Genomic DNA, 56,849 nt, shown 5'->3' with positions numbered 1-56,849 from the left:
ACAGAAGCACTTTGGAAATATGGAGTGCACTATTATAGCAATCACATGGTTTCTCTTACATTATAGGAATGCCAAGCATGTCCTTCATTTTAGCTTAATCCAGGTCACTATTTAAGGGATTACGTTATCTTAACAGACTCCTCCAAATCAACATATAATTTGTCTTTTCTCTTTTAAAAATAAAAAAATTTCACAATACTCCACAAGAACGTTTCATTTCAAAAGTACATTCCTCAATAAAATGGGCAGTGATACGTTTCACTAATAACACTACTTTTTGGCAAGATGCAACTTTTTAGTTGCTCACAATCAACAATGTTTCACTATATCTATCAGCAGAGATTAGGTCAGTTTGTACAATAATGTACTCATCTAAACTACAACAGAAATCTTTAAACTCCTATTCAATCCAAGAGGAAATATGGAATTATCATCGCATAGCACATCAGGTTAGAATGATTTTAAAAGATATGGGTTGCACCTCCCTGTCAGTATATGTATTTTAATTTTCCACAAAATACTGCACAGGAACATATCCCTTGCTGGGAAAAAAATGATCTCTGAAATGAAATGATGGCAGGAGGAAATCGATATTTTGTAACATGTTAAACACTTGCCAGCTCCTAACAGTATTACAGGGGTGATATATGTTTAAAATCAGTGATCGTCAAGACATTCTAAGCTCAGTGTTTCTCAAAAGTGGGATGTTACCCTTTGGGATTTGCTAAATAATGTGCAAATGCTTACTGGGGAGCGCTGACCTCATGAGTGGACACTGTGGTCAGGAGGGTGCAGTGGTCAAGAGGAAGAGAAGAAGCGGCAGTCAGAGGCAGGCTGTGAGGGAGCCGGGACTGCATAGGCTGCATGTACGTGTAGCACAGATCTCCTACCAAGAACCGCAAAGATACATTCGCAGTGAGAAGCTGACACACCCATCTTACTGATATCTGCAATAAATACCCGTTTTCCATCAAGCATTATTAAAATATTCTTTATGTGTGGCACTTTCATATTATTTATAATTTCGAGGGGGTCCGTGATTACTAATCCATTTAAAAGGATGCCTTTTAAACAAAAAAAAATTGAGAACTATTTTTGTAGCTAATAGGTCTGAGCATGCATAAAGATTTCTATAAGCTAATGCAAAAAGACAATTACATTTAGTTATACTTCTCGAAGTAGAATGTTGTTTCAAAAAAGCTCCCCTCCCCACCCCTTTAACTAACCCATTTCACAATTTCCAAAATAATTGCTCAAAGAAACCATTTTACACCAGCAGACATTTAATGTTCTGTAGCGAAAATAAAAACCAAAGAAATTGAAAGCCCATGTGAATTGGATGGTAACATCATAAGAATTGGCTGTACAAGTTCTCTTTTTTGTAACTTACAAAGATATGGCTGCTTTAACAAAATGCTGATACAGACAAACAATTGAGCAGTTTTTCAGGATTCAATCACATTCATTTTAAACATTTCAATCTGCAAAAAAAAAAATTACAATTTAGTTCACAAGATCAGACCTGACGACTCATGTGATTTTTGGTGGTGTGCAGCTTTCTTTCCTGCCGCCTTTGTTTTTCTAGGAAGATACAACTGGCATTGACAATTTTGAGACAGCTTTTCAGGATTATAGTATCCTACATCATCACTCATTTACTAGGAACAGCTTAACCATACTACTTTAGATACATTCATTGCTTGCAATGCAATATTGCCCATGTATGAACCGGTTAGATTTGAATTATAAAATATTGCGTCGATTTAGATCCCAAAAAGTATATTTTTCTAAAAAAAAAACCTAGGCAGACCCATAAAGTTTAAGACACCTTAAAAATGCAACATTCAGGTTTCTTAAAAAAAAAAACATTAAATTAGTTGAAAGAGTAACCAAACTAATGTTACAGTTGGACTGAAATAGACTGGGAACTTTCATTTGTGACTACTTGGTATCTAGTTATGCTGGAAGGATGCAACAGGGGGTTCACATTTTCAATTAAAATGGATGGAATCATCTTAAGAACTTAAGTTTTATCTACCTGAATGACTCATGATTTTCATGCGAAAAACTACAATGCTATTGAGACAGATTTTAGAAATTAAGATAATGTACTGGGAGACAGATGGTAATCTGTTAGCATTGTTGGCAGATACTTTTCTTTTAGTCACCAGGGACACTTCTTTACTTGAAGTTAAATGGTCATAAGCAAAATCTACATTTTTAAAAATGAAACTACATCTAAACTTCTAGGTCATTTGGCTACATGTTATGTACAGCACCTATATTTTACAAGGTTGAGATAGTTAAGCTGATGTTATATTTACAGGAGTCTTTGATCTTGTTCTCTGTTTAAAAAAACTTTGATGTGAAACTTTTCAGACAAAGGAATCCACTGGAAGGACAGATAGTACAATGGAGATGAAGAAAATGATCTGCAGATTTTTTTTTGCTAGTTCTCAAAAAATGAACGATCTGCTTGTTATATAAACGTACTTCTACATGACAAGTTTGCATATGGTTTGTCTTTTTTGTGCACAAGAATTAGGTGTTGTAACTTAAGTTTCCTAAATGGTAAGGATCAAAAGGGTTTGCCTTCATCTGAGTTTTGTGGCAAAACAACTTATCGTGCTGTCAGATTTTCCCAACTTCACTTGATACTGCCAAAACAATAAAAAGATGATTTGACAAAAATATTAGACATCATGCTAGGCTTGCAGTTCCTAATTTTGAAAAGATCAAAGCAACTCCCACAAAATGCCAGGCCAAATTTAAATGATTTGATTCTATTAGTGGTCTGCAGGACACAAAAAGGGACAGCCTCTTGAAAAAACATACAAGTCTTGTGTCTAAACCTTGTGAACCAAGCTGTCAGTGAAGTCATTTTCTATCCCTACTTATATAAAAAATATCCCCTTGCATTGTTCAGTCATCCCCAGAATTAACTTCTTCTTCCTCCTCTTCCTCCTCCTCTTCTTCTTCCTCTTCATCTTCTGGCTCTTCCTCATTTGTTTCTGGTGGAGGACTCTTCTCCTTCTTTGACTCTTTAGCAGGGCTTTCAGGTGGTTGCCCCTTAGAAGGTGGTGATGCCTTTGTGGTAGCAACCCGCCCCTTTCCTTTGCCTTTTACCGGACTAGGAGTTGCAGGGGTGACTTAGAAGGAAAAGTACACAAAATAGATAATTATATTAAAACATTTTTCAGAATTTCACTATGACAATTCATCTTTAATGCCATAAAGGCAACCGCTTCAAAACTAGTCAGATTCAGATTTACATCTTACAAGTCAAAAGGCATGAAATATTTAACTGTAAAAAGATTACTCCACTTAAACAGTGCATAGTAATGGCATTAGAGATCATTTTTGTTTTTAAAAAGTAGAAGAAAAATTTCATAAAGCTTGTGGCAAGTGAGACAGTAAGCAGCATACTGAGCACTGAAAGTTCATAAATTCAACACCCATGCCTTCCTAGATTTGGATAGCATTAGATAAAAAAAACCTCTACATTTCACAGAATAAGCACTCAAATGAAGGAAACACTTGGGAGAAAAAAATTGATGTTGAATTGCCGATAAATGTTACCACGTTGCAGTAGAGATCAAAATATACAAAACAGGATGTTTCACTTGTGCTAGTAAAGATAGAAACGTGAGGTAGGGACTGAGATTTATACTTTAATGTTGAGCTACATTGAACAAGAAAGCATATAACTGTTGCAGCAGACATCCCAAGACATTAAGCTCAAACTTTTAGCATAAACTTTCTAGACAGACCAATTTTAACCCTAACCCAAATAATGGGCAAACAAATCCAAAGCTTCAATGGCTGCCTGCAACCTACAAATCAGCTGTGTGATGATCACTTAGCATGAAGGTGAATTTTTCCCTGCTGCGCTAACATTGATGTGCCTCCAAAATAAGACCATGTAAAAACAGGAGTGAAGGAGGACCGCACAGTTTTGTGATAACGTAAGAGTGTCCCCGTTCCTTCCATCCGTCTAGGTTGATAGTTGCCAATTATTTGTACTTGGAAGTTGAAAAAGGAGAAAGCCAACAGCATGCAATCATTTTTCCATAAAGCTGTTCATAAAAACACAGCATAATTAAAAGCTTTGCTAAAATTTGATGCTTACTAATTTATTTAAAATTGTATAAATGTGCACAGCTGAGTAATATAGTTGGTCACTGTTGAAGGAACCAAGAATTAGTTCAAGGGAACTTTGCTCAAATTTGGCATAAGTTCATTAAAAGTGGTTAAAAAAAATCAGTGATAAATAAATGTCTCAAATAGTGAGGTGTCACATTAATTGTTGGTCATACAACAGCACAGTTGCATATTATTTTGCCTAACTATTTTTCCAAGGACTTAAATTCTGTTGAAATCTGGAGAAGTACCAAGAATGATTTTAGAGTTACGCTGTAATAGACATATTACTACAAATCCATCCAAATTTCAATCCAGCAGAATCGAGGAAACAGAAAAGAAAAAGAACTCTTGATCTTATAACTGCAAGCTTTCTGACATGAATTCATAGTTCATAAAAGCTTAACGCCATTAAACACACTTGAACATACAATCACATTAGAGATAATCTCAAAATTAATTTTCCTTTCCCAAATTTAGTCTTTGTAACTTAACTACCCCTTCTGAAACAAAAACTATGTTAGATTAGGTGTTCTAAAGCTTGGCGGCAGTGCAAACTGATGAAAAGTAATAAGAAATAGAAGCAGGACTAGGTGCACCTCTGGAGTCTGCTTTGCCATTCAACAAGATCATGGCTGATTTTCTATCTCAATTCTACTTTCCAGCCTAACCCGATATCCTTCGATTTCCTGAGTGCCCAAAACTATAGGAATGTAAAGATAACAAATGAGAATAAAACCAGCAAATCACTTTCTAACAAGAAGCAAGCTGGCAAACAGTACTTTTAAATCATGAGAATTCTTAAATAGTAACCATTCAGAATGATCACCAATGCCCCAGCGCATCTGAATGAACTTCCAAACAACTCCTGTTACAGCCTTCCTTTCTCAACTGATCAATGTCAGTAAAACCGGCAGTCAGTGCCCTTTAGCTTTTCACAGACTCCAAATACATCATCTTACTCATGTAGAATTGAAAACTCATCTTGATTTCCTACTTTAGCTCAGATTTCCCCTTAGACTCTAGACACTCAGGTGATGCCTTCTTTCTCTAATAGACATTCTTTTAAAAGCTAAGCTAAGGGCCATTATTTACCTAACGGTCTTTTTTTTGTTACACCAATGAAGGTGAACATCACTATGGTTCTTTGCCTTTAAGCTTGATTTGAGATAATCCCCTGCACAGTAACTTTTCCATTAACAGTAATATGCAGCTTACCTGTAGCGCTAAGCCTGGGTTTGGGCGTCTTCTTTTCTTTTTTCTCAGGTACTGTTTTAGTCTTCCTTCCTTTTTTGCTTTTCTTCAAAGAGCTCTCATAGTCACTGTCATCATCATCTTCCACATAAAAGTCTGCATCACTTCCAGAATCCCCTTCTATAATAACATTGAACAATTGTGAAACTCAGCCATACTAGCTTTTTTTTTTCTTTTCATGTTGGTCCTATTAAACACTAACATTTAAATTTAGGATTTTGAAAATATTTGTCCTTCTTCATCAACACCAACATGAAATCTGTATTGATGCTTATTAAGCACATACATACACAGGGACAAGATATATTACATGGTGATGGAGCAATTACAGTACTGGGCTGGAAACCCACAAACTATGAATTCAGGGGCCACCATGACAAGTTGTGAAACTGAGTTCCAGTAGAATTCTGATCATCAACAGAAAAACTCAGGTTGCCTAAAAACACAACTTGAAAGAAGGGAACCTGCCACAGCTACCTGGTCTGACTACTTATATGACTTTCTGATAAAGCTGTTAAAGCAAGTAGCAACAGCAAATGCCAGTATCACCCACATGACAAGAACAAATAAAGAAGGTGCCACAACTGAGAAGCCTCTACTGATAGAAACTCTAACACAATCTAATTGCAAAATATAGCTGAAGGTTTCCTACCATTTGCCAATAAACCTGTGAAACAATTGCTCATAACATTAGAAATCAAACAGGACTATTGAATAGCTTCCAACATAGAAGATATAACAGGATATCTTGGAACCTCTTTAATACAAGTCATATCTCTCTCAAGAAACTTTAAAGGGGAAAAAAGTATTCATTCATCCATCCAAATAAGCTTCCTTAATCTTAGCCCTGATTAAAAAAGCATTTCCTTCTCAAGTGGTGCTTCAGAATTAAAGCTTGTTTCTGGTAACATTATAGTAAATCCATGATGCAACCTTCTATTGCTTTTATAGATTTCTTAAGGGGTGCTCAAAACATACAGAACTAAAATAAATGTTTTGCTAATCATCTTCCAAGCAGTCAAGAAGGGATAAATGATTGAGTGGTCAGATTCCAAAACAGGGCACTGGTTTCCAATCAGAAGCACTACTTTCAAACAGGATTATCAGCTGCCAGTGAACAAATTGCAGATTATGGTAATTTATGTAAAAAATTAGCTAGAAGTTAACATTTAGAAGCACTTATGGTAAGTTATGTTGGCCATCATCATTGGAAAATGTCCTGAAATTTTGCCTTCAAAAGTCATTGGAGTCCAGGTCAAGCATATTTAGCAAGAGTACATGATTATTCTCAGGATCCATAAAGAAAGAATAAACCACATTTATTTTAGCCACCTCCAGCTGTACCATAAGGATCACAAATTACTCACAACAAATGAAGCTTTTTGGACTGCAGATAAAAGGAGGTCCCAGGTGTTCCCATCTTTAGTATCTAGCTGCCTGCGTGTATCCTCCTTACAACTAAGTTGCAGGAGGCTCTCCTATCTTTTAACTATATACTGACACAGAAACAAAAATACTTGAAACTACATTGCATTTACTTTTCGTGACATGCACCATGTGTAAAACAAAAATTCTCAAGTCAGTTTACCATGGCAAACAAGATAGAATAAAACACAGTCTGATGAATATCTTAAAACTAAAAAACGTTACCAACAAAATAATGTATGCTCACTGAAAAACAGCTAAAATTACTGAGCACTTAGACAACTGTTAACTCAAACCCTAAATAAGCACACATTAAAACTTCCAATTGAACCAGCAACAGTACTTACCTCACCAGCAGTAAGCTTCTTACAAAGGCTCAGACACTGACCATAATAGGTCTATCACACAGTTATCCCCTGGCTGGCTTGTGATAACTTCTCCGATCACTGGGGAATATGTACCAAGCAGAAAATAGTGTACAGTATTTCTATTCTCCAGGTACAGTGGAAACCATTCCATGAGCAGGGCTGGCGCTATTACATGGGGACTCTGGCAGTATTTCAGAACTATTTATTGACATTGTTGTGCAACATAACTACATAGCATGGCTTAACAACCAGAATGATTTTGAGAGTTTCCAATACAGAATATAGGATTACATACAAATAAACCACAAAATTTCATTGAGTAAAATGCCTCCACCTTAATTACACATCAAACAATTTAGATTCTGGTTTACCAACAAATTACATAAACTCAAGCCTATTACATGAACTGTTCAAGATTTTGATTCCACCTCAAAAAATGTCCTATTACTGCACTTTTGCATTTCACTTCATTAGATTTACCATATCTATGCTGTACAATTCATTAAATGCAACTTTGCCTTTAAGAAATATTAACCATGGTTCCAAATTAAAGCCAAATATATGATGGCGAGATCTATTCATTTCAATGAGGATGGTTAATAGTATAATACAAAGAAAGCCAGAGGATCAGGTAATTTAATTAAACTTATTGTTTTCCCCACTGCTCCCAGTTATCTTCCCTTCGATTGCCTGCAATAATTCTACAGGAGTACCCCATCAGCCAGTATTCACTCTTATGAGACGCAAACGTTTTTCAAACTACGGATGGAACCATCGAAAACATCTGTCCTACTGTCGCTCACATTTACACACTGGTTCATTTTTACTCCAAGCACCCAACTGCCATAGTTAGCTAACTCAACAGAGGCTAGGGACTTCCTGGTCTGAAACACATACCACCATCCCTCAGATATCACACAAACATCCTTTTCCCGTACATGCGAAAACCAAACACACCCAAAATCCGAACTTTTTTTTTTGAATGGACCCTAGCGTGAACCAACACTAACTTCATCAACCTTTTGCGCGCCAAGTCTGTGACCCGAGCCAACACGAACCTTGACAACCAGACTCAACCTTAGCGTGGAAAGTCTAGGCGTTTGTCTGCACTGTTCAGTCACATGCTCTCACCTTACCTTGTGACTTTTGTGCTTTTATTCATGTCATGTGAACATGTCAAAAAGACCATCAGATACCCATTTGGGTAGCAGTGAGAAAAGGAAAAGGGAAGCATAATTTATGATCAATTGCTAAGAAAATGGACTTGTTGCAGAAACTTGACCTTGGTGCATCTGTGGAGCAACTGAGTGAGGAGCATTGGGTGGTTAATAAAGTATGTAATATTATACTACAGGTGTAGTGACTGTTAACAGGGAAGAAATAGGATGTGGAAGTTGACAAATGGAGAAACAACCTAGTATTTGCAGACTTCAACTAGCCTAGGCTTAGGCTATTGTAGCACAAGTTGGCTTAGGCCTACCCTATACATGGGAGCTATATCACAACCGAATAAAAATCTGAATACCGAAACACAATCTGCCCCAAGGGTTTTGGAAAAAGGATACTCAACCTGCAATAAATTAGAGGACAGTACTATGATCTTCCCATTCAATTAGAGGTTGCAGTTACAATTTTACCATGCACAGAAATACTATTGTAGCCTTCGGCACAAATCAAATCACTCACTTTCCTGAACAGCCTCATCATCATCTTCATGCTCTTCTTCACTCCCTCCATCATCCAGCAGAATTTCTCTCTGTTTGCTTGCAGCTTTAGACGCAGCTTGCCTTTTCTGACGACCATCTTTGTGGCCTTTTTCATCTTCACTCTCATCATCCCCTGCTAAGTGATATAAACAGACACTGAATTTAATTTTAAAATCACTTAAATCCACAGTACTAATACATGCAGACATTACAGACACTTGTGATGCTTAGGGTGATCACACCATTCTGAAATCGTGACAGTAATCTCATTCAAGACTGTAGGGGTGGTCGGTGGACAGTGTGAAAAAAAATTCCACGAATTCAACTGGGAATGAGACTCTGAAGTTGGGTCACATAAGTAGGGCACAGTAAAAGGGCCTTTCCTCTCCAGGTAGCTACGTTCTACATGACCTGATGTTCACACAGTTGGCAACCTTCATGCAGACAGTCAAACAGTGTTTTTTTCTTCATGGTATAGACCATGTGGTGGTTAACAGAGAATATATGACACAGTAACAGGCCATTTGTTCCAACCAGTCCATGCTGGCGTTTATGTTTCAGGTTATCAGGGCCATAACGCAAATTTGCAGGGGTCGTCTGCAGCAAATCTACCACCACAGATGCGATCAGAAGCTCAGGGAGTTTCTAGTCTTTTTTTTTATGTGCCCAAAAGCTTCATCGTCACAATCCTTTCTTTTTTACTAATTCACGGGATGTGGTCTTCGCTGGCTGGGCCAGCATTTATTTCCCATCCCTAGTTGACCATGAGAAGGTGGTGGTGAGCTGCCTTCTTGAACTGCTGCACTCCAGGTACACCCACAGTGCTGGTTAGGAAGGGAGTCCCAGGATTTTGACCCAGCATCAGTGAAAGAACGGCGATATATTTCCAAGTCAGGATGGTGAGTGACTTGGAGGAGAACTTCCAGTTGGTGGTGTTCCCATCTATCTGCTGCTCTTGTCCTTCTAGGCGGCAGTGGTCATGGGTTTGAAAGGAGCTAAGGAGCCTTGTTGAATTCCTGCAGTGCATCTTGCAGATGGTACACACTGCTGCTACTACTGTGCGTCAGTGGTGGAGGGAGTGAATGTTTGTGGTAGTGGTGCCAATCAAGCAGACTGCTTTGTCCTGGACGGTGTCCAGCTTCTTCAGTGTTGTAGGAGCTGCACTCATCCAGGCAAGTGAGGAGTATTCCATCACATTCCTGACTTGTGCCTTGTAGATGGTGGACAGGCTTTGGGGAGTCAGGAGGCGAGTTACTCGTCACACGATTCCTAGCCTCTGACCTGCTCTTGTAGCCACAGTATTTATATGGCTAGTCCAGTTCAGTTTCTAGTCAATGGTAACCCCCAGGATGTTGATATGTGATGTAGGGGATTCAGTGATGTAAATACCATTGAACTTCAAGGGGCAATGGTTGGTGGTAGTGACCATCTGAACCCATAATTTTTAAGCATCATTGGCACTATAATACAAAAATGTCATCAGCAGTGAAGGGACTGAGAAATGAAACTGGTCAAAGTGCAAACAATAAATTCACAAATCTGATATGGTCAATTTCTCAAGTGGCTGTAACTATCAAATTGCACTGGCGCATATGGTATGCTAACACTCGTCGGGTCAACTGCAAACAAAAATTGATTGTATACGAGTGAACAGTTTCTGTGGCCAAAATAATTTTTTAAACAATTGATTGGAACAGATTAATCATATTTTCAATATTGTTATAATTAGTGATATTGATAGACCTTCATATCCTATATCCCATTTGTCAATCAAGGTAATGTTTTGAACTTAGCTATCACAAAAAAAAACAAGCAATGAAAACAGTATCGGTAGGATGTTGGGAAAATAACAGCGTTATCCATTTAATATCTAGAGTAATGACATTTTAAAAAAAACTTTATACCATTCACTTAAATATTCTTTTGTACAATTTTTCCAGGCAACATAAGAACTGCTAAAAGAAACCAATGCATTGAGTTGTTCGAGGCTGCAGAAAGACTCCATTCTTGATCATTTCTAATTATATTCTCATTTTGTTATTTATTCACGTGTTCCACCATTTAACACTAACAGCAGCGTTGTACAACTGTTTCCGGGAAATGAGACATACTTTCCCCCCCAAGAGGTAAATGGGTTTTGATAACAATTTTAACTTTACAGAGCACTCCTCAAAAGTAGTACCCAGATCTGAGCACCAATTCACTCGTCTTTTACATTTGCCCAGTTTCAATTTGGTATTTTCCCCTGCTCAAAAATACATACAAATCATTTTCCAGAGATAAACAAGTGTTTTGTCGCCAGGTGGCATCATATTTCTCAGTCAAGGGAATCTATGAACTCTGTTCAATTAAAGCAATTGATATCTTCTATTCCACAAAAGTTTTGTGGTTAAGAGGTTCGAGTTCAGGAAAGAAAACAACACACCTTCTCCGAGCTTCCCAAGTAGTTTAGAAAACAACACAGGAAATTACTAGGCAATAAAATGCTGATTTGCTGGAAACCAGAAAAAACAGTAAGTTTCAGGATACAGCTGCCTCCTTATTAAAGGACTCAAATCAGATAACCAAATGCAAGATGATGATATAAAAAGGTGTCAAATCTCAGCAAAGAAGCAACGTTTCAAAAAAATCAGCTGCCAAAACATCACGAAGGTGAAAAGGGAACCATTAGTGAACATATTAAAAAGACAAAAATGCTGGAAAAAAGTCAGCAGGTCCGGCAGCATCTGTGGAGAGAGAAACAGGATTAACGTTCGAGTCCGTAAGACCCTCTACAGATACAGCCAGACCTGAGTTTTTCCAGCATTTTATGTTGTTATTTCCGATGTCCAGCAACCGCAGTATTTTGCTTTCATATTAAAAATCTTCACTTGTTGAAACAATTACTAATTCATCCACATGTCATTGGTTACGGGTAGGTTGCGATATGGAGTATGATCACAATGCTTAGTTGAAGTGGAGCAGCATTCAACTCAACTTGTCCCTTTAATGTCAGTGCACAGAGGAGCTCTTAAATCAGCAAATAACGTGGTAGATTACAGGCTACTTGCTCAGTTTTAAAATCAGCAGCTCTCTTCACTGCACCCTCCTCCCCAGGGGTGGAAACCAGGTCATGGATACCATGTTGTAATTCTGTTGCAAATCTTAGAAACAGACAAAAAAGAGAAATCACGGAGATCCTCTAATTTATGGGGAGATAGTGGCATAATGGTAAGTAGTAGCTGGTGGAATTTGAATACAATTAGTAAAACAATCAGTAAGCTATCAATTGTCCTAAAAACCCATCTGGTTCACTAATGTCTTTTAGGAAAGAAAATCTGCCATCTTTACCTGGTCTGGCCTACATGTGACTCCAGGCCCACAACAATGAGGTTGACCCTTAACTGCCCTCTGGAATAGCCTAGCAAGCCTCTCAGTTCAAGGGAAATTAGGGATGGGCAACAAATGCTGGCCTTGTTAACGGCGCATATATTCCATGAAAGAATAAAGTTAGCAAGGTGCTTCTACAATAGGACTTTCTAATTGCATAGTGGAAGTAAAAATGTACCTTAAAATGGTAAAATTTTAAATGAAACTTATATGCAAATCAAACATTTAAATAAAAATCCAACTGAAAACATTCCCCATTCAGGACAAGTTTGCTGGCCAACAGAACAGAGACCAGAGCATGTACAAAAAAGCATAAACAATTCTACATCATTCTGAAAATGAAACCTATTATGGTGTACAGATATACAGGTCATTAAAAAGGTAACAGCACAAGTAAATAAGGCTACAAAAAGGCAAACAGAATCATGGTATGGTTTCTGTTGGTCAGCAAAACAGTAATAGAGGGCACAAATTCAAAATCAACTGTCATGACACAGAGGGTGGTTTGAATGTGGAATTCTCCACCTTAAATCAGAACTGAAGCCAAGTACTTAAGCTCCATATAAAGGGAAATAAAATATTTCTTGAACGAGGGAAATTATTAAACTTTACAGGGCCCAAAACTAGGATCAAGAAACACAGGAGGGATTGGACTAGCATGCTCACATTTGGGAAAACAGCATTGCAGATGCAAAAGTAGCAACAGAAATATCCAAACAAAGGCTTATATGCAAAGAAAACATTTGAATAAAAATATTCCCCACACCGGGCAAGTTTACCAACTAACAGAAGCAGCAGAGCAAAGATCGTGTACAAAAAAAAAGCATAAATGATTCTATTTCATTCTAGAAATGAAACTCATTATTATCCTTCAAACCTTTGGCTTATCTTGTTTGAGCTACCAGCCACCTCTCACTGTCCACAGCAGAAATGTACAAACATGGGAAAAAATGAAACACTTACGTTTATATAACATCTTTAGTGCAATAAAACATCATAAGGCACTTCACAGGAGCACAATAAAATAATGCCACGAGGAGATATTAGGGAAGGTGGTCAAGGCCTTGGTCAAAGAGATATGTTTTAAGCAGTGTTTTAAAGGAGGAAAGTGAGATAAAGAAGTGGAGGTGTAAGGACAGAATTCCAGAGTTTGGGGCCGAGGCAACTGAAGGCATGGCCAACAGTGATGAAACAATTAAAATCAAGGATGCTCAAGAGGTCAATATTTGATGACATCTTGGAGAATTGTAGTAACAGATATTACCCAATGCCGATATTCCCCAATATAAAATCAAGACGTCATTTGACCAGGGGCCAAATGTAAGTCAATGAACACAGGGGAATGGGTGAGTGGGGCTTGGGTGCTATTTAGGACATGGGTAACAAGCTTACGGAGGGTAAAATCTGAGAGGCCAACAGGGGGCACATTGGAATAGTCAAGTCTAGAGGTAACAAAGGGATAAGTGAGGGTTTCAGCAGATGTGTTGAGGCCAGGAGCAAAGTAAGGCAATGTTACAGAGTTGGAAACAGGCAGTCAGTGGAAATGTGGTTGGAAGCTCATCTCAGGGTCAATATACTATAATTGCAAACAGTCTGGTTTAGTCATTCAAGATGGAGTCGGAGCAGGGGACAAAAACAATGGCTTCAGTCTTCCCAATATTTAATTGGAGAAAATTTCTGCTCAAGCCAGTACCAGTGCTGGGTTTTGTCACTGTGCATGTGAAAACTAACAATGAGCTTTCAGATGATATTGCTGAGGGGCTGCATATAGGTAAGAAATAGGAGGCACGCATGGATAGATCCTTGTGACAGGGGTACAAGACAACACTTTCAAGGACCTTGGCTGGGAAAGGGAGGGTGAAGATGGGATGGTAGATTGCAAGGACGAGGGGTTTTCTTTTTGAGGAGGGGCCGATGACAGCAAAGGAGGAGATGGGCACACCCAAAGAGAGAGAGAGCCATTATTATCAGCTAACATGGACAGCAAGAGGGAAAGTTGGGTCATCAGCAACTTAGTGGGATTAGGGTTGACAGGGCAGGAGGTAGGTCTCGTGGACAAGATGAGCTCAGAGTGGGCACATAGGGAGATAGGAGAGAAACTACCGAAAAACGCAAGTTTAGTTCTTGACCTAGAGGCCTCTCCCCAAACACACCTGAGTTGCCATCTCCCCTCCCCCCACCACCATATTAGGTACATTTCAACCACTGGTCTTTCAAAGAAGTAGCATCTCAAGGGTCAGATGACAAGCTGCTTTTTTCTTCCTCAATTCATGGGATCCCAAAAATACTTGGCATGTTACTACCCCGTACCTCTTTATGCTGAACAAATATCAGTCACTGCTGGCTCAAAGCTGTATAACAGCATGTAAACATTTTATCAAAAACTAGGCTGAAAACTAGTGTGTATGATACAGCAAAGGTTATTCTGGAGAAACCTGTCTTGTGAACAAAACTGTCAAAAAGCTAAACAGGATGGATGGGCAAGTCACTTTTAAATCAAAGGGTTACATTAAAACATCCACCTGGAGGATATCTGTACTGTTTCATTTTCTTTCATGATAAACTAATCATTTCCATTCTCCATCTTCTAAAATCATCCAACCAGAAAGAATGGAACCATTAATGATTGCTTCTTCTTAATGATTGCAGAGTCTTCAATCAAATTGGGATTGTTACAAACATTGAACTTTACAAGCCAGTTATATCTGTTTTAACTTAAGGAAACAGAATGCTCTGAATGGGAGGTGGTGACCATACAAACTCCGCCTGGAGACAGGCCAAGTGATTTAATTGTCATGGGGAAAGAAACCCAAACCGAAACCTATTGCAAATCAAGTGACAGTTTTTGACACAAAAAGAGACAGTTGCTTCTCAGACACACACAGACATGAGAGAAACAGGCAAAGAAATTACTGCTGCATGGGCAAGCAGCAGCTATTGCTGTGAAAAACAGGGTGAACTGCTTAGTTGTTAACACAAAAACAGAATGTTTACAAAAGTTGATTTTCTGCTCGAAAGGAAAGGAATAGGGGTGATGGATTTTTGAGATTCAAGCAGTTGCCGAGGTGGGCCTTGTTGGTGTAAGTCAGGGGAACTACTTTTGAAGGACATGGGGAAGATTTGAACTGGTATGACAGGGAAAGGTGAGCCTGCTGCAAAGTTGGGAATAACTGGATACTTAATCATGTTTTGCTACATGTCTTTCAGCAGCATGGTGTAAAGTAAAAATGTTTTGTACAGCATATTTCAATTGTTAATACATAGGAACATAGGACTCAGGAGTAGGCCATTTGGCCCTTCGAGCTTGCTCCGCCATTCAATATGATCATGGCTGATTTGGCTGCGCTCTCAGCTCGACCTTCCTGCCTGCCCTCTCCATAGCCCTCAACTCCCTTGTTAATCAACATTGTTCAAGGACGAGTTAGATAAAACCTAGCCTCCAAAACTTTCTGGGGAAGGGAATTCTGCAGGCTAATGGCCCTCAGAAAAAAATCCTCCTCATCTCTGTCTTAAAAAGTAGGCCTCTTATTCTTAAATTATGTTCCCTAGTTCTAGTCTCCCCCTCAAGAGGAAACATCCTCCCAGGTATCCACCTTATCAAGTCCCCTCAAGGTCTTAGACATTTCAATAAGATCATCTCTCTTCTAAACTCCAATGGGCTTAGGCCCAACCTGTTCAATCTTTGTTCATAGGATAAGCCTTTCATTCCAGAAATGAACAAGTAAACCTTCTCTGAACTGCTTCTAAAGTTATATTTTTTTTTCAAATAAGCAGACCAAAACTGCACACAGTACTCCAGATGAGATCTCACCAAGGTGCTGTACAATTGCAGTAAAATTTCCCTACTTTTATATTCCATTCCTCCTCCAACAAATGTCAACATTCCATTTGCCTTCCTAATCACTTGCTGTACCCCGTATACTAACTTTAAATGATTCATGTATCAGGACACCCAGGTCTTTCTGTACCATCGAGTTCTGTAATCTTTCTCCATTTAAATGGTGCACTGCTTCTCTATTTTTCCTGCCAAAATGAAGTTCTTCACATTTACCCATGTCATACTTCACATGCCAAATTTTTGCCCACTCACTTAACCTGTCTATATTTCCTTTGCAGATTCTCTACCTCCCCTTGACAACTTACTTTCCTGTGCCATTTCTTCAGTTTGGTGAATTAACTGCCTGTTAAGTACTGTTTGATCTATGTTGATTTTAGTTTGTTTATTGCAGTAAAAGTCTTAGAATGTGAACCGGTCACTGAGGAAATTCGTTTTTGAAAGAAAAGCTATTGGTCTCTACAGAGATCATTAACAGGATGCTCCTGTACTCCACCTAACTCCTGTTTAGCATCAGGATTTGTGGGAGCCCAGCTACTTCACAGTCACAGATGACCATGAGGCCAGCAACTAATCTTTCTTTCTATACATAAACTATAGCTATAACAACAGCAAGGGCATGGCAGCTAAAAGCACAACCCCTGGTTTAGGAAAGGGTAAATTTGACTGGCCCATGCTCTTTAAATGTTCTATGTCAATTCTTAATGGTAGAAACCAAGACAATGCAATTGGGGATAGCACTGGGTACAGCAGCATATCTTCAAGAGTCAGTACCCTGCCACCACTCCTTAAGACCGATGCATGAATAAAAGATCTGGCACTTGTGTAATGGCACCTGTAGAATTTACCCCAGTGAGGAAGGCAATTTAGCAAGACACATAAAATTGGAGGAAAAAAGTTGGGCAACAGGCCAAGAAGTTCAGGTTCTACTCCCAGTCTGTGCTGAGTTAGCTCAAACGCGACAAGCAGTATCAATATCTGGGATGAGGGGCAAAAAGGTTGGGGCCAGGCCTATTACAAACCAGTGACCTCTGCTGGAAGTATACATCTGGACGTTGGCCAAGGCCAGGAGGTAAGGCTTGAATGAATGGAGTTAAAGCCTGGCAAAATATTAATGCTTTCAGAAGGAAAGAGGTGAAAAGGCAATTAGCAGAAAGTGGGAACAGGAGGAAAAAAAACTACAAGTGTCTGAACTGAAAATACAATTTTGTTTTTTAAATTGCCATTTCCAAAGGTAAAAGTGTGCAGAATATATCCATAATGAAAATATAAAAAACTCAAACGCAAGGAAACTCATCTGTTCAAAAAGAAGCAGCACTCCCCCTCCCACCAATTTCGCTTTCTTCTTAAAAATATTCATGGCATTTATTTCTGATTGCCCAGAGGTCCATCGTAAGTGTTAGTCGCTGTGTGCTAGGAATTGCCTGATGTTAGTCTTAAATTTCCAATTCACTAAATTAAACAGTAAGAGCGGGGTTCAACTTAATTTGAAATAATGTTCCAGGTTTAGCTGTTCCACACTCTACACTATCACAAAACCCTGAAGGCCTTTTTGCTCCCTCCTTTGAAAGCTAAAAATTCCCAAGATTTTCTGTTCTTTCCTCATAACAGCTCCCCGATGCCAAGAATCTGTCTGGCAGATGCTCCCTACAGAGACTCCAGGGCCTAAATGACTTGCCTGCGTTTGGTGACTAGAATTAGGCATAACATTGGAAGTCTTGTAAGAGATCTATACAGTTTAAACAAGCCAATTTCCTGTGGCATTGCCAGGCAAAATCAGAAAGCAGTGTATTTAGTACATTTTATGTACTGTACAACTTTCCTGTTGATTATGTGCCTATTTCTAAGTTCTATAAATATTGAAAAATTCCCTAATTCATATTGACAAAATATAGTGTAGCCCAAGAAAGTGAGGACCAACGAGTGATAAGATGTCCCAGTCAGTGTTCACTTGAACCAGTCAGCTTTGGAAGGTTGCCACAGAAAATCATTGAACTTCCTTGGGACCGATGACAATAGTGATTATTCAAAGTGGCATACTCAGACCAGTCACAATTAATGTTGGTCAATGCTAGTTGGCATAATTAACATTTGAAGCAGCCACTGGCCAAATCAAATTAACAACAGAACACAGCTCATTGCAAAAAATTAACAAAGGCTTCTGGATGCGACTCAACAACCACCCAAATCAGTGGCAACCAAAAACACAAGAGAACTTGCTGCACATTTGGGATGCCTGCCACCATTTTGCCCCAAGTGCTCAGGAAGCTTCCAAAGCCTGAGGGAGCATTTAATTGAGAGAAAAAAAGGATCACAGGTAATAAGCTTAAAGGCGGCAATGTGCTAAACCAGGACACATGCGTACCAAGATTCCTACAGATTAATGGTCATTTCTAGCCAAGTGAAAAGGCTCAAATTGAAACTTTTAGAAAAAGCTATGCATATGTATATATAGATATAAAAATGGAATTAATGCTAGGATCTAGTTACTGGATAATAAATACTACCCTGATGATGTCCCAGGTATATTTTTTAAAACACTTCAAAGAAATAAAAACAATTAAAACTCAAATCTGAAGAGCTCCTTCACATGATGTGTGGGAAGAAAAGCAGATACTAAAGCTTAACCACCACTGCTTCCTAACACTGGGTTTATTTTCACATGCAGTCAAAAAAAAGTGTTTTTTGCAGTTTTTAAACACCGTTTCATTATAACTGCTTATTAGCCTCAAAAATAACATGAACGAATGGAGCAGAGTGCAAGAACGTGAATGAACTTCTGGAAGATTTCTAGATTTGATCCTTTGTTTTCAGCGAATTAATTCATCTCAACCAGTAGTAGCATGATAATAAGCTTTGGTGCCCATGGGCTTGGAAGATTGGAGTTAAGGGAAGAAAAGGAAATCAGAGAGAAACTCCTGTTTGAATCACTATCCAGTAACTGTTATGACAGAGTGCACACATGGACACTGCAGTGAAGTCTGACGCTGTAATCAGCCACGTCCTTAACAATCAGCCTGCAATGCTCAGTATCTGAGCAAATGATTTCTCAGCTAACGTATCGGTACCAGTGGAACCGTACCCAGCACAAGTCACCACCTGCAGAACAGGAGAGCAAAAAAGGAGATAAAGTCGAGGGCATGGTGAGGGGCAGTGGGGTAAAATGGGGAGGAGAGGGAAGAACACTGTAAAATTGGAAAATACATACCTGGGACACATCTACAGGTAAGTACTTACCATTCAGGAGTACTTACTATAATTACCTTCTTTAAAATAGAAGTTGTTTGGAGACTGGAGTTATCCTTTAAGCAGCAATTCCAGGAACCCAGAAAGAAGAAAAAAATGCCGCATTGCCAAAAATTATTATACACACAAAGTTGAGTATGAATGTTTTTTGTCATTTGACTAACTTCTTTGAAAATATTATATTTAAATACAATTATACCTGGATACCTGTCCTGAAGGACACCCACATGGCCAGCTTCTAATCATCACCTTCGGAAAACTGATTAAATTCCCACCCAATGGTTATAAAACATTGTATGAACTAGTAATGAAGAATAGGATCGATAATGCAATATAACTCTGGGAAGGATTTTTCATAAATCAATGAACAGTAAGCTGAAATGACAGCCTGGGATCTGGCCCATTACAGCCAACTGTTCCCCTGCATGTCTTCATTATTGTTCAATTATTGTGGACTATTAAGAGTTTTGAATAGGTAGCTCTGCACTGCCTCACAAAGCACAGGAACCCCAGTGTGCGCAATTCCAGAGCACACACAGGATCCCTGCTGAATTATCAAACTTAGCAATAAGGGTAAGCAATAAAAAGTGTTGTCACTAGGTTGCTCTCAAACAGCCCTATCTAGCAGTTAAAAGCAGCACAAAAGCCATGGGAGCTCCATCTTAACTGTTTCAGGTATGTAGCCAGATAATGAAAATAAAAAGAATTGAACACAAATTACAGACAACAAAAAAATGTGTATTCTTTTAACAAATTATCTATCCATTTGATAGTCCTTATGAAAAATTAACGTAGATGACCTTACACTACCTTGCATAGCGGAACTCTCCGCCATGCTCCCCACCACCCGACAGCTCTAGATTTATTAATGTCAGTGAGTCAGAGGTCAGAACGTTCCAGATGTGGAGCGCGCTGAGGGACAGCTGACAAAAGTTTGCTGCTCCGAATGATTATCCAGTGACTCCTGTTAGAACTGCTTGAGTATGGATGCAGGGCAAAGACAAGGTTAAATTTTGCTGTGGTGGATGCGCGCAGGGTTTTAACTCCAGCACGTAGAAGGGAATGGGCAAAGGTGAAGAGGAAGAACACAAAATTCATCAGTGAAAAAAGTTAGTTCTGACACAAAGCTTTTATACTGATGTTGATTTTCTGGCTTAAATGTACTGTTTCATTGAGCCTTACAGACCATGAAGATCCCAGCTCTGATCCCTTAATCTGCATGGAGTTTATTGACTTTGCCTAGCATCCTAGGACCAGGTACAGGAATAAAAAAAATCAGTGAGGGTTTCAGCTCTTGATAGCTACACAGTAAGCACCAACTGAAATGTTCATGTCAAATAAGGGAAGGGTTAGGGTTAACAGTCAGGGTAGAGCTGTTACAACAAACAAATCTGAGCCAAGCTTTCAACTAACTAGCCTTGCTCTATATATAAGGTTGTATTTTTTGTACAGTAGGCTGTTGTCTGCGCAATATAAATGAATTTTACTATAAATCCAGGCATCATGAAAAGTGCCCTATCTTTCACCAAAAGTCATGCACACTTTTTTTTTAAGCCCAATTTGCACTTCACATGAACCACAACTGATGGACATTCCACAACACAACCCACCTGCAGCCCATTCCTCAGGTTTTTGAGACGTCCTTTTCTTTTTTTGGCTTTGGTTCCCTCCTCCTGTCATCTTTTCTGGGGAGCTCTCAGGTACCATCACCAATTTCAATCTCTTTATCACTACCTATTTCCTCATCTTAAACACGTGGTACAACTTACCTTCAGCAGCTTTCCTGGGCTTTTTGGGTGTTCTTTTTTCTTTCTTCTCTGCTTTAGTCTTTTTTCCTTTTTTGCCCTTTTTCTTCGAAGCCTCATAATCACTGTCACCATGGTCCAAATCTTCCTCACTCCCCATGTCCTCATCTGAAAGTAAATTACAGAACACTTCTTACAAAAAGCAAATTGGACTAATCATTTCATAACCTGCATTGGGAGATGTCTTATGCCAGTCAGGCAGAGAACACTAAATCGGGTAATCCTAGTGCTGAAACTGGGACAATGCCTCTGCCTTTGTTGCCAAATGAGCATGACCATTCATAATATTTGTTTTACAAAAGTAGATGGAGGGGATGAAGAAGGTAAACGGAACAGTGAAGACTGACAGAACAATCCACTAGTAGCTGAGCCCAATGGCAGGAGTTAATCACTTCTAAACTAATCAAACCAGAACTACCAATCTGGCTGGGTGGCTTGCATCAGTACATCAACCAATACTGTTTATTTTGGGATATATATGTAAGTGAGGAATGATAGCGCTCAGAACATTTTTCCAGGCTAACCTATAAGGTTAAGGTTAACTGCATTACAATGCTTCACTGTTCTAAGGGGCAGTGAGGTAGTCAGTTCAAAGTACAGCCAGTCTTATTTCTTCTGGCCAGGTCACTTTTTTAGTCAAGCCAGATTTTAAGGACTCTTGAAAGATGCCTTCCAATGTTCCCTATTTACAAGATAGTTAACTAAATAAAGACTGCAGCATTATATCCTGGCCATTGTTTTGGTCAAGACTTTGCTATAAGTGCTAACATTTCTGTTAAAGTAGAAAGATGTAAGTTAGTTATAACAAAACTGAAACTTTCTGGCCTGTGGACTGATGCTTCTAAACTATTAAAATTAGTTATTTTTAAATGTAAAACATTACTTTTTTATTCATTCATGGGATGTGGGCGTTGCTGGTTAGGCCAGCATTTATTGCCCATTCCTAAATGCCCTTGAGAAGATGGTGGTGAGCTGCCTTCTTGAACTGCTATAGACCATGTGGTGTAGGTAAACCCACAGTACTGTTAGGGAGGGAGTTCCATGATTTTCACCTAGTGACAGTGAAGGAACAGTGATGTATTTTCAAGTCAGGATTGGTGAGAGACTTGGAGCGAACTTCTAGGTAGTGGTGTTCCCATGTGTCTGCTGCCCTTGTCCTTCTAGATGGTAGCGGTCGTGGGTTTGAAGGTGCTGTCTACGAAGAGTTGGTGAGTTCATGCACTGCATCTTGTAGATGGTACACACTGCTGCCGCTGTGGATGGTGGTGATGGGTGTTTGTGGATAGGGTGCAAATCAAGCGGGCTGCTTTGTCCAGGATGGCGTCAAGCTTCGAGCGTTGTGAAAGCTTCACTCATCCAGGCAAGCGGAGATTATCCCATCACAATCCTGATGTGCCTTGTAGATGGTGGACAGGCTTTGGGGAGTCAAGAGGTGAGTTACTCGCTGCAAGATTCCTAGCCCTTGACCTGCTCTTGTAACGACAGTATTTATATGGCTAGTCCAGTTTAGTTTCTGGTCAATGGTAACCCCCGGGATGTTGATTGTGGGGGATTCAGCGATGGTGATACTATTGAATGTCATGGGGCAATGGCTAGATTCTCTCTTGTTGGAGATGGTCATTGCCTGGCACTTGTGTGGCACGAATACTGCTTACCACTTGTGAGCCCAAGCCTGAATATTGTCCAGGTCTTGCTGCATTTGGACATGGACTGCTTCACTATCTAAGTCACCGCAAATGGTGAGCAGTAATGTCCTGGAACTGAGATAATTGACCTCCAACAACCACAACCGTTTTCCTTTGTTCTAGGTATGACTCCAAACATCGGAGAGTTTTCCCCAATTCCCACTGACTCCAGTTTTGCAAGGCCTCCCTAATGCCACATTCGGTCAAATGCTGCCTCGATGTCAAGGGCAGTCACTCTCACCTCACCTCTGGAGTTCAACTCTTTTGTCCATTTTTGAACCAAGGCTGTAATGAGGTCAGGAGCTGAATGGCTCTGGCAGACTGAGCGTCAGTGAGCAGGTTATTGCTAAGCAAATGCTGCTCGATAGCACTGTTGATGACCACTTCCATCACTTTACTGACGATCAAGAGTTAACTGAGGGTGGTAATTGGCTGGGTTGGATTTGTCCTGCTTTTTGTGTACAGGACATACCTGGGCAATTTTCCACATTGCCAGGTAGATGCCAGTGCTGTAGCTGTACTGCATTGCTGCCATTTGCTACTTCATAATCAGGTGCATCGCTCAGGACTGGTTGCAAACCGCAAGACACACTCACCCAAGAGGCTTGAAAAATAGTATGAGAAAGAAACAAAACAATAGCAGAACAAGCATGCAGAGACACAATCAATCAACTGCAAAGATAAACCAAAAAGACGTGCATATAAATGTCAAACAGGGAAAAACAAGACCAAAAAAAAAAAATGCAACCACTGGCACAGAAAACTACTTCTGATGTTTCCTATTTGGTGGCCTTTTAACATGAACATTTATAATTCACTTCTGCCATTGATCTTGTAATAAAAAAACTGCAGCAAATCGCTGTTAAGTTTTACTCTGCTTGCAGAGGGGCACGAGAGTTCAAACCTCTCTGTAGATACAAGAAAACAGTCACCTTGCATAAAACGTGTTTTGTAAAGTTATGTTCTCAAGATTTCAGATGAAAATTCCCCATTGCTAAACCTTTATAAACTAGAAATTACTAGAATTGTTTCATATGATGTAAAGCGGCTGACAAGCATTCAACAATTTGAGTGTCAAATGAAAAAGTCACACCTCATTTTCTCTCTATTGCCAATTTCTTTAATTAATTTTAATTATTTTTCTTCAAGTTCCATCAGTTTTTCTATTATAAACCATCAGCTAAGGATGACAAACTGCCCTGGTTGAAAACATTGTTCCATTGATTGAGTGTCCCACCAGCGAAAGACTTTACACTCTATAAATCCCCATCATCAGCTGATCAAATTCCGAACAATATGTAGGCATGTCACCTCCAGGAATAATCAAAACCTAGAAATGCAGAGAGCTATGAGACATACAACTACACTTACATTAGGTTGCTTCCTTCGGTCTGACCTTTAACCTGTACCATACAGTTTAATGTAAACCCACCAGGTGAATGGGATGCCTCCTTCTTTGACAGGGCAATGGCAGCCTTCAGGTCCTTCTCATACAGCTTGTCATCGGATTCCTCACTGCCAAATAAATGAGTATACAGGTCAACACAAGAGATTTACGTAGATTGCCCCAATAAATGTCAATCTGCAACTTTTACCCCCAATTTTGACAATGTTAAATTGTGTCAATAAACAAATCCTTGGTTCTAGTAACAAACCCATGAAGAGTTTCAAACTGCCAAAAATTACTTGTACTTGACATCCACCAATACACCTTGAAAATAATCTCTTTTGTGGCTATTAAGGTCAAGAGATACCAATACTTCCAGCAAGCCAGATGAAGGGGAATATAAACTTGTGCCTCAGAGCAGAAACAACATGCTTACCAACAATATGCTCACTAACAGTGTTACTGCACTACACCAAGAAACCACAACCACGGTATAGCGGTATATGACTTTCTACACCAGAAAAGAAATCAAAGCCTGTCTTCTACACCTAGCCATATATACTCAGATAATGCAATCCCTCAGAAATGTAACAACTTAAAAGATAATCCTACAAAATGAAAAAGATGGACACCGAAGGAGCTCTCATAAATGTTACCTTTCATCGCGTGCATTTTTTGCAGACTTTCGTTTGTTTTTTCCTTCTCTGGGAGATGCTCGTGCTCTCTTAGCAGGAGGGGGTGAATCTCTTCCATAAGCTTCATCTGCAAATAGAGATGCTGGTTAATTTTGCTATTTTTTCCAATTCCTTGGATCCACTATGACAAAAGAATGATGCAGTTTAAGGTTGGGAGAGAAGGGGAAAAACCTTATTTAAAAACATGAGATTAATACCCAAAGACAGGCAGCCAATGCATTTGAACTGAGATTCACATCCAAGTATAAAAGCACCACTGCCCTCCATCTGGCAAAGCTTGTTCACTCAGTGAACAATTTCTCCTTCAACATGTCCAAATAAAAGTTGTGGCTATGGGTACCCGTATGGGCCCCTCTTATCCCTGTCTTTTTATGGGGTATGTGGAACATTCCTTGTTCCAGTGCTACTCGGGCCACAACTCTTTTTCAGTGCATCGATGACTATATCAGTGCTGCTTCATGCTCTTGTCCGGACTTGGAAAAAATGATTGATTTGCTTCCAATTTCCACCCCTCTCTCACCTTCACATGGTCCATCTCCAACACTTCCCTTCCTCGACCTCTCTGTCTCCAATTCTGGTGATAGACCATTTACCAATATTCATTACAAGCTCACCAACTCCCACAGTTACCTCCACTACAGCTGCTCACACCCTGCTTCCTTTAATGACTCAACCTCATTATCTAGGTTCCTCCACCTCTGTTCTGATGGAGCTACCTTCCAAAACTGTGCTTCTTTCATGACTTTCTTTTTCCTTAACCAAACATTCTCACCCACTGTGGTTGACAGGGCCCTCAACCGTGTCCGGCCCATCTCCCGCACCTCTACCCTCACTCACTCCCCTCCCTCCTAGAACCATGAGAGGGTCCCCCTTGTCCTCACATTTCACTCCACCAGCCTCCGCATTCTTAGGATCATCCTCTACCATTTCTGCCAACTCCAGCATGATGCCACCGCCAAACACATCTTCCACTCACCCTACGTCAGCATTCCGTAGGGGCTACTCCCTCCATGACACCTTGTCCACTCCTCCATCACCCCCAACTCCTCTTCTCCTGCCCACGCAATCACAGAAGATGCAACACCAACCCCTTTACCTCCTCTCTCCTCACCGTCCAAGGTTCCAAACACCCCTTTCAGGTGAAGCAGTGCTTCACTTCTTCAATGCAGTCTTCTCTACATTGGGGAGACTAAAAGCAGACTGGGTGATCGCTTTGCAGAACACCTTCGCTCAGTCCACAAACATGACCCAGACCTTCCTGTCACTTGCCATTTCAACACACCATTTTGCTCTCATGCCCACATGTCCATCCTTGGCTTGCTGCAGTGTTCTATTGAAGTCCAACGCACACTGGAGGAACAGCACCTCATCTTCCGATTAGGCACTTTACAGCCTTCTGGACTTAACATTGAGATCAACAACTTCAGACCATAAACTCTCTCCTCCATTTGCACCCCCTTTTTAATCCTATTTTTAAATTTTATTCATTTATATCCTTTTTCCCCAACTACCCTTTCCCGCCTCCCCCTGCCATCTGTCACTTGCTTTTATGTTTTGCTTTCACAGAAACCCGGCCCTTGTTCTGCTATTTTACCTTTATGCCACTATTAGCACCTTCTTTAGGTCCTTAACGCTACCATCAACACCCCTTTTGTCCATGACATCTTTGTCAAATTTTTCCTTAGCTCCCACCTACCCCTGATCTTTCTATTTTGCTCCACCCCCTCAAACAGTATAAAATCCGTCACATTTCTACTTCTCTTTAGCTCTGAGGAAGAGTCATAAGGACTCAAAACATTAACTGTTTCTCCACAAATGTTGCCAGACCTGCTGAGTTTTTCCAGCATTTTCTTTTTTTATTTCACATCCAATTCATTGCTACCCAAAATGTTTTATGATTATGCGACTAAAGCAAGCAAATGCGGTAAACATGATACATGTATAGAAATGTAGCAATCAGAAAGCAAACTTCTGTAGGCCGTGACAACAAACGGCTATCATGAGATTTCTTGCCACATCAATTGTTTTCTTTTCCACAGTAATTCACTATAGTGTCAGCATCCTGATGTTTTTAAATTTTAAAAGTGTCTAATGGAAGAGGTGCAAACTGCTACAGGTCATGGCAGCTCAGTTTTACAGAAACTGCTGGCTACACAGAGTTCCATAAAAAAACTTAATTATCTGAAAAACAAAAAGAAATGGACTGCGAATAAGAGGGAGTCAGATATGAAGATAAATTCATTTGATGCAGGAGAGAAACAAGTGGGAAGAGACAGCAACTGGGACAGGGTTGCAATCAATTGGCAGGTCAACAAAGATGGGTTGAATCAAACATATGATTGGATTACTATAACCATACATGTGAGCAAATTAATAATATTGAACTCCAAAGATTGTTTAATTTTTGTGTTCGCATTGCTATTTAATAAAACAGTTCACATGCAAGGATTAATGCTAATCTGTACATTGTTGACATGATCAATTTTCATTTTTAAAAACCATTCTTCCCTGCGAAGGTATGATTCAATAGGGAACAAAACCTCTTGTAACCTCACCAAGTGACTAACACCATGTACAAATCAGAAGGGGGGCTATTCAATCACAGTGATATCATAACCATACATGATCCTGTCCTTACACAACCCATGCTACCAACAAGATCAGGATAGCAATCAGAACGACAGATCCAGGCCAATTTTACCCTCCTCACCCATGAACTAGTGGAGAACTATTGTCTTTCAGCACAAATCAGGTAGAGATCAACTAACATGGCAAAAAAACAGGGAATCAGAGAACCACTTGGCCTATGTCAGCCAATGAGTAATCACACCCACTTGAATTTTGCAATAGGAATAATGGTGAGGCTAACAGTTGCCACCGTTATCATCACAGAAGGGGGCCATTTCGACCATTATGTCTGCATAGGCTCTCCGAATGAGCATTCTCCTGCTTTGACAGGAACTTCTAGTGTAAACAGAAAACGCTGGTAATAATCATCTGTGGAGAGAAACAAAGTTAACAATTCAAGTCGATAGCCCTTCACCAGAATCAGTTCTGATGAAGGGTCTTCGACCCACAAGTTAACTGTTTCTCTCCACAGATTCTGCCTGACCTGCTGAGTATTTTCAACATTGTGTTTTGATTTCAAATTTCCAGCATCTGCAGTATTTTGTTTTTGTGTTGTAGTAGCAACTTCTAGTGCCTGCACGTACAAAGTAAAACTATGAACTCTGGAAGTTGCTGTCTGACTTGCCTTGCTCCTTCACAAGCTTCGGAGAGATTTGGCACAAAAACAATTTTTAAAAACTCTTATGGGGTGTGGCACTGGCAGGGCTAGCATTCATTGCCCATCCTTAATTGCCCTTGAACTGAGTGGCTTGTTAGGCCATTTCAGAGGGCAATTAAGAGTGAACTACATTGCTGTGGGTCTGGAGTGACATGTAAGGATGGAAGATTTCCTTCCCTAAAGGACATTAATGAGCCAGATGGATTTTTAAGACAATCGATGATAGTTGTCATGGTTGCCATTACTGAAACTAGCTTTACATTCCAGATTTATTATCTGAATTTAAATTCCACCCGCTGCTGTGAAAAGAAGCCACTTCCCAGAACATTAGCCTGGGCCCCTGGATTACTAGTTCAGTGACATTACCAATATGCCACCATCTCCGCATGAAGGGTGCAAAGTTGCTGGGCATATCCACCATGTACACCAGAAAATTTAGGGCTGGTACATTCAGGTGTAAAGTATTATTTTAAACAATGCAAGTCTTAATTACTGCTGAACAATCTCTGATGCTGAAAATTTAACTTTACAAGTGTGCAATCTCATTGCTTCAGAATTTAACTATTGTTGGACCATTTTTAAAAACGTGCCTTTTTTAAAAAAAACTTTTATCTCTTGTCTCTATCAATTTCATCTTTCTTTCCTTTTTATTTTGTTTTTTGTACATGAAGTTAGTGAAATAAATATTCTAACCTATACCTCCTGGCTTTGACTCTGCAAAGCTCAGTGAAGATTCTTCAATCTGATTGGCCGAAAGGACATGCTATTACTTGCCTTGCTTACACACTCCACAGATCCCTGTAAAGACTGCTGCTCTGGAAAGGACCTTTAATAATCTTAAATCACCACTCAAAAGTTTGAAGGCAGCGCAAATGTAATGAAAGGCATTTCTTCACCACCAATCGCAAAATCTGGACACGAATGTACTACTGTACTGAACCACTGGTGCAGCTCAAATTAGAAATTCATGCGTAATACAAGACAACAGAAATGGTTCAGATGTCAAACCCATTCAAGTCATATGATGTATCACTGCCTTGTATGAGTCTTCTACTTAACATACTCAATATCACATGAAACTTACCAGAAGAAATTTAGATGCACATACACCAATCAAGCTGGATAGTAATAAAGTAGATCAAAATAAACATGCGCGTTTTATCTGAACAGAAGTCTTTAAAACAAAAGTCATAACACAAAACAGCAATATAGATCAATGTGACAATCATTTGACATAAATACACAACCACAGCTCAGCTAGCATTAATTTGTTTGAACAAATGACAAATAGGTTCTGCACAGGATACTACCAATCCTGTTTTGCCAGTACTATTTTGAAACCAGGTTTGTCATTAATCTTCATTCTATTTAGTCTGCTTGTACTCCTTTGATGGAAAACCCAGTCAAACAGCATAACTATAATGCAGAGATTGCTTTAGAAACACACATTTGGAACAAACATTATCGCCATTGGCTAAGACGGCCTTCAAAAAATACGTACATAGTCATAGCCCACACAATATTCACAATTTTCTTTCACATCAGTATGTAGTTAGATACAAAAGATCCATGGTAGTAGTCTCACCTCTGTCAGAAGTTTGTGGGATAAAGCCCATGCCTTGAGCATATAACCTAGACTAACACTTCAGTGCAGCAGAGAGGGAGTGCTGCAATGTCACATGTGCTATTTTTCAGATGAAATGATAAATTACCTTTTCAGGTGTTAAGTAAATAAAAGCCCATGCCACCCTTCAAAGAGCAGGGGGGTTCTCCAGTGAGGGCCATTTTCACATTCACTATCCAGTGTGGTTTTGCCATTCAAACCAGATACTCGGGTTCTACTTCCCTTACCTATGGTTAATTGCAGTCAAATGAAGGGTACTAAGAGCACCATGTTTTTGTCTGCCATTGGTTCAGGAGGGGAGGTAGAAAAAGAGAGATGGCATTGACATTCAATGGCATTACCATTGTTGAACCCCGTACTATCAATATTCTGGGGATTACCTTTGACTCTAAACTGAACTGGATCAGCCGTATAAATACTGTAGCTACAAGAACAGGTCAAGAGACTGGGAATTCTGTGGCAAGTAACTCGCCTCCTGACTCCCCAACACCTGCCCACCATCAACAAGACTCAAGACTCAAGTCAGGAGTATGATGGAAGAGTCCCCACTTGCCTGGATGAATGCAGCTTCAACGCTCAAGACATTCGACACCATCCAGGAAAAAGTAGCCTGCTTGTTTGGCACCCCATCCACCACCATAAACATTCACTCCCTTCACCACTGGCACACAGTGGCAACTCACCAAGGCTCCTTAGACAGTACCTTCCAAACCTGTGACCTGTATCACTCAAAGGATAAGGACAGCAGATGCATGGGAACATGACCTGCTGGAAGTTCCTTTCCAAGCCACACACCATCCTGACTTGGAACTATATCGGCGTTCCTTCACTGTCGCTGGGTCAAAACCCTGGAATTCCATTCCTAACAGCTCTGTGGGTGTACCTACACCACATGGACTGCAGCGGTTCAAGAAGGTAGTTCACCACCATCTTCTCAAGGGCAATTAGGGACAGGCAATAAATGCTATCCTAGCCAGCAACACCCGCACCCCATGAAAGAATAAAGAAAGAAAAAATAAGAATCCTGCCCGGAAAGCACATAAATAGACCTAAAGGTTCTGTGCTTAGCTGTCACACTTCCCATCAAGCTTTGAGTCCACGAGGCCTTATTTGTACTAAAATACTGACCACTCAAACTTTCTTTCCGGGCCCCCACATCATCTGATAGCTAACCATTCTCTCTTCTCAGCAACTGTCCCACTCACCATTATTACCCCATTCCTCATAAAATGCTATCAACTCAATGCAAGCTACCAACTCATCTTCAACCTTTTAACTTACGCAAGTAAGTTGTTGGCTCCCAAATTTATGTCGATCCATCCCGAAACTCCACGTTTGAATCCCTCCAATCAGATTTTCAATACTATTGCTGCCGAATTGACCTTAAAGTCACAAATGACATCCCATGTGTGTTCCTTAGGTAAACTATTCCCCCCCCATTCTTCTCAACCTGTCTGCAGCCACTGACAATTGACCATACCATCCTCCTGCAAAACCTTGCTCCCCCCATCCAGATGAATAGGGCCACCCTGGCCTGTTTCCATTTTTATCCCTTCAGCTGTAGCCAAAGAAGCATCTGCAATGGCTTCTCTTCTCACTCCTGCACCGTTGCATTAAGATTACTCCAAGAATCTATCCTTGGCCTGATCCTATTTATCACTTGCATGCTACCTCTTGACAACATCATTTGAAAACTGAATATCAGGTTCCTCGCATATGCTGGCAACATGCAACTCTACTTCATCACCACCTTTCTCGATCCCTGCATTGTCTGGCATACCACATTTTGTTTGACTTCAGGCACAGTATAAGCAGAAATATGTTCCCAACTAAATATCAGAAAAACCAAGGGCAATCTTCCGTCCTCACCACAATCCCATAGCCACCAATTCCAACCATCTCGCTGGTCACTCTCGAGGCTGAACCAGATCACGTGACCTCGATGGCATCTTTACCAAGAGATGAGCATTCAACCACATAGCCATTTCACCACCAAGGCCACCTACTTCGACCTCCATAGCCTGTCTCAACTCCTGCCTCCACTCAACTGCTGTAACCCACATCCCATGCCTTTATAGCCTCTAGACTTGACTATACCAATGTTAATTCTGCCCAGCCTCCCATGTTACATCCTCCTTAAACTTGAGCTCACCCAAAACTCCACTGCCCATAGGCAGTATCACAAAGTTCTGTTCATCCATCATCCCTGTGCTCACTGACTTACGTTGCCAGGCCGGAAGCCAATGCCTCAATTTAAAAATGTTCATTCTTGCTTTCGAATCCCTCCAGGGGCTCATCCTTCCCCATCTCCCTCCAAGAATTCTGTGCTCCAATTCATGCCTCTTGCACACCCATGTTTATTCGTTCCATCATTGGTAACCGCAGCTTCAGCAACTTAGGCCCGAAACTCTGCAAGTACCTACCCAAACCTCTCCACCTGTCATGCTCTCTCCTCCATGAGAATGTGCCTTAAAATCTACCTCTTTGACCAAGCTTTTGGTCACTTGTCCTAATATCATGTGGCTCAGTGTCAAATCTTGTTCACTAACACTTTTGTGAAGCTCATGGGTTTTACCACATTAAAATAGATGCTAAATAAGTGAAAGTTGTTTTGACAGATGGCACCTATGGGGTGTTTGGTTCTATGAAAACATACAAAATGAATTAGCAGCCTCAAGAAATTAGGAATTTTTTTTTGTTAAATTCACAAGACAAACTACTTAAAATTACCTGATGTCATGCATAGTACATACCATCAGAGTCTTCAAACTGTGAGTAGTCAATGACCTTCCTATTCCTGAGAAAAGTAATAGAAAATAGTTAATTTGCTTTAATGTTGTGAAGCACCATGGAATGTTTTATGTTAAAAGATGTTATATAAATACATGTTACTGCAAGTCCACCCAGTACAAAAAGACTAAAATTGTAGAAAAAATTTAAGATTAAAGTTACAGTTTTGATGGATTAATAATTGCTCAAACTGTCACCGCTTCAATGAAAACCAACAACTACAGATTTTTTTTGCAAAGATCTGGTACCTTCATATCTCCTGGCTCTCTGTTGCATAATAATTTCTGCATAGGAACAGATTGTATTCTGCTTGGATGGGGAGGTGGCAAGAATTTATAATGGGGAGAACAAGAGTAAACTGCTGCCAATTTAAATTTGAAATCCTTTCATTGACCTCTATTCACAAGCTCATAACAACCCTAGCCATTTGGAATTCCAAAACAAAATGTGACAAATCTTAAAGATCTGAAAATCCCAATTCCAATGAAAGGTGAAAAGACAGAAACATTAATTCTGTTTCCCTCTCCACAGGTACTGCCAGACTTCTGAGTATTTCTGGTATTTTGTTTTTTTTTATTACCTGAAAAGATTATCCAAGCAAAAATTAAAATGATTTTAGATTACACTTATAGTTCATTTTGAGGGAAAAATTGTTTCCCATTTGTATTCTGAACCATCTTGAAAGTAAATGCACCTGGAATTATAGCTACACATCCTATCCTTTCAACATGTATACACCCTCTACTCATTTCCAGTCAGCCATAGAACTCAAGCTCTAAGAGACAGACTACAGGTACAAATTTAATTTACCTCAATTAAAACAAAAGTCTGCCATGATAGCTCGGGTACCTTGTTGAGTGCACTAGGGGGTGAAATCGCTTGACTTAAAAGATTTAAGTTTCCTATTTACTTCACAAGGAATTCAGAACAACAGTATCTGGAATGCAGTCACAGCATGAGCCCATTTGTCCCTCCAACTTCCCAGAAACCACATGTCTTTTACAGGACACAATTCAAAATGGAGACCCAGATGCTGACTTTGCTTAATAAATCTTACATGGAATAAAACAAGAGCCAAAAAAAAAAAAATCCCACAAACGTTACTCCAAGCATATACTGTCATGCATATGCTAATACATTTTTTGCATATACCAAGGTTTACATGAAATTGGAATAAAACAGGGAATCCATTAAATGGATCTCAACGATTAAATTCAATTGATGGGGTAATAATCTGAATTGGATTTCATTTAGATTTAGCCATTCTGCTCAACCGATTGCAGAAGCAGTTGCATAATAAGACAATAAAGAACGGGGGGGGGTGGACTTTATGTGATTTTAATCCAGGGGTGAAAAAAAAAAATGAATGCTCTTTAAATAAAAAAAAATAAAATAAAATAAAAAATTGACCAGAAGGTAAATACACAAACACGCGCATTTTTTTTTTTAACTGGGGATTATTATAACACACGAACGAAAATGGAGAGGGAGAGGGAGGGAGGGGGAGGGGGAGGAGGGGGTCGCCCTTTGGTTCGCAGACCCGCTTTAAGAAAGAAATAGCAGGGTGAAATGTTTATATATATATATATATATAAAAACACACACACATATTTTGCACTGCAATGCACCCCCTCCCCCCCCCCCCCACACACACACACACAAAAATAATCTTAAACGCTCTCCACATACGAACCTGACAGGTCTCGACATCTCTTCGGCGGGAACGAGAGGGTTTTCCAAGAATAAAACCAGAGAATATCTCTCCCCCCGTGTTCTTTTTTTTTTTTCTTTACCAAAAATCGTTAAATAAAAAAAAAAATCCACCAAAAAAAAAATCTGCAGGCCTCAGGCTTCAGCGCACGGACGGACGACCAATTACAAACCCCCTTTTTTTAAATGCACTTATATATTTTTAAAAAATAAAAAAAAAAACCCGAGGGGCAAGGGGAATTAAATTCCGCCTTTTGTAAAGCCGCGCCTCCGAACCTGGTGTTGTTTATATGTATATATATATTTAAACACTAGGAGTAAATGTGACTGAATTCCCTCAGTAAATGGACAACTAGAGATAAAAGAGCAAAATACTTCCAGGGCAACCAAACTCGCTGGGCCGCGCGGTAGCCCCGCCCCTTTATCGCCCGCCCATTGGTCGGCGCCAGGCTAGCCGCCTCCCCATTGGTGCGTTTGAAAAACAACCCACCCCCGGATTGGCCGGTCCGCTTGTCCGTCAACTGCCGAGCCGGGGATGGAAAGGGGGGGGGGGGGAGAGAGAGAGGAGGGCAGGGGACAATCACGTTGGGATGCGCTCTCGCGTCGCGCCACCGAAACCAGCCACCTCCTCCCCCCCCCCCCCCCCCACCAGTCGCAACCAACCGAGCGACCCGAATTTCGGATCGGCAGATTCGGCAACGCCAGGAATATCCCGATGACCTGAGCGGCGCGGCGCAAATCCCGGCACGGTTCCCTCAGATTTTCCTTCTTGGCGGCTCTAGGATTTATTTCTCTTTTTTTTTTTAAAAAAAAAACCCCAGAAACTCTCGATTTTCAAAGTGAAAATCTGCGATTTCCGACCGGCAGATTCGCCACGCGCCCTGGAGGCTTTCTAATTAAACGCTCAATCAGCTCGCAGGTTGCCTGGTTCATCTTCGCAAAACCCTGGCTGCAGAAGAGAATTTAAACGCCGGCAAATTTTTTTTTTCCCCTCATCGCAGCCCCCCAGCGGGCTCATCAAAATTTGGCGGCAAAACCCTCCCACCATTATCTGGATGTGCAAGGTTTCCTGCGCCTGGAATTTAAAGCCCCTTTGCCCACACTGCAGCCATATCATAAGCCACGCAGTTTCACCCCAACATATACACAGCCCTAACAATAATAATAATATACACAGCCCTTGCCCTGCTGTTTTTTTTTTAAAAGTTGCATTATTCAATTTAAAATAAGGCGATTGATGTTTCACCCACGCACCCTCTTCTGCAGTTGTGCCCAATTTGGTTGGCTGGCTGGCTGTGGAGGCCAATCTGGTCCAACCATGACTATTGGTTTTACAATCTTACTGTTGATTGCACAAAGTCAGCCAGCCAGGCCAATCCTTGCGCCCCCCCCCAGACTGGAGTTAATGGAGTCACCTGTGGCTCTCACCTCCAGTCAGAAGGTTGTGGATTCAAGTCCCACCTCAAGAGGCTTGAGCATAAGATCAAGCTGGCGCTCCAGTGCGGTATTGAGGTCAAAAACATGTCAGAGGTGCTACCATCTGTCTATGTTAAACCAAGGGCCTGTCTGCATTCTCAAGTGGAAGTAAAGATCCCATAGCACTTTTTCAAAGTAGAGCAGGGTATTTTCCCCAGTATCCTGATCAATGTTCATCCTTAAATCAACAAAACAAATAAAACATTAACTGGTCGTCATCACATTGCTGTTTATGGGAGCTTGCTCTGGGCAAATTGGCTGCAACATTTCCTAAATTACAACAGTCACTATACTTCCAAAGTGCATCATTAAACTAGTTTGGATCATCCCGCGATTGTGAAAGGAAATATATAAGTATAAGTCTTTCTTTAATTAAAAACTCTCTTAACCCAGCAACCAATAGTGTGACTCTGGCCAATTCATATTCCTCATCAATCTAGGGTTACCTTCTATTGCAAAGTCAAAAACCTGATGCGTACAGAATAGGAGTAGTGCAAGGGATAAGACTAAGTTTTAATTGATTGCTTTAACCCTTTTTCTAAATTATCAGTTTTCATTTATGAAATTTCTGAACATCACTCCAGTGCTAAATTCATTATTCTTGGTTTTCACAGAACGCTTAGGTGTACTAACTGTTCAAAAAAGAGTAAATATATAGATAAAGGGATCTCTGCAAATTACAGAGTGATGCATTAAAACAGTTCATTTAAAAATGTTAAGTATTTGAATAAGATTCAGCTTCCAAATCATTTTGTCAAAGTGAGAAAATCTCATCAGGAATCTCTAATTTTCCCCATAAGCATTAACATCTCTTTATGTGGCAATGCCATCATATATTTGGTGTAGCAACACACAGACAGATGCAACATGATTCCCAGTTTGTCACACAACTCTGGCCATTCCTCACTCACTGAACTCAAGTGTAATCGAAATGAGTGTTGCAAACTATTAAACCTCAGGGTGACATAGACCAAAGGTTTTTAGATCATCCACAATTTAAGATTAAGAAAGCAAATCCACTGTAATAAAATCTTGAGATATTTGAAGATCAGATGTGGGTTCAAACATCAATGTATACATATACACCAATCTGATCCAATTATAGAGTGGTTGATGTCAGTCTGAAACCTGACAAATCTGCTATATTAACATGTATTGAAAAAAAAATTGCATACTCTCTAAAATCTAAACATTTTCTATTAAAGCACATAATACGTAAATTAATTTTAAAAATGATTGCAATATACCTGGGATTTACATGATTTGGAATTCAGGGTTCAGAGTTGCATTCAAGCATATAAATGTGTAGGCATTATCACCAAAGGTATCAGGGCTTACATAAACTATTTACATTTTCATAACATATCAAGTGAACTGATTTTCAATCCCAAAATCTTCATATTTGGATGTAAATCAAAAGCCTGAATCATTGGAATTCATATCAATCGCTTCACAATTAAGCTCACTAACCGCTCAATCTGACTGGTAGAGGAGGGAGTGCAAAATTTAATTTCCATCTTCTTTTGAAGTACAATTATAAACTGGCTAGTATATCAAGAAGTGTTAAAAAAAACTACAAAGATCGCATACATTAGTCATTGCATTCCATTGTACTTTGAGAGATTTGCAACTAGGGCCTAGGTTTTACCATATATACAGTATAGCAGCTTTAATGCATCTCCTACTTTGGGGTATAAAGGAGTGGATGGAGGTTTAGAGTTTATAGCAAGCTGAGGAAGATGGGAACCAAAAAAGTGACTAATGTAAAGGTGAAATGTATAAACCTAGGTGAAAATTTAAAAGCTATTTAAAATTGAGACCATCTTTTCCTTGGAAAAACTCAGCAGGTCTGGCAGCATCGGCGGAGAAGAAAAGAGTTGACGTTTCGAGTCCTCATGACCCTTCGACAGAACTTGAGTTCGAGTCCAAGAAAGAGTTGAAATATAAGCTGGTTTAAGGTGTGTGTGTGGGGGGGCGGAGAGAGAGAGAGATAGAGAGAGAGGTGGAGTGGGGGTGTGGTTGTAGGGACAAACAAGCAGTGATAGAAGCAGATCATCAAAAGATGTCAACAACAATGTTTTGTTTTTGTTTTGGATTTCCAGCATCCGCAGTTTTTTTGTTTTTACCATCTTTTCCTTCTTTCCTTTAGTTCCCCCCTTTATTTTTTTAAAAATAGAGTTGATTTTCTTTTCCTCTCTCCCCCTGTCCTGCAATTGCAGGATACACATTGTGGCCTTGAGTGGAGTGCAGCATACCTGGATGACCTACTCCCATTATGTAGCTTCAAATGCCCCAATAAAAGATGCATGTGAGTTACCCAAAAAAATGCGGGGAACTATCCAGCCTATAATCAGGGGCTCCTAGTGATGTAACTGAGCAAAGTGAACGGTCAAATATAGGCTTTGATTATGAACAGCTGCCTCTGCAGTTTCCTCCCACTCACCTTCATGAGAGTGCCTGAAACTAATCATTGCTTGTCATGTGACACAGCTGAGATCAGGGTAAGACCGTTGCAAATCTACCCCACACAAAAAACACTTTGGTAGCATTCTGTTCCATTTTTACATTATTTGCCAATATTTCCATCATTACGTTAACAGTTTAAATCATAAGCAGTTACTACAAAATCCCTCATTAAAATAGATCACAAGTCAGGCTGATGTCCTGACATAAAATCAAAATATTGTGAGGGATGTCGGAAATCAGAAATAAAAGAAATGCTGGAAACACTCAGCAGATCAGGCAGCATCTGTGGAGACAAACAGAGTTAACATTTCAGGCAAATCTGAATCGGATCATTCTGATGAAAGGTCATTCGAAACTCTGTTTCTCTCCACAGATGCTGCCTAACTGGAGTTTTTCCAGCATTCTTCTTGGTTTTATTTCTGATGTACTAACATATCCTTAACTGCAACAACTGGTATTTATATTGTCATGAAGATGTGCTTTATGCCAAATAATGATTTTTAATCCACTGAATTGAAACCTGAATTGAACCTTTGAAAAGAAAAGTCTTTTTAAAAACACAGTGACTAAAGTGACTTGAACTCGGCCCAAGATGGCTAACCCCAATTTGCACCACCATATGCTCCACATTCCGATTCATTGGAGTGGAGTTATCACAGACAATGATTTCAGGGGAGTGTGAAAGACTCACATCACCTGCCTTGTTAGGAAGGAATCTATGGCAATCATCTGAGGTGTTCAACTGTTGGAGATGGGCCATTAAGAATAATTGCTTCAACAATACGGTCCTGGCGGAATACATGCACAATGTCATTTTTTAAAATCCCCTTGCAGTTGGAGAAGGAAAGTCACATGACAAGCCAACCCTTTGTAAGTTTTAAGCATGTTCTCAGTTCTGTTGAGTAGTCAAGTGGCTTAGGGAGAAGATCCAAGTGCGGTCCCTCCTTTCTTCTTCAACCCACCTGGTAAGCTTAGAGTCCTGTTTGATGACTGATCTCCAGAGACGCCCTGCTGCAGACGATGATTTCATAAAAAATTCCAACCTACCACTACCATCTCCCAAAGAACAAGCAACTCAGTTGTCGATATCTTTAAATCGGAAGCATCAAGACTATCAAATTCGGCCTAAAGCCAATCGAGTTCACCAAATAACAGACTTTTTTTATGGGCACTAATTTGGCCAAACTATCTTTCCCCATTCTGTAATCTGTATTTGTGATGTGTGAACCTAGAGTGTAGGCATGGGTCAATGGTGCATATTTTGCTTAGATCGGTTTAGGTAGAATAAAGCTAAACTCATTGTTAAACCTCAGAAAACCTGTTTTATTGCTTCTTTTATGATCCGTGTGTAAACAGTAAGTACACACTGAATTGACAAGTATATCCTTTTCAAAAAAAAAAACAAACCTAAAACAGTCAAACAAGGAGAGGGCAAAGAGGGCGCCATTCGACCCCTCCTCCTCACCTGGTTGGAACAATGTGGAACCTTCAAAACTTAAAACATCTCAAGGTGCTTCACTGGAGCGTAACCAGATAAAAACTGACACTAAGCCAAAGTAGGACACATTAGAGCAGGTTACCAAAAGCTTGGTAAAAGAGGTAGGTTTTAAAAAGGGTATGGGGAGAGCTTGGGAGTACACCATTGAGATAGAGGATCAGCCATGATCATATGGAATGGCACAGCAGACTCGAAGGGCGTCATTCAGCTCTATTTTCTCTGTTTCTAGGGCAGAGAGATCAAGAGGTTGGGAGAAAATTCCAGACAGAGCTTCAAGCCTGAACAGCTGAAGGCACAGCGTCCAATCGGCTGTGTGAAGGAAGGCGGATGTGAGGTTGGGCTGCCTGGAGATAAACAAGAAGATAGAGTTGGAGGAATGCAAAATTCTAAGAGGGTTGTAGGACTAGGGCAGGTTACAGAGATAGGGAGGGGGGGCGAGGCTATGGCGGGATTTGAACAAGAGGGGGATAACTAAAAATGGGGGCGTTCAGGAACTGGGAGCCAATGTAGTTCAGAGAGCACAATGTGATAAGTGAATGGGATGGTGCAAATTAGGATTTGGGCAGTGAGTTTTGCAGCAGCTCAAGTTCATGAAGGATGGCAGATGGCTGGCCAAGACAGTACTGCAATTGTAAAGTCTCGAGGTCACAAAAGCATGGATAAAGGTTTCTACAACATAAGGGCTGAGGCAAACTTGGAGAAAGGCAATATTAAGGAGGTGAAAGTGGCAAGCTACACAACATCGCTGTTGATATAAATCCTATGAATGCATCTAGGCTTCACCATAAACCCAATATCTGAAAACATTTCGACCAGTTTAGAAACATCAATGTTTCTAAAAGTAAATGTTTCCACAAAGTAATTCTAAACTTCCTTGACTGGGCACTAGCATTTCATTGCTGAACATTTTTCAGAAAATCATCTTTCTTCAATAATTCTTACATTTTAGCAATCTTCTTTTAATATTCTTACCAATTATTGCTCATCTATTGAAGATCACTATATTACACTTACCCCATTTTCGTGCTTCAGAACAAAGCTTCAAGCACATTAGGCAGTTTGGATTCAGCAGCTGTCTCTATCATGCTGGTGTCAGAAGAGTCGCCACATTTCTGGTATCAGAGGTGCAGTCTTTCTTCTCTTTTGACAAAAAAATAAAATCTTAAAAAGTTAATGTAGTCACATACTAGGAATTGTGTTGTAAGGTAGAGCAAGTCTACTTATTTTCATATGTTTTCTTGTTCCCTGATTTTATGGTGCAGACAGATATATGGGGTTTTTGAGGGAGAGTTGGATAGTGTCTTGACCCAGGTGAAGGGAGCTTACCTATCATATTTTTCATAATCTTAATTGCTTCTTATGAACCTTTCCAAACTCAACCCACAAATCTATGTTTTCTCAACTTTCTCTTTACATTTGGCACAAACTGCTTCCTACATTGATTACAAAGGCACCATTTCCTAAACAAGTGGAGAAAAACAGGACTTAGATCTCAAACTGAACAGTAGGTTCAAGATTCATGTCATAGGTGCTTTCTTCAATAATCATAAGAATTATGACACTGATGCAGTAAATGAGGCTCATACTAAATTGAGTTTCAATGATAGAAGCTTACACCAAATGGATCCGAGATGGACTCCAGCATAAAAATATAGCAAAAACCTCATCCAGCAGTTTTATACAGATACAGGGACTGAGCAAGTGGTCTGCACGTGAGACAAGAATCTATCATTGAAATCTGCTATATATCTGAAAACAGGGATGAGCTCAATGGGTATTGCAACTACACAACTCGATTTTGAGATGCAGGGTCTGCAACAGTGTAGACAAATAATAAAAATAAAGAGCATTAAATGAATGATACTTGGGTACTACTACAAAATATTAATGCAGAATGTCCACTAAATGATAACAACAGAGCATAGAAACTTATTTTGTCCTAAGTTAAGAATTGACTTGTGTTAAGCTTGGTATTTTACTAGGAAGAAAAGTGAGGAACGGAGATGGATAAAACATAAATAGCACTTATTTGAATATCCTTTTGAATTCCATTTGAAATCTGGATCAATGGCCATACAGAACAGGCGTGGTAAGCCAAATGCTCTACTTATAGTAAAACAATTTCACCCAGTGTTGCTGTTCAATCTTGCTCATCACAATAATATATTGCAACCAAACAGAAATCTCAGGTGTAGAATATAGGCTTACAAACTCCTAGGAGTGATACCAACTCAGCCATTTAAGTTCATACTCCTGTAATAGCACACGAACAAATTGACACTTCTTCAAAAGCAGGTTTTATGAAAAAAGGAAACAAGGTTGAAATTCAATTAGTAGACCTTACTATCGCAGCACAACCGCTAGAAACTGAATCAGGAACAAAATTGAAATCACTTCAGCTTTTTCTGTAACCAATGATTATTCAAGAATGAACAATGTTCATGGCCCATTTAATATGCAGTCCTATCCATTTTATTTCAGATTTCCAGCATCTGCAATGTTTTGCTTTTACCCTATCCATTTTGATGCTGCTTATGCACGCTGGGTCTTTTTCCAAAATATGATTTTGAATTTCCATACATTCAATATCAGCCTGGCATCAATTTAAGGGGATAGATTCCAGGTATCCATGTGAATGGTTAGAACTTGAACAAGCTCCTCAACACTTCAATTACTTAACTTTCTACAAAATAAGCATCAATGCTCTACTGGTACCATGTGATGCCTTTCTTAAAAGGCATCCCAGCTCATCATCTGCTTAGTGATCAAGTGGTTGTTTATATTCAAGTCACAAGCATAAAACTCTTCCTATCAAGAGCACAACACCATGTCAAATTCCAGTGTATGTGATGCGTTTAACTCCAGGAGTGAGTTTATGACAATTGAAGGTTCAGTGCTGTTTCAAAGCTTTTCCCTATCCAAACTCATACCTTTTTTCAAAAAATAATCAAATTTTAGTGCCTAACACTCAGGACAATCAGACGCGATGCTGGTTAGACTATATTCAGTAATTATTTGAGCAAGATCTCTTTGGGGCTGAACCGGCTCCAAGGTGCCATGAGTGGTATGAGAATTTGAAATGAAGCCAACTTTCTGCAGCAAATTATCAAATCCCTGCACCGGGTGGTCTGCAGTACTCCAGGGCACTATTAATTGGGCCAGCTTGGCTCATTATTGGAATGTACTGGGGTATACTGCCACTGAAGCTAATACTCTTCCCAACCAGTTTTAGATCAATGCTTTAAGATACAAGGCAATCTTTACCAGATAAGCAGTGGAGAGCTTATGAGTGCTCTGCTGATTAGCTATTCAGTTTTAGCTGGTTTTACTCCTCGTAAATTGATTGTTCCTGTGCCCAAGTTTCTAGACTTGAGTAAATGGTGTATTTTCTTGACAGTGCAAGTGCATACATTCCCTATTAGGGAGAAACTCTACATTCATTATTTTAAATTCAATATTTGACCTGACAAATCAAAAGGTAGTAAGGAGTTGAGATAGGTAGATGGTGAAGTAGAATTGGGACTTTCAAGCTAGCTTAGCAAATATTTAGCAGGCCTGCAAGTAAAGCCATTGTAACTAAGTGCAGATTCTGGCACACTTGCCTTTAGTTTCCATCTCTACACCCACTAGTCCACAAATTTTAGAAGTTTCCATAAACTACAGAAATAAAGCAGAAGTTCACTGCTTGTGTTACATCTACAAGGACAAGTTAAGAAATATGTTCAAAATTTGCAGAATTAAAGCTAACTATTCAAGTCAGTAACATGAAGCATTTGCAATTTTTCCCTACTTGCTTGTGCTTTAGCCTTGATTGCAAGTATCACACAATAAGCTGCATTTATTTTTGAACTACAGCGGAGCCACTGTGCAATAAGTTTTATTAGAAGAGGAGATTGGGAAACATTATTCCACAGGTGTATTTGGTCATGAAAAGATACATCATTATTAATGTGTAGATATCACAAGTAACTCAACTGATTCTCCCCATATGACAATTGATTGCCACCATTCCCATGGAATCATTTTTCATGTTTTAACTAACAGTCTAATTTGGAAGCGATAAGTGAATGTCAAGAAAAACTTGGAGCTAAATTCAAGTTTCTCTTCAGAATTTTTCATCCAATAGAAAATCGGTCTTCCTCTCACCATCATGAAATCAATGAATGATTTTGTCCTGAAGGCATCTTCAAGCACACCGCAGCCAAGTTACTTTTAAAATATGCACATTAAAAAATGATGGGGGTGGTATTGGCTGAGGGAAAATTTACGATTAAAAATACCAGCTTCTATTCAAATGGCAAGAGGGATGCATTTACATCACCCTTATCCAGAGTAGGCATAATACCCTCAATGTATTGTTGATTGTAACTGTTGATTGAAGTGTTCAGTTTTATTCACAACTTCAGATAATTAAGCAGTCCATATCCACATGCAGCAAAACTAGTGCAACATTCAGGTTTAGGTTAGTGTATGGCAAATAACATTCACACCACACAAGTGGCACACAATGACAAGATAAAGTCTAACTCCCCATGACATTCAATAGCATTGCCATCACTGGATCCTCCATCAATATTCTGGGTTGGGAGTGAGTTACCATTGACCAGAAACCTAACCTGGCCCAGCCACATAAATACTGTGGCTCCAAGGGTAGGTCAGACTTTCACTATTCTTTGGTAATCACCAAAGCCTCTCCACAAGGCATAAGTCAAGTGAGTGGAGAGTATTCCATTATGCCTGGATGAGTGCTGCTTCAACAATAGGGAAGTCTTGCTGAAACTATACATGGCACTAGTTAGACCACAATGAGAATACTGAACAGTTTTGGTCCCCTTATTGAAGGAAAGATATACTGGCATGGAGGAAGTCCAGAGAAGGTTCACCAGGTTGATTCCGGGCGTGGAGAGATTTTCTTACGAGGAGAGGTGAGCCTGTACGCATTGGAGTTTAGACAAATGAGAGGCAACGATTTCAAACATATGAAAGATTGTTAGGGGGCTTGACAGGGTAGATGCTGAGAGGTTGTTTCCCCTTGTGGGACAGTCTAGGGCCAGAGGGCATAATCTCAGAGCAAGGGGGTGCCCATTTAAAATGAGGAGGAATTTCTTCTCTCAGAGGGTAGTGAATCTGTGGGATTCTTGACCATAGAAGCTGGGTCATTAAGTGTATTCAAGGCAGAGAGAGAGACAGATTTTTAATCATTAAGGGAATCAAGGGTTATGGGAACAAGGCAGGAAAGTGGAGTTGAGGATTATCAGATCAGCCATGATCTCATTGAATGGCAGAGCAGACTCGATGGGCCAAATGGCCTACTTCTACTCCTACATCTTATGATCTACAAAGTAGACATTTTCCAAATAACTAGGCACACGAAATGCAGCTGATCTCTTTATCCACCATCCTTTAGGCACTGCAGCAACACAAGAGCGTCGTGTGGTAGTTTTGTCCCAATTTGCTTTGCACTTTACTTTTCCTTTTAATCATGGAAGGTTTTTGGAATTGGTTTAGACCATAGCAAAATCCAAAATATCCAACCTTTTCCTCCCAAAGTTCATGTTTACAACACTTCTTAAAAAAAACAATAAATTCTTTATTTTACATATATTATATACATTTTGCATAATAAAGGATGCAAAAACTACTATACAAGTGCTTGTCAAGAAGTTCATAATGGTATCAAAATATAGAAGTAAATCAACAGGATTGCATTCTTAGTCACAAATACAAGCATGCAGTTCAAGGTTGAGATGGCAGCATAAGCTGCTAGTTTGAAGCATTTCATCAAGATCACCACAGTCATAGTCCTGAGATGAGCTATTATTTTAGAATCACAGCCTGCATTTTTTCTTTACAAAATGTATACACAGTTGAGAGAGAGCTGAGAGAGCAGGAAGCTCAATTCAAATTTTATCCGGAGTTTGTTAGGTCTGGAAGGCCGGGGGTGGGGGGCTTCTTTCCATTCATGAGGTGACCAGCAACTATTTTGGGATTTTATTATAAAAAAGGAACACCATAGCCTACATCACAATTATCAAAAAAAAGACGTGCATTGTATTTCCTTTTAATGTGCCAACAACTACTTCAGACTGCAGGCTGTGAGGGAAGTACTATGCTGGATGCTATGCATAATACCATTGCAAATGCATTAAAAACAGAATTATTTCATAGCAACAAGATCAGTCTTTCCCTTGTATTTTACAGACTGTAGATTAATCTAATATAAATTCTCATCCCAAAAGAAACCTCAACACAGGAATTCACCTTTTCAAATGAATTAGTACCCAAAGACAACCCGTAAGTTATAACCTGGTAATTCAAGCCATATCACCCAAATCACTTCTAAAGCTGCCATAAATATTGATTATTCAAAACTATTTCAGAAGGCTCTTTTTACAACAATTGTTTACTAGAAGTTACAAATAACCTTAAAGTGATCAAAATGTTCATGTGATTATCAAAAATTTCCCCAAAGTCACTATTTATAAACAATTAAATTAAAGAGATTTATGGACAGGGCAGAAAGCACAGTATAAAAGTCCAACTTCAGTGCTAACTCTTAGCCCTAAAAGGCCTGGAAGACAATCCTATGTCACCTTGGCTAAGTATTGTGTAAGGAAGGGGGGGAATTTAAACATTAGAAACCAATTAAAATGCACATTAATTCGGTGAAACTGCAGTTGCAGGTACAGAAAACGAAAGTGATTCCAATGTGAAGAAAATAGGAAAAAAAATGTTCAAAAGGCACTAAGTTGGTGAAATAAAGGCAACAGTAACAAAATTGTAATGGATTTTCCTGATTCATTAAATCCAAATTCTTTCAATGAAATTATATTTAATAAATAGTCAAACTCAGAATCCAGGCCTTAGATTTTCTGAAATTCCCAAAATGTTATCTACCCAAAATAATTATAATGTGCAAAATAATTTCAGTATGGCTTATATAGATGCTAAATATAAAACCTGATGCCAGAAATTTCAGCACAGATATACTAATAGTCAATCACTCACAAAAGCTGCATCTAGGTGTTGGCATGACTGGTTAAATAAAGACAGAATATCAGCACTGGACTGGGGAGCTTCTTAGTTGAAGCAATATTTGTCTTACAAAAAATGAATTGCAATTCTGCAGCAAACACAAATACATATAGTTAATTAAAAAGATTTGAAAAAACTCTCATTGTAATGTGTGCCTTATGTTCCACATTAACCCACTAAAGACAATTGCTAATTTGATGCTTTCCAAAAATGAGCTCAATAAAATGATTTACTGCCTCATTAAATTGCAGTAATAAAAGCTAGTAATAACATGCTTTAAATCAAATGGTTTTAGGCTCCCTAGGATCTGTTAAATTTCTATCCCTGTGGAGGTAAGTCTGCAATATCCTATCTGAGTTGTTACTTTTTAAAAGTAAAAGTCTCTTATCACAGAATACAATATGTACAATAGCATGAATCAAGTATAGTACAGAATGTTCATCATTTGATATGTACAATATTCCAGAGGCATTGGCACAATACACATGTATGATGTGAACAATTCATCACCATTGAAACAGAAATCGAGCGAGCTGTTCATTTTTGTCATCCCTGACCCCAGATCAAACTCCAAAGTTAGGACAGGAGCTCAAACATCAATTTAAAAAGCAACTGCCAAGAACAGTTCACAAATTTATAATACTGAAGGTCAACCTTACTTGGTTTAAGCTAAGTTTGTTCGAGTCCATATCTTTATGAATTACTATTGGTAGTGAAGTTACAAAGTTAGACTTCTAACCCTATGTCTACCAGGAGTCTAGAGCTGAATTTTAGTAGATTTAGCCCACTAACCAGTCTAAAACTTTGATTAAAGATCACATCAATCTAATAATCAAAAAACTGGCATCAACTTACATGGTTGTGAAGCATACAATATTTCAATGTTCAGAATTCCTCCAGAACTAGTCTGGTGAAAACTAGTCAATTTAACGCTTAAGACACGGTGGTCATACAAAATCCTTCGACACATGTAGTGTTATGATTTTTCAACAGCATGGTGAATTCTGATGACTTTCACTTTTGGGCACGTCCCTTAGCTGAATGTAATCCCCTTGGTTTTGGGCCGGAGATCCCAAACTAGGCTTTGACATCAAACACTCTACTAATACTCTGGAAAAACAAAGAAAATGGGATTTTATGTTAAAACGGCCATCTACAGAACAAGATTACTGTTCAGAACTCTAAAAACGTTTGAATTTTAAATAAATTACACCACTTTTGCTTCCCTACGTATACAAGAATACAGAATGCTTTACAAAGCAGCAAAATAAAAAGCAATGTCTTTAAAATTTCCTGAAATTATTCTATTATTACAGTAACAAATTCCAAAACAGTGAATACTTTGGAACAGTTCCACAACACACCTCATGGCTTGAGCAACATTCTTGTTTTCTTTCACAGAAGTTTCAATCCAACCAACAAAATGGTTTTCTTTACTGAACAGATCAATCTCATTTCTGCTGATTGCCCATTCTGACAAGTCACACTATTTGCAAAGGGTGGTGGGGGGTGGGGGAGAAGAGGAGAAAAAGGTGAACAAAAAAGTATTTTTCTATTAAAATACGAAGCATTATCCAAATAAAATTCCAGTTTAGGGAATTAACCCTTTGCATTTTTAAAATGACTACCACTTATGTACTAAACAACTATAGCAATAGATGAGATTTTTAAAAAAAGAGCTTTTGAGGGGCCATCAAAAGGTAAAGATTTAATTTCAATTCCTAGTTGTGGGGGGAGTATTTCTTCTTTGCAGCTGGTAAAGATGGTTCTGAAAATTTAAGTCATAAAACCAAGATCTTACTTAATTATCAGAATTAACTCAATTATATCTTCCATCCCATCCAAATTGTATGGCAAAAAAAACCAAGTATTGGTCACAGCTTTATTGTATATTTGAAAAAAGATAGCCATAGAATATTTAATCATGTTGCAAACTTTTTTTTACAATTCACACGTGTTATTTAAAATACTGCTCCACAGCACTGCAGTTTATCCCAATAATTTTAGCACCACCTAGTGGTTAATTTTTCAGTATTAACTTTATTTTAACAATTCATTACCCGTATTTTTTTCTCCTTAAATTCAAGCTGCCATGGACCACAAATCTGCTTGGCAAAGAGGTTCGAAACCTGCTCCCAAACTCCTGCTAATACTGCTCTGTTGCCAGAGGGTATGCAGAGCTGCCTTTGCTTCTGATTTGGAAGCCATTTGTTGAAGGGGACATCAGGTTTCCATCTGCCAACTTTGCTCAAGATGAAGGAACTGCAAACTCACATTTCACCAGTACCGAGCGCACAGGGGAACTCCGAGATGATGTGCTGTTATGTTTATTAAATGTATTTAAAAGGCCAGAGACAAACTGCATGCATGCACAAACAATTGTAAAATACCAAAAATAAAACCAGTTGATTAAAGTAACCCAACAACCCAGCAATCAAGCAGAATTATTTTCAAGAACTAAAAACTGGCAACGTCAAATTACGTAACTGCACCAAAAAATGGTGTGGGTAAACAAAGGCAACACTAGAAGGGGGTCAAGTGTGCACATTGGGTACTGACTAGATTTACAGTAGTCTGTTCTGGGTCTTTTGTTGTTTAATATTACTCAAAAAGGGCCATGTAAAAGAAACTTGCGCAAAAAACAATTTGCTACAAACTATGCAAGCAGATTAATCGCATTCAAATGCATCTGAACAGCTGGGTTAAGGATGATGAAATTTAAAGTGGAAGAACGCAAATGATGTACATCAGAAAACAAAATTTGTTTGCATACATTGAAAAAGATGGAAATGAAAAAGAAAGATTTAAACACGTCTTATTTTGGAAATAGCCAATGAAAGATTGCTGCAAAAGAATTAATAGGATCCAAGATGAATCTTACAAATCAAGTACTGGAAACAGTGGTCAAAATGGTGATTTTTTTTTTTACATTTTATCTTTGAAAAAGGAAAAATCCTCAACATTGGAAAAGAGATATTGAGACAACTTCCTTCATTCTTCCTTCGAAAGAAGGTATTGATGCACTGCAGAGTTCAAATAGGAGTGTTCAAGTTATACGGTTGACAATTTACTTCTCAAATCAAGGAAAAGATTGAGGGTTGATTGATTAAGTTATTTAAGCCAAAATAAAAACCCAAGCAGCTTATTAACACTTAACCTCAACTAAAATACTGGTGGACAAGTAGATAAAGCAGCAAGCTTCAAGGAGTAAGAAGGATCAGAGGTTCTTCCTCCAAAGGCAGCAGACATGTGGAATACATTCTCATCAAAAGTACTAATGTTAAATCTTAAAAACTGACATGGATAAATATCTGGTTTAGAGTAGGATTAAAAGTTGTATTGATAAGCGTCAGACAATCACTCAATGAAAAACTGATTCTCCTTATAACCTGATTGCAGAATTCAAAGTTGTATGTCACAAAAGGTTGATGGAAAATTAGTTGTCATGGAGGAATCGGACAGAATTTCAGAACATCATATCTTGGAATCTTCTGCCTTTGCTCATTTGTTGTCAGATTTCTGCATCGCTGAGTTCTAGCTACCAGATTTTTTTTTTAAAAAAAAGTTTGACAAATTATGTTTTACTCTACATTAGTCCAAGTGCACCCTGGTTACTTTAGAGTTAAGAAAATTTGCTTTACAAATGGAAAAAGAATATAAATCTTGGAACAAGTGCTGCATCAAATCCACTTCAACTCACCTTGTTTGCCAAGAGGATACATGGCACAGGGCTTCCATCCACCAAAGCAACTTTGCTGTCTAAATCATGCTTCCACTTAAGGCAATTCCGGAAGGTTGCTGTATTTGTCACATCAAACATAACAATGCACGCTCCAGCATCTCTGTAGTATAATCTGGTCATGGAAGTGAAGCGCTCTTGGCCTAAAATACAAATTAATCATTTATTCATGGAGCAGGATGGTGACCCACAATGGAGTCCTTTCACCATCTGAGATGATGGAAGTCTTTTTCTGGCAAATTCAAGTGACAAAAATTGTGGGGAGATTGGGAAGGGAGAGAGAAAAAAATCATTATGCAGCAAAGCCTGCATAACAAAAATGCAGACAGATTGGTATCTCATGTGTTACAAAAGATAGAAATTTTAGATAAAGTAACTTGTTTAGGCAAGCTTTAAAACATGATAGCAGGGAAGCTCAGCAGCCAATTCATGCTGCAACTAGTCATTTGAGTAGTCTAGGTACAAATGAAACATTATCAAATGCCAATTTATTACACATGTACACAAAAGTAAAGTCCCTCCATTCAGGGTAGAAATGCTTTCCTTCTTTCAACTAGAAAAAAATTCACAACTAGAGCAATATTAAAAAGTTTTACTCAACTATTATACCATTTACAAATGGCGAAGGAGAGGCAGGATTTGATAACTTTTTGCTGCCAAGGACACCAATATAAAAGCAAATGCACCACATGGACTGCAGCAGTTCAAGGTGGCAACTCACCCAGCTTCGCAAGGGCAATTAGAGATGGGCAATAAATGCTGGCCAGCCAGCAAAGCCCACATCTCGTGAAAATGTTAAAAAAAAAACACTGCAATGCACAATATTGGGATAACTAATTAGAGACATTTTAAAGCAGAATATTTTGGAAAAGAAACATCTTCATCCTCCTGACTCTCTGTACTATTAAAATAGGATTTACATGGAGAAAACACTGATGTTCTCCCGTTACCTGCCAGTAATGGATTGTATGTTTATCAAGTACTGCCCCTCCCATTTATTTCTAGAGTTGAATCTTATAAATGGGGATAAGAGTTATGCTTATATTTATAATTCCATATTTTGTCATAATCTCTTAGCTACAAGGCTCTTAATGGTTTTTATTATATTTTCAACCACAACAGGCGACCAGGTCAACAAGAGCACTTCTGTGGTTAAAATCAATCCTTTCTTCCACCATCAAACCCACTATACCCCCCAAGCCAGAACCACCAAAAACTTACTGAAGGTCAAGTGTATGCAGCAGGCAAGGCTGAGATGCAAACCAGCCCATCACTAGAGTTAGCAATTCACTTAAAAATGGTTCGTTTGTTGAGAATTTAGTAGAATGAGGCCCTCTTACTTTACCTTTTGGAATAGTTGAAAAATACTTTTTTGTATGTAGCATTGTAATTTAATCTGATAAGAATTCCAAACAAACCGTGGCATTATTTTAAAAATAATTAAAATTTCACACAAGTTCACCTGGGACTTTATGCCACATTATACCCTTGAAAGTATTTTTTTTTTAAATAAAAAACTTTATAAAAAAGGTTTGTCCCTCATTTTTAAAAAAATCTTAAAAGTATCCTCATTGTATTTGGTTACTTATGAAGTAAGTTTTAAAAAAAAAATGTAACTGCTTTCTATTTGATCAGGTGCCCAACCATACACTCTTCTCAGCATCATACTGGATCAGAAGGTGAAGGAAAGATTATCTTCTTCCCAGAATTTTCCCAACGGCTGTGCGACAGTGAGTGCTTTTTTTGTTAAGAACATCTCCAATTTCCAAAATAGAAAACTTGCCACGTGGCTGTCAATTATTACCTTGCAAACTTAATCTTGTTTTTGAACAATATTTTAAATCACTGCTGATAGTTCTTCCCCAATGGTGGGAAGCTCATCTTAGAGGACTGTTACTGTGATTTAAAAACAGTACAGACTACTACTGTACTTAGGAAAACTCAGGAGGCTGGCATAACATTTGGCATTGTATAATTTTTTCCCCCCAATGCAGCCCATTTCATTACTGGTACACTAACATTGGAATCTTAATAGGTGCTCACCTGCTATGTCCCAAAGCTGGAGTCGAACGGTTTCAGTGTCGGACCATTGTACAATCTTCAATGCAAAGTCCACTGAAAATAATAAGATATAGCTGTAACATTCTGAATGGGGAAAAAACTTTTTAAAAAATATTCAGTAATTTAGCAAAGATCCAAAAGTTGGAAGACGTTTGTCTCTGGCCTGGATTTTCCGGTGGTAATGATAGCAAAACCGTCAGTTTTCACCATTATTAATCCATTAAAACTGACAGTAGCTTCAGAAGCCTGATCATGGGCAGAATAATGCAGAAATACAGAAGGCACTGTTAGTCATTCAACATTCCCCCATCTTTACTATTGAGGTTCCCAGAGTATAATCCCAAAGCAGGGAATTGATGAGAGCTTCCACTTTTATACAGTTACTCTTGCCGCAGGGTTAAAAACCCCTTGAAAAAAAGTTACACCTTGTTAAAGTCCATAAGAGGAGGGCTTATGGCGCCGTGGGTAGCATCCCTGCCTCCGAGCCAGAAGCTCAGAATTTGAGTCCCATCCCATTCTTTATGGCCAAAGAAGGTGCATTCTTAACAGCCAAAAAGAGGTTGAGCGTCAACCTGCAAATTCTACCAACACACACCAATGGCAGGCAGTAAGAGAAGAGATTCCTGGTCAGCCATGTGATGGAAAGAACGTTGGAGGTTCTACCAACACTACCCAGGCTACAATATGCATATAAAATGTGTATGTTGCTACAGCAACTCTGACTTCCCAAGTGAACTGCAATGCACCACCACCAAGTCAGTTCTTACTGCTAAATACCCACACTGGCCTTGAAAAGCTAACTGTATATGCGACATGTCAACTTTCTTCATAACAGGAATTCACATTTTAATTTTCAAAAAGCATTTGAAATGTCATCTTCTACCGTAACTCCATATTTACACCCCCATCATCTATTTCACCATCTGCAAAATTTTAAAGTTAAAAAAGTGAAGGGATTCAGTGGTTATTTCCTCATTTGCTGTCCATGAGAATACCTCTGTGATTGGTGACTTGCCAGCTTGCTGATTTCGTTGCTGCTGGATGCCTAGCGATTCCCTTGACTTGCTGCCAGATTTAAAATGCCATCATGAAAAGGGCAAATCCACACCAAAGAGATTGTTGGATCATTGTGGGCACCATTCTTCAAGATCAGCAGCAAGAACCATTGCTTTGCTGCTGGCCTCAAAATTTAGCCCAGCTTTCCAAAAAATAATGACCCAACCAAGAGAACTCTGCTCCAGGTCCACCAATAAACAGCCTTCCTGAACAAAACATTTGACAGTAAGGCACTATTACAAGTTCCAACTCCTCTGATGAAAAAAATCCTTTCAGCATCTGTAGTTCCAAGGAACTAAAATGAACTTCAATTTCCCCCTTCCTAGGATGGGACAGCACCAACCTTGAAACAGCCCTTCTAGAATTACATGAAATTTCAAAAGATTTCCATTTTAATGTCCATAATACCGAGTGAGCCAGCTGATGCCAGCAGTTTTGAATATGTATATCAATTAAAATTGAGGAATATGTAGTACTGAAATGAATAGATCGGAGAAAAGTCAGTCTATTGAGTCATTTTATTGCATCACTGCTAATTATGTCACAAAGACGTACATTCCAAAGTTAGAAATTGCACTTGAAGATTATGCCTGTGAACAGGACTTTTTTTTTGAACAAAAGAGGAAGAATCCCACTGCATCTACTTTACATTTATTATATAGGCCGCTTCATCTTTACATTTTAATTATCAGAAAGGTCAGGTTTCAAACTTACAATCTTTGGCTATATGTTCATTGAAATCCTGTTCCATGGGTTCGTTGCCAGTGTTAAAAATTCAAATTCTGCATTTTAGCTAGATAATGACTCCTAAACTTAAGTAGCAATAATCTGATCAAAGTCCAGTGACATCCATTTACATAAGGACATTACTTTATTAAAATACTGAACAAGCTGAAGTTATGAAGGCTTTTCTGCACCTTTTTAAACAATGCTGAAGTTAGTTACTATAAACTACTATGGAATCTGCAAGAAAGGTGAAGAGCCTGTGTTTCTCTGCAGTTTTCCAACCTCAGGACATTCCAAACCATTCTACAGTTGATGAATTACTTTTCATGTGCTGCAAAGACAGCCAATTTGCACACAGCAAGGCCCCTTAAACAGTAACAAAATAAATGACTGGTTAAATCAATCAGTTGTGGGACAAATTTTAGCCAGGAAAATTCCATATTCTGGAAAAAGTAGCATAGGGTCTTTTACACATTTGGCAGGCCCTCGGTTTAAAGGCTTATCTGAAAGGCAGCACTTCCTGCACCAACGTTTCCCAATGCTATGCTGAAGTGTCAATCTAGGTTATTTCTCAAATCACAGAGAAACCTCAATCATCTTGCTCAGAGCCAAGAGACGTTATCAGTTTGCTAAGCTGGTAGCTGAAATACTGAAATGAACTGAAGCTGTTGAACTTCCCATTATACTTTTGACTTTTTTTTTTACCCCCCATTCACAGGATGTGGGCATCACTGGCTGGGCCAGCATTTATTGCCTATCCCCAATTACCCTCGAGAAGGTGGTGGTGAGCTGCCTTCTTGAACCGCCACAGTCCATGCAGTGTAAGAACACCCACAATGTGCTGTTAGGGAGGGAATTCCAGGATTTTGACCTGGCAACAGTGAAGGAATAGTGATATATTGTCAAGTCAGGATGGTGGGTGGCCTGGAGGGGAATTTCCAAGTGGAGGTGTTCCCATGTGTCTGATGCCCTTCTGGATGGTAGTAGTCATAGGTTTGGAAGGTGCTAAGCAGCCTTGGCGAGTTCCTGCATCTTGAAGATGGTACACGCTGATGCCACTGTGCGTCAGTGGAGGGAGTGAATGTGTGTGGGTGGGGTGCCAATCAAACAGGCTTTGTCCTGAATGATGTTGAGCTTCTTGAGCATTGTTGGAGATGCACTCAATCAGGCAAGCGGGGAGTATTCCATCACACTCCTGACTTGTGCCTTGTAGATGGTGGACAGGCTTTGGGGAGTCAGAGGGTGACAGACACCATCATTTTCTCCATGTGAGAAATTGCATTTGTGACTAATATTGGGGTAGATTTTAATCTTTAGCACCGGGACACACAGAAAATCACCTGTGCTTAGCACAGAAAAATAGTATAGGGCAGGGCACATGCATATTAGAAAAACTGCCCAATTCTCTTTCCATTAAGGTTACACAATCCTTCCCATCTAATTTTGGCTCTGTGAAATACCCATGCTTTACACATGAGAACTAAAAGGAAATGTCTACCCGTTACAGGAATATGTACTAGGCAGCAGTATCGATAATGTACACTTATCTCTATTGTGTACCTTGTGAATGTTAAGTGCCTTATCGGGTGCAAAACTGTTGAAATATAGGGATGGCATTGTTTTAAAATACTTCCCATGTGCACAAAGTTTCCCTAAAAATTAAACAGCGCCCATTACATTACTTATTGCACATTCTCACTGTGGAACAGACAATATCATTATGCTACTACATATTAAGTTAAAGGATAACCTAAACTTGAATGTTTATTCAGTTTTAAAATAGCCTTTTTAAACTGACGTGAGGTTGCTATTCTGCTTCTGCTACAACTAGAACCATTTTGGTTTCTGGGTGTAAAAAAGGAACCGAGCTACAAGAGTGTCTCATTAATTTTCCCAAGGGCCACTGCAGTTAAAGTGAGATCTACAATCTATATCATAGGTCTGCCTACAGAACAAAAGCTTAAACTCATTTGTGCATGACATACACAGTGGTGTTTGTTAGAGGCAGAATAAAGCTATTACAAAACAAGCTTACTCCACTTATGAAATTACTAGCAATTTACGATTTGGTAGCACGTACTGTTCAAGAGCATTCAAGTGGACTCACTGATTTTCAATCCATTTGACTACTTTACTCCAAATTGCAAACCTCACCCCTTAATTATTGGACCCTTGAGAGAATTTGTGGCACTAATTGTCAACCCACATTCTGAAAAGCAATTCAAGAATTTGGAAGAAATTGGTATGGTTTCACTCTTCCCCAGCCACCCACATCCATCACCTTACTTACATTAAGCAGATTTCCTCATATACCTGTTGCTGAATGATGTACTTCAAAACTAGAAACTGTCAATCTCTTGGGCTGCTAATATTTCACAATGCTTCATACATGCCTTCCTTTCTCTCACCTTGAAAGAAAAATGGCAAAGCTTAACTGAATCTTCAAAAACCATTTCCTCATGTGCAG

At 39.3% G+C, this 56,849-nt stretch overlaps 2 protein-coding genes across 3 annotated transcripts in view; both read right to left on the bottom strand.

Annotated features, from left to right (window-relative positions):
* Positions 1–1,265: 1,265 nt before the first annotated feature.
* nucks1a (nuclear casein kinase and cyclin-dependent kinase substrate 1a) lies at positions 1,266–34,692 on the bottom strand. Of its 2 annotated transcripts, none has more exons than XM_041195170.1 (8): positions 34,309–34,692; positions 32,579–32,622; positions 24,877–24,982; positions 24,266–24,348; positions 21,113–21,256; positions 8,874–9,026; positions 5,359–5,514; positions 1,266–3,149 (listed from the first exon to the last, which is right to left on the bottom strand). In XM_041195170.1, exons 1-8 carry the CDS (start codon positions 34,323–34,325, stop codon positions 2,923–2,925), a joined length of 930 nt encoding a protein of 309 aa, XP_041051104.1. In that variant the 5' UTR covers positions 34,326–34,692; the 3' UTR covers positions 1,266–2,922. The 2 variants fall into 2 exon arrangements, with proteins under 2 accessions (XP_041051104.1, XP_041051103.1); XM_041195169.1 differs by having other exon boundaries at positions 8,874–9,029; positions 34,309–34,691.
* A 10,642-nt stretch (positions 34,693–45,334) lies between these two features.
* The window catches only part of LOC121282367 (ras-related protein Rab-7L1-like), a 20,221-nt gene continuing 8,706 nt past the window's right edge, over positions 45,335–56,849 (bottom strand). Inside the window, exons 2-5 of the mRNA XM_041196086.1 lie at positions 52,583–52,654; positions 50,501–50,682; positions 48,165–48,286; positions 45,335–47,910 (exon numbers count right to left, since the gene is read on the bottom strand). Of these exons, the coding sequence (XP_041052020.1) occupies positions 47,787–47,910; positions 48,165–48,286; positions 50,501–50,682; positions 52,583–52,654 (500 nt within the window). The 3' untranslated portion in view covers positions 45,335–47,786. The remainder of the gene's footprint in view (positions 47,911–48,164; positions 48,287–50,500; positions 50,683–52,582; positions 52,655–56,849) is intronic.

Source organism: Carcharodon carcharias, chromosome 9 (assembly GCF_017639515.1).
Source record: "Carcharodon carcharias isolate sCarCar2 chromosome 9, sCarCar2.pri, whole genome shotgun sequence".
Lineage (NCBI taxonomy): Eukaryota > Metazoa > Chordata > Chondrichthyes > Lamniformes > Lamnidae > Carcharodon > Carcharodon carcharias.
The sequence above is the reverse complement of the archived record's forward strand: the minus strand, read 5'-3'. Positions and strand labels throughout refer to the sequence as shown.

Bases quoted from the DNA above. Each gene is read 5' to 3' on its own strand.
- nucks1a (XM_041195169.1), bottom strand. The intron at 5,515-8,873 runs GTGAGTGATTTG...ATGTTATTATAG, and splicing joins TGATGAGGCTGTTCAGGAAA to AAGGGGATTCTGGAAGTGAT. The intron at 3,150-5,358 runs GTAAGCTGCATA...TTTCCTTCTAAG, and splicing joins ACCCAGGCTTAGCGCTACAG to TCACCCCTGCAACTCCTAGT.